The sequence below is a fragment of the Salvelinus alpinus genome, chromosome 12 (assembly GCF_045679555.1).
Source record: "Salvelinus alpinus chromosome 12, SLU_Salpinus.1, whole genome shotgun sequence".
Classification (NCBI taxonomy): Eukaryota; Metazoa; Chordata; class Actinopteri; order Salmoniformes; family Salmonidae; genus Salvelinus; species Salvelinus alpinus.
The window spans coordinates 5,630,128-5,701,637 of NC_092097.1; the positions used below are offsets into that span (position 1 = coordinate 5,630,128).

Below are 71,510 nucleotides of genomic sequence, written 5' to 3' on the forward strand. Positions count from 1 at the left end.
CTTGAATGTGTGTCCAAACTTTTGACTGGTACTGTATGTGAAAGTTGTGTGAATGTGATATGACATATTATCCAAATTTAAGTCAGCTTGATAAGTTGATTGATTGAAATGTGGATATGAAGTATTACGCATAATAGGTTACTAGAGATAAAGTAACATGACGTTGAGTATAATCGGTTACTAGAGATCTGATGAAGTAACAATATAAAAAAGTATAATAATATACAACGTGCACACCCACACTTAGATGTACGTAAGTGGTGTAAAAAAGAATTCTGAGAAATGTTCAGAGTGGTCCCTTTATGAATCATTTGATAAAGACAAGGTTAAAGCATTGTACGGGACTTGACTTACCCCTAACCAATAAAACTATAAATGCTTATGAGATTTCATCCACCCTGTTAATACATTTTGAAATAAACCACATACCCTGTTAAAAAGCCGCAATGATTTTCTGTGTTCACCTACTCAACTGTTTAACTTCCTAGGTAGACTAATTATAGACAGAGCACCATGCCATCTACAGGGGACTGATAGACAGTGCCAGCCCAGTTAATACATATTGATCCCTCCAAAGCATTACATATGAATAATAGACATTTAATAAGTGTGAAGTAACAAAATGAATGGTAATTGCCTTTCAGATAGCACTCTAATAATGCAATTGTAACCGGTGCTGTACTGCACCGCTGTAACTCTGCGTTGTGTGTGGTTGATTGAGACTATAGACGTGGACTTTGGAGATCAGATAGTTTTAATCAAGCAGAATTCTCTCTCTGCATCCTGCATCTGCATTCAAAAGAAAATAAAACATTTGTAGAGCACATATGTTCTGCGAATCGTTGCCTCTTTCTCTCATAGTGCATCTAAATGATTTTTGAATACAAAAATTAGTACAGCCTCTCCTTATTATACATAACATATTTTACATAGATAAAACCACATACCTGCATCCAAAAGAAAATAAAACATTTGTAGAGCACATATGTCCTGCGAATCGTCGCCTCTTTCTACAACAGATGCACAATACAAGGGACTGGAATCATTTGAGGAGCTAGCCATCGTTCACACATACACATGCTAATACCTTAGCTAGCTATTAACCACATGCTGAATTCAGAATGTTGATATCATCCTAAAAAGTACAATTACAAGTGCATCTTAACAATACCATCCACTTATGAGTAACCTCTAAATATACAACATTATTCATGAACAAAACACTGTGTGTATGACTTTGTGCTTAAAAGAATCAAGCTTTTCTGAAGAGGACAGAAAAAGCGGGCCTACCTCTCATAGTGCATCACAATGATTTGAGCACGAGCACGCAGGGGAAAACGTAAGTACACACTCCCCTACTCCCAGGATGCAGGCATGCATAATAACAAATCAACATGCCATATTAATATATGAACCTGGTGAAATTCACACAGTACTTTAACAACTGTTACCCAATGTCTTAGTAATTTGAAGAATTAAATGTTTCAATACTAGGTCACATGATTAACAGAGAGATTGAGCATCGGGACTGATATTAAAGGAGGCTTGACGGGTAAGGCCTGGCCGTTTTGTACGTTTTTTACCACACACATGCCAGCACCCACACACAACCCACCTGTTAATGAATATTTGTTAGTGGTTAATACTCTGTTTTATTTATTGTGTGGCATCTTTTCATTTTTGTTTTAGTGGGTTTTTCACAGTTTAGAAAGGATGCAACTTAAAGGGTACACAAATGAAATTCTCTGAAGTTTGTCAGAGTTTGGTTGCACATATATACATTCTCGTGATAAGAAATGTACTGAAAAACCTAATGTAAACCTGATACACGAAATGTTTGAAATATCTTTAAATAATGTCTGAGGTACAGGGAAAGAAACACTCACTTAAAACCTCTCTGGGATATGTGGGACGTTAGCGTCCCGCATGGCCAACATTCAGTGAAAAAACAGAGCGCCAAATTCAAATAAATTACTATAAAATTAACTTTCATGAAATCACACATGCAATACACCAAATTAAAGCTACACTTGTTGTGAATCCAGCCAACATGTCAGATTTAAAAAAGGCTTTACGACGAAAGCACATCAAACGATTATGTTAGGTCAGTACATAGCCACAGAAAAACACAGCCATTTTTCCAGCCAAAGAGAGGAGTCACAAAAAGCATAAATAGAGATAAAATTAATCCCTAACCTTTGATGATCTTCATCAGATGACACTCATAGGACTTCATGTTACACAATATATGTATGTTTTGTTCGATAAAGTTCATATTTATATCCAAAAATCTCAGTTTACATTGGCGCTTTACGTTCAGTAATGTTTTGCTTCCAAAACATCCGGGGATTTTGCAGAGAGCCACATCAATTTACAGAAATACTCATTATAAATGTTGATGAAAATACATGTGTTATGCATGGAACTTTAGATAAACTTCTCCTTAATTCAACCGCTGTGTCAGATTTCAAAAAAGCTTTACCGAAAAAGCACACCACGCAATAATCTGAGTACAGCGCTCAGAGCCTAAACAAGCCAAAGAGATATCCGCCATGTTGTGGAGTCAACAAAGTTAGAAATAGCATTATAAATATTCCCTTACCTTTGATGATCTTCAACAGAATGCACTCCCAGGAATCCCAGTTCCACAATAAATGTTAGATTTGTTCGATAAAGTCCATAATTTGTGTCCAAATAACTCCTTTTGTTCGCGCGTTTAGTACACAATCCAAACTGACGACGCGCTGGCAGGTCCAGGCAAAAGTTCAGACGAAAAGTCATATTACAGTCCCTAGAAACATGTCAAACTAAGTATAGAATCAATCTTTAGGATGTTTTTATCATAAATCTTCAATAATGTTCCAACCGGAGAATTCCTTTGTCTTCAGAAATGCTATGGAACGCAAGCTACCTCATGTGAATGCGCGTGGCCAGCTCGTGGCACTCTGCCAGACCTCTGACTCAATCCCCTCTCATTCCCCCCTCCTTTATAGTAGAAGCATCAAACAAGGTTCTAAATACTGTTGACATCTAGTGGAAGCCTTAGGAAGTGCAACATGACCCCATTTCCACTGTATCTTGGATAGGCGAAGAGTTGAAACACTACAAACCTCAGATTTCCCACTTTCTGGTTGGATTATTTCTCAGGTTTTTGTCTGCCATATGAGTTATGTTATACTCACATACAGCATTCAAACAGTTTTAGAAACTCCAGGATGTTTTCTATCCAAATCTACTAATTATATGCATATTCTAGCTTTTAGGACAGAGTAGCAGGCAGTTTACGCTGGGCACCTTTTTATCCAAGCTACTCAATACTGCCCCCCTGTCCCAAAGAAATTAATAGGGCTGACTGACCTCTGACTTTCTGGTGAGGCCTGATCACCCTCACTAGAAAGACTAGAGACATTGAGTGAGATTTAAATGAACTATGTACTGTGCTGCCCCTGAATGAGGGACACCTGTCTCTAGTCTATTTTACCATTACCTTATGGGATACAATTATTTCCTAATGGAGTTATCAAGTGTTGTAATTTTATTTGTAATTTTTATTTAACAGGCAGTGTTGTTGTTTTTTTGGCACGCACGAATTCGCACGAATTTGTGTATTGCTCTTGTTGTTTAATTACATTTTTCTTTGTTTTTGTCTTGCTTCAATAACAAATCTCACCAGATTAGGTCTGCTGGATGATCGGGATTTCCCCTTAAGGATTAGTCCTCTAACTCCCTGACCCTGTAACTCTGCAGCGAGATCGCCAAGTTGATAGGGGAGTAAAAGCCAATCATTTAAAAAAAATGTTTAAATTGTGTGTTGCTATTCTCTTTGACATTTGACAATCTTTATTAACAATATTGGTAGTAGTAATAATTTGTCATACAGGGAATAATTTGTCTGGATTTCCTGAATCAGAAATGCCCTAAACTAAACTGTTGTTCTGGTCTGTCCTTTCTCAAGGTTATGGTGAAGGTGACCACAGATGGTATCTAGATGCATGGAAGGGATCATTTGAACAAGAACAGTGTAAACCTCACCCCCTCTAACTGGCTGAAGAAAATGGCATTCACTATGGCCCTGTCCACTTCTACCGTGAGACCTGAGTCCGAGCCAGCAACCTGTACACAGCATTCAGTCGAAGCTATGAACTGCTTTTTCTCTCATGCCTTTTCTCACAGGATTGTGACATGAGTCCACGTGGAGTGAGCATGGAGAGATCCCGTCCAAACTTCTCTCATGCTGGTGATGTACTGGTAGGAAAATGGACAAGACATAATGGACTGTAAAGGACATTGGGGGCTCAGGTGAGGGCCATCCAATTTGAACATGTGCCATTGGGAGGACAAACTGAAACGTCAGAAGAATGAGTGCCAGGAGGGAGGGGGGTGCTCAACCGTGCCTTTAATTAATTTACGCTTATCCAAAATTATATATTTGGGGTATCAGGTTGATTTTGGAGGTGTGCACACTGGAACATTTATAGTACTTTAGACTAGAAATGCATTGCGATACCGATCTGTCATTACCTTGCCATTCGCAACAAAAGCTCCATCTGAAATGTCATTGCCAGAATCCATAAATTCAATTGTGTAATGAAGCATATGTGTAACTGTATGAAGCGAAGGTCTTAAGTTAAAACATTCTACTGCAATGGTATTACAAGTACAACCCAGAATGATTGTACAACCCAGAATGAAGGGTTTGAAAGTGTCTTTGATTTTATGTGTTGATTAAGTATAACCTTTATTATGATTTATTATAATGATGTATTTTGATTGTGACGGCCCCTCCCTGCTCTATCTACTGGGTTTTGCTGTGCTTACTTCCCGCAGGAGATTGGTGGGTGGAGTAGGAGAGGTGGGTGGAGCTGTGAGGGTCGTCAGTGGTGATGGGGCACACCTGTGAAAGCTCAGCTGTGGCATTCCCCATTCATCAAGAGATTCCTCTCTTCATGCATACCTTTGGTTGTTTCGTTGTGGCTTTGGCAGTTGAGACCTAAGTTACTGACCTTCATGCCTCATCTGATTATTGTTGTGAATGTTTACTTTATTTATGTAATAAATTAATTTGGTTATTCCTTTACTCAGTGTGTGGTTTCCCATTGGTACAATCTTGAGCCAGGTTTTTTAACATGATATAGGAGCTAAAATCTAAATGCTTGCATTAAAATGTAATGATTACTATCACACAAGTGATAAGAGGATGGAATATGATTGACATGTTTATCTTGTGAAAAGACAGCCTTGAAAATGTTCTTCTTGTTTTAGTGTCATAAATAATCCTTGGTTCCTGCCTGTGCTTGGTAAAGATAAGGTCCATCTGGCAGAATGCCCAGAATATATTCTGTAAGGGATCGGTGTCCCTTCCACGGGACGGTTGAGCTAACATACCATGCTATTGTTTGAGGAGAGTGCACAATTTTGAACATGAAAAGTTACTAATAAAAATGTTAGGCACATTTGGGCAGTCTTGACACAAAATTTTGAACAGAAATACAATGGTTCATTGGATCAGTCTAAAACTTTGCACATACACTGCTGCCATCTGTGGCCAAAATCTAAATTACACCTGGGCTGGAATAATACATTATGACCTTTCTCTTGCATTTCAAAGATGATAGTACAAAAAAATACAAAAGAACGGTTGTTTTTTTCTTTGTATTATCTTTTACCAGATCTATTGTTATATTCTACTACATTACTTTCACATTTAGATCAACTTCAAAGTGTTCCGTTTCAAATGGTGCCAAGAATATGCATATCCTTGCTTCAGGGCCTGAGCTACAGGCAGTTAGATTTAGGTATGTCATTTAAGGCAAAAATTTGAAAAAAGGGGCGAATCCTTACGATAGGAGATGGTGCCAGATACATGCCGGAACCAACCCTATGAACTATGCTTATGTGATGTGTCTGTAACCAGTATATAAGGATCTAACGGGACTGCCCCGAGTGGAGCTCCTGATCTACGTGTACATGGTGTATTGAGTTGGTTGGAACCTCTCCAGTGCTCTGATAATAAAGAATGATTCATTTAAGATTGACTTCGAGTGTCCCTATGTAGAATTTCCACAACAGCCTGGTTTCCCTTGGCATCCATGAATACACACTACCGCACCTCACCTGTCTCCAGTCTGCTCATTAGCACGTGGTAATAGAGCGGAATATGTAGACTGGTATCCATTTACTCCGTTCCGACCATTATGATGAGCCATCCTCCCCTCAGCAGCCTCCTCTGACACAGTGGTCTATTGACACCGTCCACACAACTGATGACACGGGACTTATAAAATGTCAGGAGGAGTTGGGATATGCAAAAAACACATTTCCATTTCACTCCTCACACAGAGTAGCCACTTCTACATGCAGTGAAACAGGACAAATATAAGCATCCCTATTTGACCTTTGAGATGAGTACAGTGTGTTGCTATGGAGACACCATAATATAAGTGCCTCTGAAGTCAGGGGGTCAGAGGAGGGGGCAGTTTATGAAAGTGCACTTTGTTTCCCTCTTTTTCTCTTCTCTCTCTCTGTGTCTCTCAATCCTATATTGTATCTGGACAGTGTGGCCATGGTAACTGAAATCAGAACTTTTAGAAACCTGAGGATAGTCGCTGTCCGATGAAATGTCCTCCTTCCTGTTCTAGGAATCAGAGGGGATAGTGTGGCCAGTGGCCAGGTAGTGTACCACTACAGAACTGTAGCCCAGCTGACATTTTGACAGGCATCACACCCAACTAGCACATAATGTTCAGAGAACCATATGTTTCCTAGAGCTTGGTGAGAGCGTGGTTGTCCTATAATCATTTTGCAAACATTCTGGGAATGGTGCAGGATACCCAGTCAGCACATAACGTTCTGGGAACCATATGTTTCTTAGGTGGGAATTTCAGTACTTCAGCATAACGTTTCCTACAGGTTTCCTCGTGGTTCTTTTGAAAGTTATGTTCTCAAATTGTTCAGAGAACGTTAAGAAACAATGTTCTTCTGCGGGAATTTCAGGACTTCAGCAAACTTTACAATATTATCATGATGAATATCGTCATCATGAATATCATGATACATACAGTTGAAGTCGGAAGTTTACATACACCTTAGCCAAATACATTTAAACTCAGTTTTTCACAATTCCTGACATTTAATCCTAGTAAAAATTCCCTCTCTTAGGTCAGTTAGGATCACCACTTTATTTTAAGAATGTGAAATGTCAGAATAATGGTAGAGAGAATCATATATTTCAGCTTTTATTACTTTCATCACATTCCCAGTGGGTCAGAAGTTAACATACACTCAATTAGTATTTGGTAGCATTGCCGTGAAATTATTTAACTTGAGTCAAACGTTTCGGGTAGCCTTCCACAAGCTTCCCACAATAAGTTGGGTGAATTTTGGCGCATTCCTCCTGACAGAGCTGGTGTAACTGAGTCAGGTTTGTAGGCCTCCTTGCTCGCACACGCTTTTTCAGATCTGCCCACAAATTTTCTATAGGATTGAGGTCAGGGCTTTGTGATGTCCACTCCAATACCTTGACTTTGATGTCCTTAAGCCATTTTTTCCACAACTTTGGAAGTGTGCTTGGGGTCACTGTCCATTTGGAAGACCCATTTGCGACAAGCTTTAACTTCCTGACTGATGTCTTGAGATGTTGCTTCAATATATCCACATAATTGTCCTCCCTCATGATGCCATCTATTTTGTGAAGTGCACCAGTCCCTCCTGCAGCAAAGCACCCCCACAACATGATGCTGCCACCCCCGTGCTTCACAGTTGGGATGGTGTTCTTCGGCTTGCAAACGTCCCCCTTTTTTCTCCAAACATAATGATGGTCATTATGGCCAAATGGTTCAAATGTTGACCAGAGGACATTTCTCCAAAAAGTACGATCTTTGTCCCCATGTGCAGTTGCTAACCGCAGTCCAAGTTTTTAATGGCGATTTTGGAACAGTGGCTTCTTCCTTGCTGAGCGGCCATTCAGGTTATGTCAATATAGGACTTGTTTTACTGTGGATATAGATACTTTTGTACCTGTTTCCTCCAGCATCTTCACAAGGTCCTTTGCTGTTGTTCTGGGATTGAGGCGTTTGGAAATTGAGGCGTTTGGAAATTGCTCCCAAGGATGAACCAGACTTGTGGAGGTCTACATTTTATTCTGAGGTCTTGGCTGATTTCTTTTGATTTTCCCATGATGTCAAGCAAAGTTTGAAGGTAGGCCTTGGAATACATCCACAGGTATACCTCCAATTGACTCAAATGATGTCAATTAGCCTGTCAGAAGCTTCTAAAGCCATGACATCATTTTCTGGAATTTTCCAAGCTGTTTAAAGGCACAGTCAACTTAGTGTATGTAAACTTCTGTCCCACTGGAATTGTGATAGAGTGAATTATAAGTTAAATAATCTGTCTGTAAACAATTGTCGGAAAAATGACTTGTGTTATGCACAAAGTAGATGTCCTAACCGGGAAAAAAACGAGTTAATGACTCCAACCTAAGTGTATGTAAATTTCCAACTTCAAATGTATGTTGATGTTGGGGATGGTGCTGGAGATGATAAACAGCTTTGTACAAGTAATACAAACATAGCTAGCTCCATCCTGGTGGCGCAATGGACAAATTCCATGGATAGAGAACAGAAGATCCTGTATTCTAAATCTCATTTATGCCATGTGTCAGGGTTTACCAAAATTGGACCCAGAAGCAGACCAGGACAAGGTGAGTATGAAGATGGTGAGTATTTATTAATAAATGAGAACGTGGAGGTAGATAGTTCCAGGTGGCGGAGCGGGCAGCGGAGGTGTGTTGATGGGAGTGGATAGGCAGATCCAAGGGATAAACAAAAACTGGCGACGAGCAGACAGGGATGGGATATGGGTTCCGGGTGAATGGCTGTAGACAGAACAAACGGAGGTAAGTTAAAGGCAAGCAAGACGTACAAAAAACAACAAAACAAAACAAAACAAACTCTATCAACTGGAGGCTGGTTCGTGGGCACAACATACTGTTCATGGCTAACGAGCCGGCAGGGAATGGATGTCAGGTCCGGGCTTAAGAAGAGGAGAGATGATGATCAGGACCAGGTGTGCAGATAGCTGATGGGATACAGGTGCGGGTAATCAGAACTCCCAACTGGCTACATTGCCCGGCAACCAGACAGGGTGCGTTCCAGGACGCCGGAAAAAACACTCCAGGACAGAACACAGGCAAAAAAACAGACTCAGGAAACGGGATTCGTGACACCATGCCACAATAAAAAATAAATATTTGCATGGTTAATGTCGATGCAAATTTGTTTCCATGTGTCCTATCTGTGCTTGGAGTTCACAACTGTTAAACTAAGCTAACAGCGTACTTGACAGTCTTATAGAAACATGGTTTCAGAAAGTTATTTAAATTACCTTCAAATAACCTAACATTTTCATTCTCAGAATGCTAATAAAACGTTGCAGGAAATCTTTCAAGGAACTGTCGTAAAAGGAACCTCCCTGCAACCTAAAAATGTACTTTCCCAGAACAGGCGAAATGTTCACTTCTGTTCTCAGAAAAAAACAAAAAAACATTCTGTTTTACCGGTCAGGAAACTTATGGCTTTGTTCCCAGATCTAATGGGAAACCAAAAACAGTCATTCCCACAACATCAAAGGAACCAAATGTGATAGATTGGACCAAAGCACCCCCACAACTCTACTAGACTCATTTCACCCTGGACATCAACCTCCGCCATGATCTCTCGCTAGTTCAGCTTCGTAGGCGAAGAGTGAACTGGACGCTCCATTTTAAGGATCTCAGGCAGACCTGGGCCAACTCCTGTCTCCAAGCCAAGACGGAGGAGTCTACAATAAATCAATTAGAAAACACAAAAGGAGGGAGAGCCACAGCAAACCATAGAAATTCATGCAAATTAGAATAAGGTAGACATAATAAAAGATCACTGCAAACTCAAAATAAGTAATAAATACACACAAAAAGGGGGCTCGTTTCCAATTGGGGGAAAAACAAGGGAGGGTAGCACGTGACACATACACACACCCTGCTTTTGCCTGTAGCGAAGTTCTCTGAGGAGAGGGGAACACACTATCACCTTTCACCTTCACTGTAAGGGAGACACTTGGGACACGACCCGGCTTGCACACTATGGATCGCGTCAACCCACACAGCCAGCGAGTTTGTATTGTATTGATCCATGATGGGAACAGGACACGGGAGAGAAACATGGGGACCCACAGAGCACAGACACAAAACAAAACCACAGGAAGGATGTTACTTCTGCATAGAAACTTTACAAATGCACCAAGTTTAACGCTTTCACTTTAAAAATGGAGAGAGACAAATGTCACGTAAGTCACGTGTGTGTGGTATTTGTATACAATTTCAACTGTGACACCATCACCATTACCATTTCAGATCATAGGCAATCTAAGGAAGGATGAAAAGAAGGAAGACAATACAGAGGGCGGAATGGATTGAGCGAAGGAGGGACTAAAAGACAGAAGATTGAGATGTTAAATACATTTGTAGAAGATACAAATAGTCCAGGTGGTCACTCTCCACCTCTTTCAGATTTGTGACAACCCAATCTCCATCTTGGATCAAAATTAGGGGCGTGCAAACGTGATAAATAACAGCAATTAATTAATCCAATAACGCCACTGTCCTTTTCCCCTCCTCTCGCTCACTGACACTCATACATCCAAGCAAACAACACAATAACAAACAGGCCTGGAGACTGAGACGACGTATTCAGTTCCACCTCTCTAAAGAATCTCTTTTCCTCCTCACTAATAGCAGACAATGAATGACAGAACACAAATAATCAAAGGCGAGTCCCTAGAAAGGGCAGGGAGAAATAATAAAGGAGAATATGGCTGTCTTTGTGATGTACTAGGTCAGTCTCCGTTTTGTGTCTGTCACATAACCATCTCAGACCCAGGGGCATTTTCATGAGGCACCAAACGGGAGAAAACAGACTGAAACAGGGAGGACCTACCTGCACTTGTGTAATAGGAAACAAAAATGTTTGTTTATCGTTGCAAAACGTTTTGCTACTGTGTGCCCTGATGAACAGGACAGGTAGATAGATACGGTGTAAGGTAGGTAGATATGGTGTAAGGTGGACAAAAGCACTAACAATAGGGGGGAGCAGGTGTGGTTACAATATAAAAGGCGGTGGAGGTTTTTCAGGTGTTATGTCTGGGGTGTGAGAGGAGTGTGCATGAACCTGTCTGCAGTGCTCGGCTTACTCTCGTAAAAGGTGAGTAGGCTTGAAGACAATATAACTTCTGTTGTTTGGTCTTGGGTGAAATATTACAGAATTGTAGAATACATGATAGAAATAATATTGAATGCACTACAGATAGATCCCAATTAGTGTATTTTCTAGATGCACAGAGTCTGAGCATGCATAGAATGTTCTATTATCAAAATGTGATAATAGTGGACAAGATTATACTTTTTTATGGATATGGTCGTATGGTTTTATGGATATGAGAATTGCAGGTACCACTTTACAATAACTCCATGTAATAAAGCATTTATAACGTAAATACTTTATTGATCATTACTCCATTCATAATATATGTTTAATATACGTCCTTATGAACAATTGACTAATCATTAAGTCTTGTTGCATGGCCTCGTCTAAAGTGTGGGATATTTATGCTTCAGAAATGTTTTGAGTGACCAGTGTAATTTCTCACTAAAAGATGGACATGCCTTTGGTAGACATTCCAGCAGTAGCTGATGCTCCTTAAGGTCTCAGAACAGTCATGATAATGTTGTGAACCTCGAAGGCAAACTAATCATAAAAAAGGAAGATGTAGCCTACACAAAACTGCTGGTAGAAATGTTCCATGTATAACATCTAGATGCTTCCAGTGCTTCAGTCTTTTAACCACAGACTATTTTCACACGTGGCTTTGTCAGTTACTGGACCTTTAAAAATGTGTAAACTCTTTAAACATACCTGGTAAGCAGTATATGGACTGCTCTTAATGTCTTGTGGACAGATTCTGTGCATAAACAGAATATTCTCCTCTTATTCTTCTTTGCTTTTGTTTTTTAAATGCAGGTTGGCAACCAAAATTTGCATTACTGCCACCAACTGGACGGGAGTGTAAATCTATTACACTTTGTGATACAAAAAATAAAAATAAATAAATGGAAAAACAATTACCCTGCCAACTAACCTTTCACGTATTAAATAAACTAAATAAAACCCACCACCCCATTCCACTACTTTGACCCTTTCTGATCCTACACCAGGCCAACAGCCTGGGAGGACGGGATACTACAATTCAACACTCCATGTAACTCCTCCGCAGTAAAATCTCGTAATCCCAAGTACTTCTCACAGCTGCCGCCACCACCACACCTATTTCCTGTGATTTACGTTCCATTTCTGCAGTACAGTTGATAACCATGGCAACGAACACTAAAAAGCCAACCTTACTGAAGCATATTTCATTAAACACGCTCGCCACCGGGCCTGCATCGCACCAAATGGCAGGCGTCACTGACACCGGCAATCTTCAACTTCAGTTGATCAACCTCCACCCACAACCCAGTAATCAACTCCTTCCAATAGCGCCCTTTTGCTAAAAGCAAAGCAAGTAACAGGTATTTTCACAATTTACGTGGCGCAGAGCACCTGCTTCCTCTGAGTGGAAGAAACAAAAACGTATCACTTCGGGTTACCTTCACCGATTCAAAAGTACCCAAGTCCTTTTTCACCCAACCTGAAACCACATATGGGTCAGCCAAAAGGCAGGGGTCCACTTAAAAAAATAAAAAATAACTCTTGCTGGACCAGATTCCTCACAACACCTCAAGTATTTCATCCTCATTCTCTTCTAATTCACCTCCAGAGCTACTGGAGTAAAGCTCATTCTGTTTGTACTTGATGTCAATCTTCCTCAACGCCCACCTCTCCCTCATTACTGCTAGCTTCATCGGAAAACACGTAACCTACTTCCAGCCATCTCTTCATTAACCCCAAACCTGGGTTTTCATCACTGATTAATTGGATATATTAATTGGCGAGGGAGGTGCTTAAACTTTGACTGCTTTGCATGTGTGGTGAAATTAGCGAAAGTGGGAGGCGGCTTTGATAGTTTTCTTTTGCGAGGGTGGAGACGCCAACTCCCAACCAGTGTTGGGAAGTAGTGAACTACATGTTGTTCAACTAGCAATTCAACTTTATTTTGCAGAAGCTTGGTGGTAGTTGAACTTAATTCAAATCTTGGTAGAGTTTTCAGTAGTTAATAGCTTTTTTTTGCCATGTAGCAGGGTAGCTAACTACTGGAACTACACACTAAGAACAGGGTGAAATAGGCAAGAATTTCCTATCTTTTTCAGCATCAGACCTGCCTAATCCTCACTGGAACATCGTTTTTGTGTTTAATAGACACATTCTCTTTACATCTGACTCCAGAGTGATCTGTTAATGCAATATGCAGTCTGACATTTCTGATTAAGATATGATAACTTTTTCACAGGAGGTTGGTGGCACCTTAATTGGGGAGGACTGGCTCGTGGTAATGGCTCGAGCGGAATAGGTGGAATGGTATCAAATACATCAAACACATGGTTTACATGTGTTTTGATGCCATTCTGTTCGCTCAGTTCCAGTCATTATTACGAGCCGTCCTCCCTTCAGCAGCCTCCACTGAATTTTTCCCGAAGTAGCTAGGATGTAGTGTACTACTTTTTTTTTTTTTAAGTAGCTCTAAATATATTTTTCTTAAGGGTAGCTTTGGTGTATCTTAACTTCTTCTAGTGTGAAGTAATTGGTAGTTTGATAAACTATGATTTCACTTATGGACTCCGAACTTTACACACAATTTTAGTTCTGGGTTAACCAAGATTACACTGCTCTAAGGAGTGACTTGCTTATGTTAGCGTTTTGGGACTAAAAAAAACGCTATTTTACTCAGCAAAGAGGGTGTCTGAAGATACACATCACACTATTACAACAGTGTGACTATTTTCTTAAAACATCCTCTGTATTGTGTGCTTATTGTTTAACCACTGATATGTTCTAGGAGCATCAAGTACTGCTGGAATGTTTAGCAATGGAATGTCCATCTTTTTGTAAGAAATTACATTATAAAATTACTTTACTAATGATTCGTAAATGTTTCATAAGGACCTATATTAAACATCTTATGAATGAACTTGTGAATCATTATTAAATACTTTAAAAGCTGTTTATACTATAAATGTGTGAATAAGGTTACTAACATTTACAATTAAATGGTCCATAAATAAATAAACTACTTACTAATCAAATATAAATGCTTTATTACGTGGAGTTTTTATTAAGTGCTACCGAATTGCACAAATATGTTATGTCTACATTAGTGGTACATTTATAAATCTAAAGTCTTTAATGTGGCATGTTCCTGAATGTCTAATGGCAGTAAAAATATGGAGTAAAATATTTCCCAGTGTGCTTTTCTGTCTGCTTTAGAACCGACCAATCCAGTCCAAATAGACCAGACCAAGCCAGATCAGACCAGATAACCATGGCAGAATCATATCAAGTATCACTGATCCTACTGGTCATCCTCACAATCAGAGGTATAGAACCAATGTATGATACTGGGCATAGAAATGATTCGGCAGATGTCAATCTTACCTTTAAGTACCTCCTCTCTCTCCCCTCTCCTCACCCCCTACCCTCTCTTCCTCCCTCCCCCCACCTCTCCTTCCCGACCACCTACCCCTCCCTCACTACCTCTCTCCCCCCTCCCTCACCACCACTCTCTCTTGCCCCCTTTCCTTTGTCCCTCCTCCTCTCCTTTTAGGAGTACTGGGCCAGAGGATCATTGGGGGTCTGGAGGTAACACCCTACTCTATAACATACCAAGCCTCCATCCAGTACAACAAATACCACTACTGTGGAGGGACCCTCATAAACCCTCAGTGGGTGGTGTCTGCTGCCCACTGCTGGAGACCGTGAGTAATTCAACTTCTATTTCACCTTGTACAGTTTCTTTGATGGACAGTAGCTTCCCACAGCCACTGTGTCTGGAGCTCTATGAGTCTGGCTAATCTTGTCCACCAGCTGGCACTCTCTCCGAACCTATGCGGTAGCAATTGAGCCTGGGGACGGGGTTAGAGTCTTCTGCCAAGTGAGACTACCTCTTGTACTACACCCACTAGATTTGGGGTTATGATGGGACATAGTAGGGCATTTCTAATGTATATTCTTCAAGAATCAATAGATATACTATTTACTGAAATAACCATTGAACAGCGGACATCTTCCAGAGTGTGTTTTTAGAATTAAGTGGAATGATTCATGCTAGTTGCCAGATTGGAGTCCTAACTTCCGCTCCTCTCGATCCACAGGGCATACCTGATCAAAGTGGTACTCAGTGAGCACAGTCTATCCAGAGTGGAAGGCTTTGAGCAGGTGTTCAACGTCTCCAATGTGCTGGTCTACTACATGTATAACTACAGGACGTTCGACAACGACATCATGCTGCTCAAAGTAAGCCGATTACGATGGACAGTAGCTTTGGTTTCCCTGTACTCCCTCTCTGTATATTATCGATTGGTCTGATTAATTGATGGATAAATTAATGAACAAGTGAATCAATTCTCTCTCCCTCTCCATCCCTCCATCAGCTAGAGAGGCCCGTGAATCTCAACGCCAACATCCAGCCCGCCATCCTGCCCAGAGTGGACACGCCCCCGTTGCAACGGGGAATGACCTGTACGGTAAGCGGCTGGGGGGTCACCAATATCTTCAGCTACTACCTGTCCCCCGTGCTCCAAGCTGTGGATGTTGACGTTATCACCAACTGCCAGAACTACTACTACTTCAGCATCACAGACAACATGCTCTGTGCCGGCTCTCCCTTCGGAGGGAAGGACTCCTGTCAGGTGAGAGAGAAGAGATCTGTGGCTCTATTTCAGTGTCCATGATCCACACTACCATACTACTTGGAATTAAGTAATGTCGTCTCGGGCATACTGTGCATTCTAAGTAGAATGCTAGAATGGAGACAGGAATGTGGAGCCTGTGTCTGAATTTCAGACTGTGAGTTACTTTTTTGTCATGACGTATGCAGATCTGGGTTCAAATACTATAATACTAAGGTATTTCAATTATTAAATAGTTGAATATTGGAATGTATTTGAAAATACACAAATACACTCCCATGCAATTAACAGGTATTTGAAAATAGTATTAAAAAAAAACATTTTAAAAGTTTCCTTTTTAGATAAAACTATACTAAATATTTTCACGTGACCAAATCATTTATTAAAACACACTGTTTTGCAATGAAGGTCTACAGTAGCCTTAGCAGCACTCTGTAGGGTAGCACCATGGTGTAGCCGGAGGACAGCTGGCGTCTGTCCTCCTCTGGGTATACTCCTCTGGGTACATTGACTTTAATAGAAAAACAAGGAGGCTCATGGTTCTCACCCCATTCCATAGACTTACACAGTAATTATGACAACTTCCGGAGGACATCCTCCAACCTATCAGATCTCTTGAAGCATGAACTGACATGTTGTCCACACAATCAAAGGATCAGAGAATTAATGTAGTACTGAAAGCAAAAGTTACAGCTAGATAGCACTGCATAAAATGTGGTGAGTAAACGCAGTACCCTGTCTTTCAAAGATAATTCGTAAAAATCCAAATAACTTCACAGACCTTTGTTTCCCATGCTTGTCCAATGAACCATAAACAGTGAGCATGCACCTGTGGAACGGTCGTTAAGACACTAACAGCTTACAAACGGTAGGCAATTAAGGTCACAGTTATGAAAACTTATGACACTAAAAAGAGGCCTTTCTACTGACTCTGAAAATCACCAAAAGAAAGATGCCCAGTGTCCCTGCTCATCTGCGTGAACGTACCTTAGGCATGCTGCAAGGAGGCATGAGGACTGCAGATGTGGCCAGGGCAATAAATTGCAATGTCCATACTGTGAGACGCCTAAGACAGTGCTACAGGGAGACAGGACGGACAGCTGATCGTCCTCGCAGTGGCAGACCACGTGTAACACCACCTGCACAGTATTGGTACATCCGAACAGCACACCTGCGGGACAGGTACAGGATGGCAACAACAACTGCCCGAGTTACACCAGGAACGCACAATCCCTCCATCAGTGCTCAGACTGTCCGCAATAGGCTGGACTGAGGGCTTGTAGGCCTGTTGTAAGGCAGGTCCTCACCAGACATCACCGGCAACAACATCGCCTATGGGCACAAACCCCCCGTCGCTGGACCAGACAGGACTGGCAAAAAGTGCTCTTCACTGACGGGTCACGGTTTTGTCTCACCGGGGGTGATGGTCGGATTCGCGTTTATCATCGAAGGAATGAGCGTTATACCGATGCCTGTACTCTGGAGGGGGATCGATTTGGAGGTGGAGGGTCCGTCATGGTCTGGGGCGGTGTGTCACAGCATCATCGGACTGAGCTTGTCGTCATTGCAGGCAATCTCAACACTGTGCATTACAGGGAAGACATCCTCCTCCCTCATGTGGTACCCTTCCTGCAGGCTCATCCTGACATGACCCTCCAGCATGACAATGCCACCAGCCATACTGCTCATTCTGTGCGTGATTTCCTGCAAGACAGGAATGTCAGTGTTCTGCCATGGCCAGCGAAGAGCCCGGATCTCAATCCCATTGAGCACGTCTGGGACCTGTTGGTTCTGAGGGTGAGGGCTAGGGCCATTCCCCCCAGAAATGTCTGGGAACTCGCAGGTGCCTTGGTGGAAGTGGGGGGGTAATATCTCACAGAACTGGCAAATCTGGTGCAGTCCATGAGGAGGAGATGCACTGCAGTACTTAATGCAGCTGGTGGCCACACCAGATACTGACTGTTACTTTTGATTTTGACCCCCCCCCCTTTGTTCAGGGACACATTCCATTTCTGTTAGTCACATGTCTGTGGAACTTGTTCAGTTTCTGTCTCAGTTGTTGAATCTTAGGTTCATAAAAATATTTACACATGTTAAATTTGCTGAAAATAAACACAGTTGACAGTGAGAGGATGTTTCTTTTTTGCTGAGTTTAGTTGAATCAAATAGAAAGACAATAGTTGAACAGCTTTGAACAAGTTAATTTCTTCCAAAATTAAGAAGCAAGATAGAGAGAATGCTAGCGATATTTCGTAGTATATTTGTTTTCCACCTTCACTTAGCTAGCATCAATGCAGCTAGCTAGTTTAGCCTACTCAAAGAGAGCTTAAACAGAGAGGGATACTATGTTAACTAGCTGGCTATACAACACTGGAACTCTTCCAAGTCAGCTTTTGGTTTGATCAATTTCTTGATACTGGGATGCGCCAGAGTAACTGCTAAACTGCTTTCTGACTGTAGAGGGTTTACTAACGTGTTAGTTCTAGTAGCTATGTTGACTATGAGATGACTAATGGTTACACCCTTGACGAGCTAGACGCAGGTAAGAGTGTGCAAAGTTGTATTGAATGTGTCACTGTCTGTCACCTTGATTACTCAAAATCCTCTCGACCTGTGCACCCACGTAAACTTTCATTCATCGGCTAGGTTGTAGCAACCTCGTGATGGATAGAGGGAAAATACGAGTATCATGTAGTAGCCTGAACCTATCGATGTTACATTGAGCTGGGTGAATGGAATATGAATGATAGTCATCCAATATACTGTTATAGAAATAAGGCCATGCTCATGTTTCTCCCTCATATTAAACGGCACCGACCGCCACTATCCACTAACCCTAGCTCTACCCCTAACCTTAACCCTTGCCTGAACCTTAACCCTTATTCTAAAGCTAACCCTAACCTTAGCAAGCAGTTGCTTATCAACAGATAGAATGACCATCAACAAACTATCTGTAGAGCATCTACAGACGAAAATCCAGACTATCCAAATAAAGTGTGACCATAAATAATTATATAAAAACCACGCCGGTATTTGAACCCAGGTCTGAACATATGTTGTGATATGCGTATGCCCAGTATATCTGTATGGCAAGCAAATTTCTTGATGCGGATAATTAAAGCAAATCAATTCTATCAGGGTGACTCAGGCGGCCCTCTGATCTGTAACGGGCACTTTGAGGGCATCGTGTCCTGGGGCATCAGCTGTGCCAACCCCTACTTCCCTGGTGTTTACACCAAGGTCAGGAAGTACATCAGCTGGATCAAGTGGATCATTCAGAACGACAGCTAACGACGCCGGTCTTCTCCTTTGTAAGGAACACAATGGGATTCCATGTACAGAAACTGACAGTGTATCGATATGGGACATAGATACTGAACTTACCCACTGTAAACCATTACCACCAGTTTTTTTTTACTAAATAGAAAACAGGATAAAATACACTCAGGTCTATTTTCTCTGTTATGGCTACTGAATGCTGTACTGAATATGTCAATAGTGAGTGATATTGTCTTTCTGCTGCTAGAAAGCATCTGGGTAATAGTGTTATCAGCAGACAGACTGATCTACTGTATAGATGTGATAAACCTACAGCCCATGTAATCCTTTGTTGAATAAGAAAAAGCTACGTACACTTTACAGCCATTGAAAAACATCGGGAAGATACACAAGGATTGGTTTCTTTTGTCCGGTCACCAAACAGAAAGAGCGTTTAAGACACACTAAAGCTTCTGTGTCTGCACTGTTAGTTGACATATTTCCCTCTATATCATATTTCGATTCATATGTTATTTTGTATGTCTTAGCAAACACATACTTCTTATCCATTTCATCTGTTGATAAATAACATTTGTAAGGTTATTTTGTTTTTTCTCTGTGCTTTCCCATGTCCCTACTACGGGGCAGAAAAATAAAGATAATTATTTTTACCAAGCTGTCTCTTTACTAATCAGTAGCTACTCATCTACAAAAAATGAGTCACCAGCACACAAACCTCATTCTGTGAACTTTATACACTGCCACAAAGAAAACATTTACAGTAAGCTAAGGCAACAATATGCAACATCCTACTGGTTACGCAACAGAGTTCACTCAGCTCAGCATGCAGCTGACACACCCCCTTCCCGCTACACACACACCCTACCCACCCAGACCCATCAGAGAGGGGGAGGATATACAAGTACCAGGGATTGGCGATTGGCTATAAATAAAAAAAAAACGCTCCCTCGCTACCCTCTCCCGATTTATTACAGTACAAGACACGCTCATACCTCCACAGAAAGTCAGAGAAACTCAACAGGTACAGCCACAGATTCACACCACAGATTTACACCACAGACAGAGACTCAGAGCCAGCATGGGAGACCTGCAGATCGAGATGCTCCATGGTAAGGACCAGGGGTCGCAGCTCCTCCACCACCCAGACAGGGTAACGGTAGACGGGCTTATCCATCAGTCCCTGGAGGCCAGGGAGTTTTCCTACTGTCCCTACAGCAATTTCAGGGTCGGGGCTGCCCTCCTGGCCCACGACGACAGAGTGTTCACAGGTGAGCTATCATCCATCACTTCAATCTATTGATTGAGTTTATGTTTAGTTATGTTTATTTGACCAGGTAAGTTGACTGGGGTCATGTTGTCGTTTAGCTACAATATTGAACTGGGAAGACTTAGTGGAGAAGGATCCGACATTAGATGCATGTGTTACAGTAAAGTAAAAATGTACAGAATGTCTACATTTTAATCGATAACTTTAGAATAGATAGATAACCAGGAAATAGGCATAATCTGAAAAATACAATATTACCCTGTAACGTTTATACTGCAAAATTTGTGATAAAGATTGCTTCTAATCACGAGCAGGAATATGTAAGTGTGTAAAATCCAATGTTTCTCAATATTCCCGAAGCTGTTTCATGAGTCATGACTAACTACCAAAAGGAATAACCACATATGAAGCAAGCCTGTGATGTTCAGAATGATGTAACTGTCTGTGTTCTACAGTTCTGTAGATTATTCACACTTGTTCCCTCAGCATTGGAATTTACTCAGTCAGAAATTAAATCAGTTAGTCAGTTAGAATTTAGTCAGTAAGGAATTTAACTTAAGTGGGCAAGAAGCCTTTTTGTGCACAAGCATAACTAGGTTATTTAACAATACATGAACAGTCAGTAAATTCAAAGGATTTCAATAACTTTGTTGAGTACATTGTGTTCTCGACTGACTGGTTTTGCATAACCTGTTAATGATTAACTAGGGGTAAACTATCTAAACCAAGTAATCTCCTTGGCCTAAAGACACATTTTTTTGCAAGAGGATGCTTGGTGTTTTCAATCAACCAATCCATCAATTGATCAATCATATAAGATCTTTAGAACAGGGGAGAGGTCTTCAGCTCTGTCTGCTTTACCTTTGTTTTAAGCCCTTTGAAACCAAGTGAAAAGCGCTGTACATGACAGTAAATGTGATCTGTCATCTCTTCAGGTTGCAATGTGGAGAACGCGTGCAACAACCTGGGTGTGTGTGCAGAGAGGAACGCCATCGCTAAAGCAGTGTCAGAGGGATGCCGTAGCTTCAAGGCCATCGCTATCGCCAGGTAGTTCTACACCGAGTGTACAAATTATTATAGAACACCTACTCTTTCCCATGACATAGACTTACTAGAAAACGAAAGGAGACGGTATGTGTTTTTTTCATAAATAACAACTGGTCTCAAGCTTTTGCTCACCTGATAAAGAAGTTCTCATGGTAAACTGCAGACTCTTACCTACCAAGAGAGATCTCATCCATAATTACACGGCTTGTGGAGGAATGTTAGACAGCCAACACCACTCTGGCACTCAACGAACTGTATGGGGCAATAAACAAACAAGAAACCGCTCACCCCAGCGTTTCTGGTGGGTGGTGACTAACACGGAGAGACATAAAACCAATCCTACCTCACTTATCCCATGCCATTAGGGGAGTTAAAACTCTACACCACTTGTATTCTCCCACAGAAACGCATACAAGGCCCTCCCTTGTCCTACCTTTGTCAAATCTGACCATGACTCCATTCTCCTGCTTCCTCATTACAAGCAAAAGCTCAAACAGGAAGTAGCAGTGATAGACTCAATACGGAAGTGGTCAGACGACGCAGACGCGAGGCTACAAGACTGTTTGCTAGTACAGACTGGGATATGTTTTGGAATTCATTCGTTAACATTGAGCCATTTACCACAACAGTCACAGGCTTCACCAGTAAGTGCACAGACGATGTCCCCCCCCCCCCCACAGTGACTGTTAGAACGTATCCCAACCAAAAAGCATGGATTACAGGCAACATCCGCTCTGAGCTCAAGCCTAGAGCTACCACTTACAATGCTACGGGGACATGCTTTCATTCAGCCACAAGAGCATTAGTGAGGTCGGGCACTGATGTTGGGCAATTAGACCTGGCTCTCCGTTGGCGTTCCAATTCATCCCAAAGGCGTTCAATGGGGTTGAGGTCAGGGCTATGTGCAGGCCAGTCAAGTTCTTCTACAGCCAATCTCGACAATCCATTTCTGTAAGGACCTCGCTTTGCGCAGAGGGGCACTGTCATGCTGAAACAGAAAAGGGCCTTCCCTAAACTGTTGCCACAAAGTTGGAAGCCCAGAATCATCTAAAATGTCATTGTAGCGTTAATATTTCCCTTCACTGGAACTAAGGGGCCTAGCCCGAACCTTGAAAAACAGCCCCAGACTATTATTCCTCATTCACCAAACTTTACAGTTAGCGCTCTGCATTGGGGCAGGTAGCGTTCTCCTGGCATCCACCAAACCCAGATTTGTCCGTCAGACTGCCAGATGCTGAAACGTGACTCATCACTCCATATGAAGCGTTTCCACTGCTCCAGAGTCCAATGGTGGCGAGCTTTACACCACTCCAGCCGACGTTTGACATTGTGATCTTAGGCTTGTGTGCAGCTGCTCAGCCATGGCAACCTATTTCATGAAGCTCCCGACGAACAGTTATTGTGCTGACGTTGTTTCCAGAGGCAGTCTGGAACTCGGTAGTGAGTGTTGCATTTGAGAAGATTTTTACGCACCACGCGCTTCAGCACTTGGCGGTCCTGTTCTATGAGCTTGTGTGGCCTACCACTTCGCGGCTGTGCCGGTGTTGCTCCTAGACGTTTCCACTTCACAATAACAGCACTTACAGTTTAACGCGGGGGCTTCTACCAGGGCAGAAATTTGACAAATTGACTTGTTAAAAAAGTGGCATCCTATGATGGTGCCATGTTGAAAGTCTTCAGTAAAGTCTTCAGTAAGGCCATTCCAATGCCAATGTTTATCAATGGAGATTGCATGGCTGTGTGCTCGATTTTATACACCTGTCAGCAATGGGTGTGGCTGAAACAGACAAATCCACTAATTTGAAGGGGTGTCCACATACCTGTGTATATACAGTGCATTCGGAAAGTATATAGACCCCTAGACTTTTTCCAGATATTACGTTACAGCCTTTTCTAAAATGGATTTAAAAAATAATTCCTCATCAATCTACACACAATACCTCATAATAACAAAGCAAAAAACAGTAATAGAAACTAACTATTAACGTAACTATTCAGACCCTTTGCTATGAGACTCGAAATTGAGCTCAGGTGCATCCGGTTTCCATTGATTGTCCTTGAGATGTTTCTACAACTTGGAGTCCACTTAAATTCAATTGATTGGACATGATTTGGAAAGGTCTATATACGGTCCCACAGTTGACAGTACACGTCAGAGCAAAAACCAAGCAATGAGGTCGAAGCAATTGTCCGTAGAGCTCCGAGACAGGATTGTGTCAAGGCACAGATCTGGGTAAGGGTACCAAAACATTTCTGTAGCATTGAAGGTCCCCAAGAACACAGTGACATCCATCATTCTCAAAATGGAAGAAGTTTAGAACCACCGAGTCTCTCCCTTGAGCTGGCTGACCGACCAAAGTGAGCAATCGTGGGAGAAGGGCCTTGGTCAGGGAGGTGACCAAGAACCTGATGGTTTCTAACAGAGCTCCAGAGTTCTTTGAAATGGGAGAAACTTTCAGAAAGACAACCATCTCTGCAGCACTCACCAATCAGGCCTTTATGGTAGAGTGGCCAGACGGAAGCCACTCCTCAGTAAAAGGAACATGACAGCCCGCTTGGAGTTTGCCAAAAAGGCACCTAAAGGACTCTCAGAACATGAGAAACAATATTCTCTGGTCTGATGAAATCAAGATTGAACTCTTTAGCCTGAATGCCAAGCGTCACGTCTGGAGGAAACCTGGCACCATCACTACGGTGAAGCATGTTTTTCAGCAGCATCATGCTGTGGGGATGTTTTTCAGCAGCAGGGACTGGGAGACTATTCAGGATGGAGGGAAAAATGAATGGGAAAAAAGTACAGAGAGATCCTTGATGAAAACCTGCTCCAGAGCACTCAGGACCTCAGACTGGAGGCGAAGGTTCACCTTCCAACAGGACAACGACCCTAAGCACACAGCCAAGACAACACAGGAGTGGCTTCCGGACTCTGAATGTCCTTGAGTGGCCCAGCCAGAGCCCGGACTTGAACCCGATCAAACATCTCTGGAGACCCGAAAATAGCTGTGCAGCGACGCTCCCCATCCAACCTGACAGAGCTTGAGAGGATCTGCAGAGAATATGAGAAACTCCCCAAACACAGGTGTGCCAAGCTTGTAGCGTCATACCCAAGAAGACCAAAGGCTGTAATCGCTGCCAAAGGCGCTTCAACAAAGTACTGAGTGAAGGATCTGAATACTTATGTAAATGTGATATTTCCATTTAGTTAAAAATGTGCAACAATTTTTTTAAACGTTTTTTGCTTTGTCATTATGGGGTATTGTGTAGATTGATGAGGAAAAAAATGTGTTTAATCCATTTTAGAGTAAGGCTTTAACGTCACCAAATGTGGATAAATTCAAGGGGTCTACATACTTTTCGAATGCACTGTATCATGCATCTCCCTCGAGTACCTCTGCACATTGACCTGATACTGGTACTCCCTGTATGTAGCTCCATTCTTGAGTATTTTATTCCTTGTGCTAGTTATTATTTTTGATTTAAAAAAAAATGTAAAACTCTGCATCGTTGGTAAAGGTTCATAAGCCAGCATTTCACTGTAAAGTCAACGACTGTTGTATGCGGCGTATGTGATAAATACATTTAGATATGTGTACATTCCCTCATCTCAATAATTCAAGTCTAATGCTGACTCCTAGTGTCAATGAAGTGTTATAACATCTTGATAACTATCAATGTTCTTACACAAATGTGTTCGAGGCAGGTTGACGTTTATCGTCACGAGTCTCGCCCTGGAGGTAGAACTGAGCAGTTTCCGCTAGATGGGCCGGCTGCAAAGTAAAAATTGGCTATATTGTAAATCTTCATTTAAGAAAAAATAAATAATTGGTTTACATTTAGGGTTAAAAGTGTGGTTAAGGTTACAGTTAGGTTTAAAATGAGATTATATATGACTTTGTGGTTGTGCCAGCTAGTGACCACTCTGCAGAGCTGCCTCCTGTATGAGTTATCCAAATAAATGCCAACCTGCGTGTTGCATAGTGCGTCCTCAGCACCAGATACAGAACAGAGAAGATTCCAGTTTGTCCTCAGCGAAAAGGACAACAGTATTCTTCTCATTGACAGTGTTGTAAAATGTCTTTATATCAATTTTTTTGCAGTGACTTAAATGACCAGTTCATCTCACCATGCGGTGGCTGCAGACAGTTCATGAGAGAGGTAAAGCATCATTCAAGCCTTGCATCCTAGGAGGAAGAGAAATGGTCTGTCATTCATCTACACTGTAGGTGTAGTAGGTCTACTTCTTTTACAATGCCTACATTCTGATTACCAAAGTAGTTATAGAGCAGGAAACTTAATCTAAAGTTTTGCCGATGCTCCATATACAACAACGTGTTTTTCTCCAGTTTGGGGCCAGCTGGGACGTGTACCTGACCAAGCCAGACGGCTCATACAGAGAGATGAAAGTCAGCGAGCTGCTTCCTGTCTCCTTCGGTCCCGAAGACCTGTCCATGAAGAAAGTCGTCAAGATCCCCAACGAGTATTAACCCGTTATAACAACACCTGGATGGGGGGGGGGGGGGGTAGATAAATACACTTAAGTTGTAAATTATCGATATCTTTTACACAAATCTTTGATATAAGGTAGATTGGGGGTAACGGGATGTAGAATTCTAATCCAGAAAAATGACATTCTATGTAGCATGTGTGGACTGGATAGTAGTGCTATGTCAAAGATGGATATTTATGCATTTTCATTGTTGATGTATATCGAGATTTAAATATGTTACTGACAGTACATTGATCAGTTTGTATTCAATACGTGTATAATATTTTGCCACACTTAGCTGGTAACTTTATTCCACATCAATCTATTCCTGCGAGTGATAGATTTAGAAAATGTTTATTCATGTTAGGAAGCATATAGGCTACATCAAATAAATAACAGCACATCAAATAATTCTATATTCACATCATTTCATACCAATCGTTTAAAAATGGACAACAGTACTACCGATTCTCCCAAACAGTTCAACATCTCAAACGTACGTTTTTTTGTCAAATCTCTCATCAGCACCAATATTGGACATGAACACGAGAAACACATTAAAATGAAAAAGGCAGGCAAAGTGAAATATCTACGTAGTTTATATCTATAACTTTAGTGAAGCGGGAAATCATTCTGTCGCAAGAACGCAAGTAAAGGACATCTTACGCAAACCTGGTGCAAGTGTGACCGACTGGGTTTGAACCACGGACTATATACGGTTTCAACCACAGACTGTTTAGCTCGCTAAGCTAAAGCCTTAACCAAAGTCTTCAGGTCTCAGGCAAGGTCGCTCATCATCACACAAGCAATGGTTCACAAGCACATCATGAGGTACAGGAAGGAAAGAGTTGTGGAATAAAGTTGATGTCGCTTTGCAAATCTCGTGTGACAACACAGAATAGTCTTCTGACAGTGACATGCAATAAAACCCAGAGCGGTATATTTAAGGGCACGGACCCGAAACGAAAGTAAAAGAAAAGAAACGAGACAGAAGGATGATTCAACCTTTCCGCCTGATCTGCAAAGGGAAAGAAATATTTATAAAAAGAGTTGTACTGAGATCTCCAGCTTGGGGATCTGGCCCTGAGCAGCAGCACAGAACACCAAGGGCTCTATTCAACCAGCTGGGAACAGTTTAGCACCCCCAAGTCCTAACCACTAGGAAAGAATACGCACAACTGACCTTAGTCCAGTGTTACTGTGGTAAAGTTCAGTAAGCATGAAATAGGAGAAAATGTAGTGAAAAGGGAGGTAATACCTGAATTTGTGCTACAAAAACGAGTTTGTTTATCCGGTTTCAAACATGTATTCCTATGAACATGACACAAGTTTAAAACTGTACATTACATTTTTTTTGCTTCACATTATTTTGTTCAGTACATGGATCCTAACCTACGTACCCCCCCCCCCCCACCCCATAATTGAACCAGAGGCAGCTGGTGAGAGGAGCTATAGGAGGAAGGGCTCATTGTAATGGAATGGAATCAACGGAATGGTACCAAACACATGGAAACGTTTGACTCCATTCCATCGATTCCATCCCAACCATCACAATGAGCCTGTCCTCCTATAGCTCACCCCACCAGCCGCCTCTGAATTGCACATAATATACTCCCCCCTTTTCTTTAAATCCTAAGAGCCAGTGGTTATTGAATAGGGCCCTTGGTGTTTATTTACAACAAAATATCCAAACATACAGTAGTCAGTGCTTTACAGTGCAACACGTCAATTGTCTCAAGCCCTAATTCTGGGTTAACAGCTTCCTATGAAAGACAAATGGCAAGATCAGTGCATTTGAAGCTTCACCTACTACAGTCCCTAAAGCTAAAGTAAAAAATGATTGTTGTGATAGGGTAAATGGAGCTTCAGTTTCTTGCCTGCTCCCGGATCAGTTTGTGCCGTCTGGCCAACTCCTATGACCATTGTCACACCTGAAGTTGGCATTCGCAAGAAAGCACAAACAGATCTGGGACCAGGTTAGTATCCTTTATAGGGTTATATTAAATCTTCTGTATTATTCATTGGCTTTGCATAATGACTACTGGCTACGTTTAAGCTGCAGAAATGTCATTTACACTTCATAGGGGTCCGGTCAGGTCCAGTCCAGTGTGGTTCCTCAGTTCTGGGGAGCGGGGCTGGAGCTTGGGGAGGTGGTGTCCAGCCCAGGCCAGCCAGGGACACTGTGCCTGGGCAGAGTCCCCTCCATCAGCCTCTCCATCCACAGCCCCAGCCTGTCCAGCTTATGGTGCACCTCCAGACTGGTAGCCCTGGAGGACCGCCCACCACCCCTCCCTCCCCTACCCGACGAACCCCCCCCCTCCCTGGACCTTGAACGTGAGCTCGACTGGGATCGCGACCTTGACCGAGACTTTCTCCTGGAGCCTTCGTCAAACGATGAAGACGATGAGCTCGAGCTCTCTCCGCCAGTGTCCGTGTCCCCGGTGAAGACAGGTCTGAAGAGACAGAAGTACTTCTTGTGTCCATTGAGGGCCAGAACATGGCCTGTGAAGTCTCTGGGACGACCTGAGAAGGGAGAGGAGTATTCATCCCCCTCTCCTCCTCCCCCCTCCTCCTCCTCTCCGTGGGTCAGGGCCCGGGCTGCAGTAGGACAAGACTCCAGGAGAGATGGCATCCACTGGCTATGTTTGTCTGCATTCAGGAAGGAAAAGTGTAGGGTCTGGGTCCTGAGGGTGGGCATAGAGAGACAGACACAATCACAGACAGAGAGACAGAGTGGGTGTAGCACAAAAATACACTAATCACTAGCGCAAATGTGGCATAATACAATATAACACAGAATGCATTTAATTTCTGACACAATATAAAGTGTTGAGGTTATTTTCTAAAGCAGTACATTTTCTGTAACCTTTATTTATACATGTTTGTCTCACTCATTTATATATTACAAAAAATATATATTTTGCAAGAGAGGCTAAGCAGTGTATTGCATCTTACCCGGAGAAAGAGAAGACCTCTTTGGCGTACTTCCTGAGCAGAGCATTCTTGGAAGCGTCAGTGAGGACTAGGACCACGTTGATGTGACCAGGTCTCAGCTTGACCAAGTTACTGATGTAGGTGATGTTTGTCAGCTCCGTCACCTCCACAAAGTCCTTCTTAGGAGGACGACTGGTAGGGTGGAGAGAGAGAGGGGAAAAGAGTGTGAATACTCATGTTACTGAAGAGCAATATCCTTGCGCATGCATGCACGCACACACGCCTCCCCACATTCTCACACACTTATTTTATTGTTACCTGGAGGTATTGGCTCTACCAGGTGAGTCGTCAGTCTTTGGTGGGTTCTTTGGCTTTGGTTTTTGGGGAGGCTTCTCTTCACCCGAGTCACTAGTGATGAAGAAACGGTGAGAGAACAGCTGCATGTCTGTCTGCTATCAGAAGACATATGACTTATCATTCGACTACTGACACTGACTGAAAAGTCAATGTTTAAGGTTGAGTTAACTCTCCTAACATAAAAATATGCAGCATCATGGGCTTTCCAAGTATATTTCAGAAAGACAAATGTGATTCTACATGTTTCTATTGTAAATACCGTCTCAACAAATCCTGATAACAGAATATATGCCGGGCTTGTGGAGCCTTTTGTGGAAGCATACACCAGAGGGTATACTACAAAGAAGAATTAATGAGTTGGCTATTGATTTTCTGGTTCACAAAAAAAGCTAAACTTAGATATAATTACAGTCAAGTTTGGACACACCTACTCATTCGAGGGTTTTTATTTTTGCTATTTTCTACATTGTAGAATAATAATGAAGACATCAAAACTATGAAATAACACATACGGAATCATGTAGTAATCAAAAAGGTGTCAGATAAATCAAAACATATTTCATATGTGAGATTCTTCAAAGGAGCCACCTTTTGCCTTGAGGACAGCTTGGCACAGGCTTGGCATTCCCTCAACGAGCTTCATGAAGAATGCTTTTCCAACAGTCTTGAAGGAGTTCCCACATATCATGAGCACTTGTTTCCTTACCTCTGCGGTCTAACTCATCCCAAACCATCTCAATTGGGTTGAGGTCGGGTGATTGTGGAGGCTGGGTCATCTGATGCATCACTCTCCTTCCTGGACAAATAGCCCTTACACAACCTGGAGGTGTGTTTTGGGTCATTGTCCTGTTGAAAAACAAAATGATAGTCCCACTAAGCGCAAACAAGATAGGATGGCGCATCGCTTCAGAATGCTGTGTTAGCCATATTGGTTATGTGTGCCTTGAATTCAAAATAAATTCTAGACAGTGTCACCAGCAAAGCACCCACACCATCACACTTCCTCCTCCATGCTTCACGGTGGAAACCACACATGCGAGAAGCATCCATTCACCTGCGTCTCACAAAGACACGGCGGTTGGAACCAAAAATCTTAAATTTGGACTCATCAGACCAAATGACAGATTTCCACTGGTCTAATGTCCATTGCTTGTGTTTCTTGGCCCAAGCAAGTCTCTTCTTACTGGTGTCCATTAGTAGTGGTTTCTTTGCAGCAATTCGACCATGAAGGCCTGATTCACAGTCTCCTCTGAACAGTTGATGTTGAGATGTGTCTGTTACTTGAACTCTGTGAAGCATTTATTTGGGCTGCAATCTGATGTGCAGTTAACTCTAATGAACTTATCCTCTGCAGCAGAGGTAACTCTGGGTCTTCCTTTCCTGTGGCGGTCCTCATGAGAGCCAGTTTCATCATAGATAAAGCTTGATGGTTTTGCGACTGCACTTCAAGAAACGTTCAAAGTTCTTGAAATGTTCTGGATTGACTGACCTTCATGTCTTAAAGTAATGATGGACTGTTGTTTCTTTGATTATTTGACCTGTTCTTGCCATAATATGGACTTGGTCTTTTACCAAATAGGGCAATCTTCTGTATACCACCCAACCTTATCACAACACTGATTGGCTCAAACGCATTAAGGAAAGAAATTCCACAAATGAACTTTTAACAAGGCACACCTGTCAATTGAAATGCATTCCAGGTGACTACCTCATGGAGCTGGTTGAGAGAATGCCAAGAGTGTGCAAAGCTGTCCTCAAGGCAAAGGGTAGCTACTTTGAAGAATCTCAAATATAAAATATATTTTGATTTGTTTAACACTTTTTTGGGTTACTACATGATTCCATGTGTTATTTCATTGTTTTTATGTCCTCACTATTATTCTACAATGTAGAAAATAGTCAAAATAAAGAAAAACCCTGGAATAAGCAGGTGTGTCCAAACTTTTGACTGGTACTGTATATGTGTTTTTGGTTGAGTCAATTAGACCATGACTATATCAAGCTTATTTTTCATATATATACTTACATATTTAGGCAAGTTAGCAGGCCTACGGTACGTAAACTAACTTTGAGTCCCAGCCCCAGAGGCGGAGGCTCCCATGCTCACCTGAAGGCCTGGATGATGACAGTACCAAAGAGGATGAACAGAGCAGAAAAGATGAGAGACAGGATGGGCATCATCTCTCGCCTAGAAGATAAACATCAACACGTTTAGATGACATACTATAAATCTATGATACTTCCGTTGTCAATTTTTTTCTACCATAAAACACCAACAAAAGGTTTAATAAATGTGTTGCAGAATTATGTCAATTACCATCTAACCCAGGGGTAGATAAACTTTTTTTTGGCCCACAACACCAACCATGTGAAAAAAAACTATAATCAATAGCCAATGTTAACTTTTTTTATTTTGGGCTATGGCAGTCAACTGCACAACATTGTCAGTATTTCTGACCGTCTCCTCAACTCACTCACTCTCATACTTTTCATTTGCGGCTATGACTAGGGCTGTGGAGGTCATAAAAGTGTGTCAGCCAGTTACTGTCATGCAAAAGTCTGCCGGTCTCGCTGTAATTGGCCGTTAATTAACATAAAAAATGTTGAGCATATCGAGGCCTCCACGCATACAAGCTGCATTCAAGCCGCTGGGCTGATGTGCGCCTTTGGAACATCTACATTTAAAAAGCCTCATAAATCAATTTAATATACTGTACACCATCACAATAAATCCATTATTTATTTTTAGCCAGGTCTAAAGAAACAATATGATAAGAAAATGTATTTCAGAAGAACAGAATATGGAGTTGGCCTACTGTATATTATCTGGCTAAACTCCATGCCATAGGCTGTACGTTTGTTCATTTAGCTAACAAGATACCAGTGCACTTTGAAAGTACTCAGACCCCTTGACTTTTTCCACAGTTACCTAACAGCCTTATTTTAAAATGGATTACATGTATTTTTTCCCTCATCAATCTACACAATACCCCATAATGATGAAGCGAAAACAGGTTATATATTTTTTCAAACGTATAAAAATAAAACTATTTAAATCACTTATTTACATAATAATTCAGACCCTGTTATGAGACTCGAAATTGAGCTCTTGTGCATCCTGTTTCCATTGATCATCCTTGAGATGTTTCTACGACTTGATTGGAGTCCACCTGTGGTAAATTCAATTGATTGGACATGATTTGGAAAGGCACACACTTGTCTATACAAGGTCCCACAGTCGACAGTGCATGTCAGACCAATAACCAAGCCATGAGGTTGAAGAAATTGTCCGTAGAGCTCCGAGACAGGATTGTGTCGAAGCACAGATCTGGGGAAGGGTACCAAAACATTTCTGCAGCATTGCAGGTCCCCTAGAACAGTGGCCTCAATCATTTTTAAATGGAAGAAGTTTGGAACCACCAAGACTCTTAGTAAAACTGTCCGCATGGCCAAACTGAGCAATCGGGGGAGAAAGGCCTTGGTCAAGGAGGTGACCAAGAACCCCATGGTCAATCTGACAGAGCTATAGAGTTCCTATGTGGAGATGGGAGAAACTTCCACAAGGACAACCATCTCTGAAGCACTGCACCAAATCAGGCCTTTATGGTAGTGGCCAGGCGGAAGCCATTCCTCAGTAAAAGGCACATGACAGCCCGCTATCCCTACGGTGAAGCACGGTGGTGGCAGAATCATGCTGTCGGGATGTTTTTCAGCGGCAGGGACTGGGGAACTAGTCAGGATCGAGGGAAAGATGAACTGAGAAAAAGTACAGAAAGATCCTTGATGAAAACCTGCTCCAGAGCACTCAGGATCTCAGACTGGGGCGAAGGTTCACCTTCTAACAGGACAACGACCCTAAGCACACAGCCAAGACAACACAGTATTGGCTTCGGGACAAGTCTCTAAATGTCCTTGAATGGCCCAGCCAGAGCCCGGACTGGAACCCGATCAAACATCTCTGGTGAGACCTGAAACTAGCTGTGCGACACTCCCCATCCAACCTAACAGAGCTTGAGAGGATCTGCAGAGTAGAATGGGAGAAACTCCCCAAATACAGGTGTGCCAAGCTTATAGCGTCATACCCAAGAAGACTCGAGGCTGTAATCGCTGCCAAAGGTGCTTCAACAAAGTACTGAGTAAAGGGTCTGAATACTTATGTAAATGTGATATTTCAATTTATAAATTTGCAAAAATGACCCCAAAAATTATTTGCTTTGTCATTATGGGATATTGTGTGTAGATTGACGAGGGGGAAAAAACTATTTCATCAATTTTAGAAAAAGGCTGTAACGTAACAAAATGTGGGAAAACTGAAAAGTCAAGGGGTCTGAATACTTTTCAAATGCACTGCATGCTTATAAGTCCCATGCCATTATTTCATATGATTTTTTTATAAGAAGAATATAATTGAACTTAGTTGACTAAAATAGAAAGGATATTTCCCCCCATTCTGGAGCAAGACCGCATATGAAGTGACTATGTTGAGTGTAAAAGTGAACATTTGGTCCTGTAAGCTAGATTTAGAGTTTTTTGGCAACTTAGTTGTGAACAATGTTCCCTCTAAGCTGCGCACTTGCGTGGACACGCAGGAGCCCCGAGACTGCAGCGCAGCTTCCAGGGACTACAGAGCAGAGTGCAGAAGAAATATAGCCCATGGAGAGAAGCACGAGATTGAACTCAACTTTCTAGAGTTTTCCCTGTCAGTTAATATAAATGTTATCGATTGAACGCATTATTATCCAGTTTCAATGCAACATACCAAAACAAAACGAACTACGCAAGATATTTTGTTGTTGGCAGAACGCATCGGAGTAGGATTCTATTGCACACGACTCAGGCCGTACTCTACACAGACCAGTGTGGCATAACAAAAAAGAATTCATAACCAATCTATTTGCCTATATGCAAATAAGCAATAGGCATATATGGTGTCATTTACTTTGAACTGGACTGTGTTCACAGCTGTGGTCATGAATAGATGCACTTGTTTTTAGATCAAAGCAAGAGCTAAATGTAGCCATGTGTGCACATTTTGTTCATATCCTTTGCCAGCTAAGAGTTATTAGCCCAGTTATAGATAATTTGTAGTCAGCAATAGGGGAGTGATTGCTTCCTACAAGAGCACAAAAGGTGTAGATTTCTAGACATCTTTGAAAAGCGAGTCAGGTAAAGAGATTTTTTTGTCTTAAAGGGGCAATGTTGTATTTTGAGACAGGCTTGAATAAGCTAAGTAGCCAATAGGCAGAGGGTAGCATAATTTGTCTGATTCTCTGTAATAATGGTATTGGAATAATTATGCATTTTATTTTGTAAAGTCGTTTCTTGCGTCAAACAACATGTTCAGTCACCTTGTCTGAAGGACAAGTAGATAAATAGGTAAATGTCAAGTCCTGCTTGTTGTTTTCAAAAGTCTCATGGAATATAGGCCTACATTGAGCACCACACATTGGCTGCTGCTGTATGCTGAATGATAGTACAGCCAAGTTAAAATGTTATGGGATGCATTTTCTACATTGTTTTTGATGGTAGGCCACTCTGGTAGGCCTAGATTATGATCAAAAAGCCACAGTAGCCTTCTTGGCCACTGTTAAAACTAACTTAAAGTGGGTACAGCCTCAGTGTTGACAGCAAATGCATGCTGGAATTTTCACAACGTTCCAGTTTGCACTCAGCATTGGTTGTTTGAGGGAACATTGGTTTGCGAATGATACAAACCTTAGAATGCCTTAGACATCAAAACACATATGGGCTGTGTGGTAGCAAAATTACAATATTATGTTATGATACCGTTTTAATTCATGGTTGTTTTCATGCAATGGAGTAGCTTTCATAGAACTCTCTCTCTTCGTTCTGATTGAACTGAGAGGAGACTTTGAAGCTTGGATTGGCAAATGATTAAGTGATGGCTTGGTGATAAACTTTACAGCCACATCCCATTCTGTGATTAGTGGTGCATGTGAGACATATGTCTCTGATTGGACTAAGCTCGCGTTCATAGATAAGATGTGGTGTGTGTGACCCGAGATAGCCTGAAGGAATAGAACAAACATTTCAGTGTTGGCTGTCATCGTTGGCTCTCATCCTTGCTCATGGGAAACTTAGAGTAGTAAAATAACCCCCCCCCCCAGAATGGTTTATGGTGCCCAATCTGCATGGGGGTAGGGTGCAGCCGTGATTAAAGCATTTTGAGGTCCGCTGTGTAAAAAGACCCTGTATACTATATGTATGATTTTAAGCACTCGGCAACACACACTTCGGAGTGTGCGGTCGCCGGTTTCATTATTGCAATAATTTATATTAAATCAAGATGATTGTTTGAAGAAATGACAAAGTCTCGCTCACGTGATTCGAATATTCCACCACAGCTGCATGATGCGACTATACGCTATTGATGATTTGAGAAAGTCGGGGGGGAGCTCGGTTGCTCGCCTCAGGCTGCACGGCAGTTCTCTCATCAAGTGATGATATTTTCACCCATCAGACTATTCTCAATTGAATTTCGTCTTTACTAGTATGTCAAACTAGTCTAGATTTATAAATGGCCCGTTATCAAATTGGTAGGAACAAAATACATGTCATCTGTATGCACTCAAATAGCGAACGAAGGCCGCGGGCTTTTCTGACTGTCCGTTTTCCAATGATGCTCGATGGGCTACTTGGGTTTTATAGCTGAGCTGTGGATAATATAAGCAGCTGAGAAATAAATAGACCATTTATTTCACTCCATGCGTCAACCGCTTTGAGGAGCACGCGCTCGCTGTACGACAGGTGATATTACCGCCCAAACGCCATATGCCACGGGCTCTCCAACCTTGTTCCTGCCGCTACCCAGTGCTTAATTTGGGAAACCAAGTAAAAAATCTGTTCGGGAACATCGATAGTAACATGTTTTGCACAACAAAGCACATTTCACTAAACTGTTGACAGACCCTCTGCGCCGTTTGAGAAAGGAATAAAAGAGAGGAGTTGGAAACGCATGGCGGTGAGATATTCTGTAGCTAAAACGTAATGTCAGCCTATTGATTATGAAAATATTACAAAAATTCTGATTACTAGGCTATTCAAAATCATACACAAATTCACTACAATTGTAAGCTAACTGTAAGCCGCCCTGCATAATCAATAAACCAACAGCATCGACTAGGGCTACACGTTCTAATATGCAGTAGGTTACAGTTGAAGTCGGAAGTTTACATACACTTAGGTTGGATTCAATGTTTTTCAACTACTTCAAATGTCTTGTTAACAAACTCTAGTTTTGGCATGTCGGTTAGAACATCTACTTTGTGCATGACACAAGTCATATTTTCCAACAATTGTTTACAGACAGATTATATCAGTTAATTACAATTCCAGTGGGTCAGAAGTTTACATACACTAAGTTGACTGTGCCTTAAAACAGCTTGGAAAATTCCAGAAAATTATGTCTTGGCTTTAGAAGCTTCTGATAGGCTAATTGACATCATTTCAGTCAATTGGAGGTGTACCTGTGGATGTATTTCAAGGCCTACCTTCAAACTCAGTGCCTCTTTGCTTGACATCATGGGAAAATCTAAAGAAATCAGCCAAGACCTCAGAAAAAAATTGTAGACCTCGACAAGTCTGGTTCATACTTGGGAGCAATTTCCAAACGCCTGAAGGTACCACGTTCATCTGTACAAAAAATAGTACGCAAGTATAAAAGGAAAAAGGGGAAGCTTGCAAGCCGAAGAACACCATCCCAACCGTGAAGCACGGGGGGGGGCAGCATCATGCTGTGGGGGTGCTTTGCTGCAGGAGGGACTGGTGCACTTCACAAAATAGATGGCATCATGAGAAGGAAAATGATGTGGATATATTGAAGCAACATCTCAAGACATCAGCCAGGAAGTTAAAGCTTGGTTGCAAATGGGTCTTCCAAATGGACAATGACCCGAACCATACATCCAAAGTTGTGGCAAAATGGCTTAAGGACAACAATGTCAAGGTATTGGAGGGGCCATCACAAAGCCCTGACCTCAATCCTATAGAAAAATGTTGGGCAGAACTGAAATGACGTGTGCGAGCAAGGAGGCCTACAAATCTGACTAAGTTACAACAGCTCTGTTAGGAGGAATGGGCCAAAATTCACCCAACTTATTGTGGGAAGCTACACGAAACGTTTGACCCAAGTTAAACAATTTAAAGGCAATGCTACCAAATACTAATTGAGTGTATGTAAACTTCTGATCCACTGGGAATGTGATGAAAGAAATAAAAGCTGAAATAAATAATTCTCTCTACTATTATTTTGCTAGTGAGGTAGGTTTCATCATATTTTCGAGCACGATTTCTGCTTTTGTGCTGGTGAGTTGCCTCGGCTTAAATTAATGTAGTAGCCACCGAACTGAGGATAGTGGTATAAGAAAACAGTCAATTTTGCAGCAGCGTAGCACGCCTAGCCATTCACTGTGGGGATGATTCATGTGCCGCCTTTTCCCATGATCTAAGGGTGCTCTCTCAGTGGTTGAATTATGTCTTTTAGATTTGAATAAAAAAAATTGGGGGGGGGGGATTTCTAAGGTTAACCACATTACAATGACTTTGAGATACAAAGACAATATTAAATATATATATATATTTTAAAATTTCATCAGGCTTTTGGACATTTTCCCGTGAACCCATTTTCATATCAAGCAACGCCGTATGGGGTCACATCCCCTCGTTTTTGGAACCGCTGACCTAACCCAATTGAAAACGGATCAAATACAGAATTATCTTACCAGTTGGAGAAGAGAAGGTCATCATAGATTTGAAGGAAATAATCGTAAGCTGCATTGATCCACTGAATCAGAAACATCTAGAGTTGGGGAAGAAGAGAGAAATTGCTGTTTAGATCAGGTAGAGTGCCGTCGTAGTTCATGTCATGTCTCACATGTCTCACATGGGTCAGTTCGTTGTTTAGTTCAGGCAGTGTAGCATCATACAGGTAACTGCCAAAATAATGGAAACACTTGAGTAAAAAGGTACACAGTATATTGAAAGCAGGTGCTTTCACACGTGTGGTTCCTGAGTTAAATAAGCAATTATATCCCATCATGCTTAGGGTCATGTATACAAATTCTGGGCAAACCATTATTTTGGCTACCATGGCTATGCCCCCATAGGATGACAATGCGCCCATCCACGGGGCACAAGGTCACTGAATGGTTTGATGAGCATGAAACGATGTAAACCATGTGCCATGGCCGTCTCAGTCACCAGATCTCAATCCAATTGAACACTTATGGGAGATTCTGGAGGGACGCCCGAGACAGCGTTTTCTACCTCGATCAACAAAAACACCAAATTATCTAACTTCTCGTGGAAGAATGGGTATCGCATCCCTCCAATAAAGTTCCAGACACTTGTAGCGTCTATGCCAAGGTGCATTGAAGCTGTTCTGGCTCGTAGTGGCCCAACGCCCTATTAAGACACTATGTTGGTGTTTCCTTTATTTTGGCAGTTACCTGTAGCTCAGGTAGGCAGGTGTGTGTGTGTGTACCAGGTGTGTGAGTGAGTGTGAGACTTACGGGGGCCAATTCATTGTTTAGTTCAGGTAGCGTGGCGTCATAGCTCAGGTAGGAGGGGTCTCTCTGCAGGAGCTCCAGCTGCTCGTGGAGGCGGGTCTTATCATCGTCACTGCCGTTCCATCCACCAATCACAGACCGGTACACAGCCTTACCTCCCGGGCTCCGCCTCTCCAGTATCACCACCTGTCATGGTGCAATCAAACACGAGCGCATAATGTGTGCGTACTGTACGATACGATATACCTTATTGCCCATTTGTGTGGGTGTGTATTGTAAGCAAAGCATGTGTTTATTACCTGTGCGAACAGTGGGGCCTGGTTGTGGAGCAAGGCCTGACACAGTGGTTGTTGCTGTCTCTGGTAGACATATGTGAAGCGCAGGACGTCTTTAGTGTTGGACGAGGCGAAGGTCAGGAAGGCCTGGTTACCAGGGACAAACCCTGGCTCCTCACCAGTGATCAGCAGCACACAGTACCTGAGTGAGTGAGAGAGAAAAGAAGGAAGAAGATTCACTTTATTTTCCTTAAGGATCAGAAACGGGTCTTTCTGCTTTGTTCCAATAACCACACAAGCATAACACTTATAACTCAGAATGCATGCCAATACAATACTTCATTCTTAGGATTATCCCGACGCAGATATACAGTATATCCGAGAGTCTTTATTGCAGTCACACTGCAAAGATAAGATCTCACAACACGTATAGAAGTGTTGAACATCTCAGGAACCACAAAAAAAGTTACATAGAAATCATCTGATATGTGCAGAGGCGAGCTCTGTCCACATTAGCATACCACTTAGAATTAAGAAACATGAGTTCATTCTAAGTCAGGCCTGGGCAAAGGATGGCCCTTGGGCCATATGCGGCCCGCGACCTGATTCAATGCAGCCCGTGGAATCCTGCTCAGATCAAAGAATTTGCGATAGTAAAGTTTTGAAAAAAGTATTTGTCATTCAAATTAAAAGCCCAATGAATACTCACCTTTGTGTAATGATTTAACTCCCATGGCTTGTGGGACATTTATTTTGAAGGCACGTATAAATAACAACTGCACAAGGACCGTCAGTGACTGACAGGCTGACACACACGTCACAGTTACAAATAGTAGCTAGCTAGAAATTGCGCAAAAATGAACTTTTTCAAAGAAAAGGAAAGTAGACAATGAATGTAGGGTGTTCCAGCAAGAGTGGACATTGACATATTTCTTCATTGAGGTATCAGGGAAAGCTGTGTGCTTAGTGTGCAAAGAGAGCATCACTGTCTTGAAAGACTACAACTTGTCCTGACACTTCTAGATGAAGCATGCAGAGAAATATAGGAATGGGTCTTCTGAGCAGAGGGCAAGTGCATCGAAAGAGTTGCTTTCTCATTTGCAAAAGCAGCAAGGACTTTTTACAAAACTGCATTCAGCAAACAGAATTGCGAGAGCTAGCTATGTACTGTCCCACAAAATTGCTAAATATTGCAAGCCATTCTGAGGGTGGATTCATTAAAGAATGTTTAATTTAGATTTTTTTTGCCCCGACAAGAAAGAGCTGTTTGAAAATGTTTCCCTGTCAAGGCGAACAGCGAACAGCGTGTTGAGGACGTCACAGAGAATATGGAACAACAGTTCCAAAAGCTCATCAATAAGCTAAAGGACCCTGGGATGAAACACCTCCCTCTGCAACTGGATCCTGGATTTCCTGACAGGCCGCCCCCAGGTGGTAAGGGTAGGTAAGAACACATCCGCCCCGCTGATCCTCAACACAGGTGCCCCTCAGGGGTGCGTGCTCAGTCTCCTCCTGTACTCCCTGTTCACTCATGACTGCAAGGCTAGGCATGAATCCAACACCATCATTAAGTTGGCCGATGTCAACAGCGGTAGGCCTGATCACAGACAATGACGAGACAGCCTATAATGAGGAGGTCAGAGACCTGGCCGTGTGGTGCCAAGACAACAACAACCTCTCCCTCAACGTGATCAAGACAAAGGAGATGATTGTGGACTACAGGGAAAATACTGAGCACACCCCAATTCTCATCAACGGGCTGTAGTGGAGCAGGTTGAGCGCTTCAAGTTCCTTGGCGTCCACATCACCAACAAACCAAGCACACCAAGACAGTCGTGAAGAGGGCACGACAAAACCTATTCCCCCCCAGGAGACTGAAAAGATTGGCATGGGTCCTCAGATCCTCAAAAGGTTCTACAACTGCACCATCGAAAACGTCCTGACTTGGTTGCATCACTGCCTGGTATGGCAACTGCTCGGCCTCCGACCGCAAAGCACTACAGAGGGTAGTGCGTACGGCAACGTACATTACTGGGGCAAAGCTTCCTGCCATCCAAGACCTCTATACCAGGCGGTGTCAGAGGAAGGATCTAAAAATTGTCAAAGACTCCAGCCACCCTAGTCATAGACTGTTCTCTCTGCTACCGCACAGCAAGCGGTACCGGAGCGCCTAGTTTAGGTCCAAGAGGCTTCTAAACAGCTTCTACCCCCAAGCCATAAGACTCCTGAGCATCTAATCAAATAGCTACCCAGACTATTTGCATTTCCCCCCCCTCTTACACAACTGCTACTCTGTTATCTATGCATAGTCACTTTAATAACTCTACCTACATGTACCTCAATTACCTCGACTAACCGGTGCCCCCGCACATTGACTCTGTACCGGTACCCCCCTGTATATAGTCTCACTGTTGTTATTTTACTGCTGCTCTTTAATTATTTGTTACCTTCATTTCTTATTTGTACTGCATTGTTGGTTAGGGGCTCATAAGTAAGCATTTCACTGCAAGGTCTACACCTGTTGTATTCGGCACAAGTGACTAATAAAACTTGATTTGAACAGTTGAAAGACAAGGTAAAGGATTTGACCTATTTCTCCTTGGCCCTGGACGAGAGCAGTGAGGCACGTGACATGGCACAGTTGTTGATATTCTTACGAGGCATAACCACAGACTTTGAAATTACAGAGGAGCTTGCTTCAGTGCAGTCAATGAAGAGCACAACCACAGGGAACAATTGATTGCAGGTGGTTAATACGTGTGTGGCAAAGCTGGGACTGAGTTGTGAAAAGTTACCCAGTGTGACCACTGATGGGTGAGAAAACTCAACAGGAAAAAAACGTTGGCCTTTTGAAAAGGATACAAGATCAAGTACCAGAGCTGAACTCAGATCAGAAAAGTATTTCCTGCATTGCATTATTCATCAGGAGGTGCTCTGTAAATGCGTTCTGAAAATGAGCCATGTGGATACAGTCACTAAAGTGGTCAACTTCATAAGAGCAAAATCTTTAAACCACAGGCAGTTTGTCACACTGTTGGAAGAGTCGGGTCATGCAGATCTCCCCTACCACACAAACGTGAGATGACTGAGTTTGGGGAAGGTGCTTAATAAGGGTGTGGGACCTGAAGTCGGAGATTGCTGAGTTTTTGCAAATGAAAGGAAAATATGTGGATTCCCCTCAACTGCAAGATAAAGAATGGTTGGCTGATTTTGCCTTCACCGTGGACATCATGGCCCTCATGAATGAACTGAATTCCAAACCACAACAGAAGAGCCTTTTTCCACATCAGATATACAGCCTTGTCAAAGCCTTCAGGGGAAAATTTATCCTCCTGACCCGCCAAGTAGAAGCCAACAATCTCACCCACCTTCTGACACTACTAGTCTGTTCCCTATCAAAATGACCAGCGGGAGAAGTATACATCGCTGCTTGGTGCTTTGAAAGGTCAGTTTTCCTGTTGTATTGAGGATTTCAAGTAATGGAAAATGACATGCTGTTGGTTTCCCCTCCTTTCACCTTCAACGTGGATAACGCTCCCACTGACCTGGAACTTGAGCTTATCGATCTTCAGTCTGATGCAGTGATTGGAGAACTACTCAAAACAATGTCACTGACGAGGTTCTATGGATCTCTCGATGAACAAAACTTTCCAAAGATTAGGAGTCATGCTCAGAACATGTTTGTACTGTTTGGGTCAACCTATGTATTGTGAACAGACATCTTCAGTGATGAAATATAACAAGTAGAGGCACAGATCCTCTCTTACTGACTCTCACCAATCCTGCGCATAGCGACGAAACTATACCTGACTTTACTGCTCTAGTCAATGCCCATCAGACTTTCCCCTCCGTGTAGTTCATTGCATGATTAATAATGAAAATACCTACAGAAAGGAAAATATGGACGTGGTTTATTTCTGTGCATGTTAAAGTTAAATAAGTGGCATATCTGGACGTGATTTACAGAAGAGATATCTGTCAACAAAGTCATACACATGATGTATAATCCTGTTATATGATCCTGGCCCGCGATGGCAAGAATATATTCTAATGTGGCCCTCCACAGAAAATATTTGCCCAGGCATGTTCTAAGTGGTACCAGTGTGGATATTAAAGCCTAGTGCAGTCAAAAATCGGATTTTCTTTCTTAAGTTTATTAGGTACACTCATACACTACTGGGTAGGACCTTTCTTTTCCTCCAGAACAGCCTGAATTATCCGGGGCGTGGATTCTACATGGTGTGGCGTTCAAACGTTGCTCAATTGTTAATCAAGGGACCGAACGTGTGTGTCACGGAAACATTCCCCACAACATTACACCATTGACACCAGGCTGGATGGGGCCATGGCCTCATGCTGCTTACACCAAATCCTGACTCTGCCATCAGCATTACGCAACAGGAACCAGGATTTGTCGAACCAGGCAATGTTTTTCCACTCCTCAATTGACCAGTGTTGGTGATTGCATGCCCACTGGAGACACTTCTTGTTTTTAGCTGATAGGAGTGGTACCCAGTGTGGTCGTCTGCTGCAATAGATGCCGTTCTGCACGTCACTGTTTTACTACGCAGTTATTTTCCTGTTAGCTTGCACAATTCTTGCCATTCTCCTTTGACCTCTCATCAACAAGCTGTTTTCACCCACAGGACTGCGTGTTTATTTTTTTGTTGTTGCATCATTCTTGGTAAACCCTGGACACTGTCGTGCGTGAAAAGCCCAGGAGGCCGGCCGTTACCGAGATACTACATCCGGCGCGCCTGGCCCCGACAATCATACATTCTCAATGTCTCTTAGGGCACTCCTTTTGCCCATTCTAACATTCAATCGAACAGTAACTGAATGCCTCGATGCCAGTCTGCCTGCTTTATATAGCAAGCCACGGCCACGTGACTCACTGTTTCTAGGAGGGAACCATTTGTGAACAGGGTGATGTACCAAATAAACTGTATATTTGTTATGAATTTTATGTATAATGACTAAATGATGTATACATTTAAAAGTAATGATATGACCGTAACTAACTAATTCTACCCTGTCTGATGAAGAATGTTTATACATAGGCAAAGAGGAAGTGTTAACAGACAACTTGTGACCACAGTGAAACTAACAACAGGAAAGATGTGTCGTCCCCACCCGGGGAGGGGAGAAATCGTTGGGCTTGCAGTAGATTGTGTAACATGTTGCAGCATAAGATAAGCAATATATGTGTTGGAATAAACTTGTAAAACAGCATTGTCAGAGAGGAGGGACATTTAAGACGAAATGTGAGGTATATATACCTATGTGCATGGTATGATTGGCAGAGCTCTCGGGAATAAACATTCTGACTATTGTGACTGGCCTCTGTTTCATTTCAACCAGAACCTTACAAACTCTTGGCTACAGACAGAGTGTTTAATTGAAGTTCAGTTTATGAACCTTGGGAAAATAATTCCCTTAACAATATTGTATTGTATATTTCCACAGTGAGGTTGGAATAATACTGTGAAATTTAATAAAATGATAATACCCTTTCAGTGTGAGAGCTGTTTGAAAAGACATCCTGAAATTTCACTCTGTTTTGAAGGGATGGCGTTTTGGGCCATAAGTTAATTAACAGCCCAATAAGAAAGAGAGTTCCAAACCTCTCCGCGAATAACAGCTAGTTTTCAGTTTCCCCGTCCCCACTCAGACTACTCCCAGATAGTCCTATCAAAATTCTTGGTTGAGAAATTGCACTTTGCTAAGAAGCTTTTTTTGTTTATTTTTGACTATTTTAATAGAAATCAAAGTAAGGTACTAAATTGTTATCCAGAAATTATTTTTGATGTGGCGATAGAAACGGCAGCATTGGACCTTTAAGATCAGTGGCCAGATTTAGTTGGTTCTTACTTCCTGCGTCGGTGGAACTGCTTGATGGGGCAGAGCTCATCGAACAGATGCTGGTTGACCAACCGAGGGACACACAGGTACTTGTTGTTGGACACAAACTCCTCCATGATCTGTCTCTTCATCCCTTTAGCCTGAAGGGGTGGGTAGAGAGAGAGAGTAATGATCAGGTTATTCAACTGGCAGTCTTGTGGTTCTGACCCCTTCATCTCTGACACCAAAAACAGAATAAGTCCTCTAGATCCAGCGCATGCAACCATCTTAATACTGGTCCATGAGTTTACCTGTATAATATCAGCAGGTTGCTCAGTGTTCTCCTTGAACAGCAGCATTGTGGGAGCATAGCTGTTGATGTTGAACTGACGCAGTAGCCTGGACGTCTCCGTCAGTCCCTGGTCCACGTAACCAAACCGCACATAGTCCTTAAAGGCAAACGCTGTGAGCTGGAGAGAGGGAGAGAGAAGGGTAAGCTGTTGGACTGATGACTGGATAGATAACCATTTCCCACAGACACACTCGGTGTTTGTTACCTTGTAGAGCAGGGGCACTGCAGGCACTTGGTCAAACAGCAACACGCTAGGATTGTTCTCAACGTGCCAGCTGCCCAGGAAGGACACATAGTTCTTATCTGTTACCTGACAAAGAAAAATAAAACAAGATCAATGGAACAACTGATTCAGTTCAGGAAAGATTAAAATGCTTTATATATTCATACAGTGCCTTCGGAAAGTATATTGACCCCTTGACTCTTTCCACATTTTGTTACGTTGCAGCCTTGTTATAAAATGTATTAAATAAATAAAAATTCTCAATCTACAGACAATACCCCATAACGACAAAGTGAGAAACTAAAAAAACGTATTTACATAAGTATTCAGACCCTTTGCTATGAGACTAGAAATTGAGCCCAGGTGCATCCTGTTTCCATTCTTGAGATGTTTCTAAAACTTGATTGAAGTCTACCTGTGGTAAAGTCAATTGTAGGTTCATGCTCTACAACATTCGCAGAGTACGACCCTGCCTCACGCAGGAAGCGGCGCAGGTCCTAATCCAGGCACTTGTCATCTCCCGTCTGGATTACTGCAACTCGCTGTTGGCTGGGCTCCCTGCCTGTGCCATTAAACCCCTACAACTCATCCAGAACGCCGCAGCCCGTCTGGTGTTCAACTTTCCCAAGTTCTCTCACGTCACCCCGCTCCTCCGCTCTCTCCACTGGCTTCCAGTTGAAGCTCGCATCCGCTACAAGACCATGGTGCTTGCCTACGGAGCTGTGAGGGGAACGGCACCTCCGTACCTTCAGGCTCTGATCAGGCCCTACACCCAAACAAGGGCACTGCGTTCATCCACCTCTGGCCTGCTCGCCTCCCTACCTCTGAGGAAGTACAGTTCCCGCTCAGCCCAGTCAAAACTGTTCGCTGCTCTGGCACCCCAATGGTGGAACAAACTCCCTCACGACGCCAGGTCAGCGGAGTCAATCACCACCTTCCGGAGACACCTGAAACCCCACCTCTTTAAGGAATACCTAGGATAGGATAAAGTAATCCTTCTAACCCCCCCCCCCCCTTAAAAGAGTTAGATGCACTATTGTAAAGTGGTTGTTCCACTGGATATCATAAGGTGAATGCACCAATTTGTAAGTCGCTCTGGATAAGAGCGTCTGCTAAATGACTTAAATGTAAATGTAAATTGACTGGACATGATTTGCAAAAGGCACACACCTGTCTATATAAGGTCCCACAGTTGGCAGTCCATGTCTGAGCAAAAACTAAGCCATGAGGTCGAAGGAATTGTCCGTAGAGCTTCGAGACAGGACTATGTCGAGGCACAGATCTGGGGAAGGGTACCAAAACATTTCTGCAGCATTGACGGTCCCCAGGAACACATTGGCCTCCATCATTCTTAAAAATGGAAGAAGTTTGGCACCACCAAGACTCTTTCTAGAGCTGCCAAACTGAGCAATCAGAGGAGAAGGGCCTTGGTCAGGGAGGTGACTGACAGAGCTCCAAGGTTCCTCTGTGGAGATGTGAGAACCTTCAAGAAGGACAACCATCTCTGCAGCACTCCACCAATCAGGCCTTTATGGTAGAATGGCCAGACAGAAGCCACTCCTCAGTAAAAGGCACATGACAGCCCACTTGGAGTTTGCTAAAAGGCACCTAAAGACTCGCAGACCATCAGAAACAAGATGCCAAGCGTCACGTCTGGAGGCAACCTGGCACCATCCCTATGGTGAAGCACAGTGGTGTAAGCATCATACTGTGGGGATGTTTTTCCAGAGTCAGGGACTGTGAGACTAGTCAGGCTCGAGGGAAAGAACAGAGCAAAGTACAAACATCCTTGATGAAAACCTGTTCCAGAACGCTCAGAACCTCAGACTGGACCAAATGTTCACCTTCCAACAGGACAACGACCCTAAGCACACAGCCAGGACAACGCAGGAGTGGCTTCGGGACAAGTCTCTGAATGTCCTTGAGTGTCCCAGCCAGAGCACGGACTTGAACCCGATCGAACATGTCTGGAGAGACCTGAAAATAGCTGTGCAGCAACGCTCCCCATACAACCTGACAGACCTTGAGAGTATCTGCAGAGAAAATTGGGAGAAACTCCCCAAATACAGGTGTGCCAAGCCTGTAGCGTTATACCCAAGAAGCCTTGAGGCTGTAATCGCTGCCAAAGGTGCTTCAACAAAGTACTGAGTAAAGGGTCTGAATACTTATGTAAATGTCATATTTCAGTTTGAAATGTTTAATACATTTACAAAAATGTCTAAAAACCTGTTTTAACTTTGTCAATCTACACACAATACACGATAATGACAAAGGGAAAAAAACGATTTAATCCATTTTAGAATAAGGCTGTAACGTAAAAAATTGTGGAAAAAGTCAAAGGGTCTGAATACTTTGATAATGCACTGTATTTTATGACATGCAGTGCAAAAAAAGGAAACCTACAATACGCATTACAGATACTGCGTAATTGCAGCAATTATACACAATATATGAGTAAAGTATTCACATATCCCTTTGCATCACTTTGGAATGAAAAGCACTGTAGCTTATTAAAGAGCAACTGCGCCCCTTTTCAACCTCATATTCATTATCTCCAGCACCAATCCAGTGTCTACATATGTCAAGATGGCACATATACACTACCGTTCAAAAGTTTGGGTGTCACTTAGAAATGTCCTTGTTTTTTAAATAAATAAATAAATAAAAAAGTCCATTAAAATAACATCAAATTGATCAGAAATACAGTGTAGACATTGTTAATGTTGTAAATGACTATTGTAGCTGGAACCGGCTGATATATGGAATTTCTACATAGGCATACAGAGGTCCATTATCAGCAACCATCACTTCTGTGTTCCAATGGCACATTGTGTTAGCCAATCCAAGTTTATTATAAAAGGCTAATTGACCATTAGAAAACCGTCAGCTATGTTAGCACAGCTGAAAACTGCAGTGCTGATTAAAGAAGAAATAACACTGGCCTTCCTTAGACTAGTTGAGTATCTGGAGCATCAGCATTTGTGGGTTCGATTACAGGCTCAAAAATGGCCAGAAACAAAGCACTTTTCTGAAACTTGTCAGTCTATTCTTGTTCTGAGAAATGAAGGCTATTCCATGCGAGAAATTGCCAAAAAACTGAAGATCTCGTACAACGCTGTGTACTACTCCCTTCACAGAACAGCGCAAACTGGCTCTAACCAGAATAGAAAGAGGAGTGGGAGGGCCCCGGTGCACAACTGAGCAAGAGGACAAGTACATTAGAGAAGTCCTCAATGTACTTGTGAGGACACCTCACAAGTCCTCAACTGGCAGCTTCATTAAAGAGTACCCGCAAAACACCAGTCTCAACGTCAACAGTGAAGAGGCGACTCCGGGATGCTGGCTTTCTAGGTACACTTACTCCATTCCATTTTTCTTTATAAATCAGCCGTTTCCAGCTACAATAGTCATTTACAGCATTAACAATGTCTACACTGTATTTCTGATCAATTTTATGCCATTTTAAATTGACTTTTTTTTGTTGCTTTTCTTTCAAAAACAACATTTCTAAGTGACCGCAAACTTTTGAACGGTAGTGTATGTGCTTTGTAGAAAAAAACAATGTTAAAAAGTTACTCGATCACATCAAAAGTTACATTTAAATAATTATTTTCAAACACTATGAGATTCACAGTGACGTGGGGAGCAAGGAAATTACCATCCCTCTTACTAGAAAAACTCATTGCAGGTTCTGAAAATATTCCTTACTTTTAACCTTACCCTGTGATGTCACAGAGAAGCATTTTTTAGGACCTTCTCTTTTAACACAGATCATAGAAACATATACGTAGACATTGGTTTGGTGCTGAAGATAATGAGTGAGGTTGAAAAGTGGCGGAGTTGCCCTACAAGCTATTATTTTGGACCTGTGTTTGCCTCGGAGGCAGCAGGTCCACTACAAACTGTCTGAGGTGTTCCTGACTATTTATTATAATGGTGCGGATTAACTGAACAGGACAGGTGGCAATAAAACATCGAAAGCCATTCATTTTCAATGGAGGGAAGTGAAATGGGCAGGAGACTGTTGGGAGATCCGAACATGGGTGAGAGAGTGTGAATAGGGCGGGACCAAAGTTGGGGAAAGCTGAATTCTCAGCGATATCGCATCAAGATTGACCAATCAAAGCCTACTATAGCTTCCAGTCTCTACTAGATTGGCTGTTGATACCTAGCACGCTCGCTAGCACCCATTATTATTACTATAAATCATACTGGATACGTTGCAATATTGTTAACAGCAGGCCTACCTTTTCCACCAGCCTCTGAGGCAGCAAGTCTTCTACAAACTGTCGCAGGTGTTCTCTGACCACGGAGTAGTGGAACACGGTCACTCTACCATTGACCACACCCAGGATGGATGGCGTGCGATGGACACCCAGCTGGTTGGCTAGGCGACGCTCGTAACCAATGTCAACAATACCGATACCCACACCTGAGTGATGGAGACCATTCGTTAGGTTGTTACATACCAGTGGACAGTAGAGGGAAGCAAAGAGACAGCTGTATTAAACGGATTACAATGTACTGTATGTTTTGATTCATTTGAGTCACCACTGACTAATAGGTTTGAGCCCATTTCCCCTGTTGTTCTCTTGTCAACGGTTAGTTTCTCCACCTATGTCACAAACCACACATCAGTGAATGAATTTAACAATCTTCAAATCAGGATTCGACCCCAAACGGATTCTTAGTGAAAGACGTGTACTGCATCCCAAATGGCACCCTTTTCCTACAGAGTCCACTACTTATGACCATAGCCCTATTGCCCCTGGTCAGAAGTAGTGCAGTATATAGGGAATAAGGTGCCAGTTGGGACACAGCCATGGACTTCCTGGAAGTCAGCCGACTTCGTACCCAGTGGCTCTAGCTCCTGTACCGCCTCCCTCCAGACGGGCTCGATGTGAACGCAGGCGAAGAACCACTCGGAGGTGATCTTGATCAGGTAGGGCCGCTTGAAGCTGTCGGGCAGCACCTTGCTGTTGAACCCTGCGTGGTCGAGCAGGTACTTGCTGTCTGAGAAGTCCCGGCCTGACCTGGGGGAAGAGAAGATTTAGCCACTCTTGGGAGGACAATGGCAGTTGATTAAAGATGCTTCTTTACTACTAAACCCAATGCGTTTTTAGCATGTAGCCTTCGTCAGGGTTACCCCAGACAGAAAAATAAAGAAGGCTTTGATACTGTATCTTTCAAAATGGCCTCAGGGAACAATCAATTCAGGGACCCGTCAAAGTGGGAATATATGTACGTTTTGATCACTCCGCAGATGCTCTTACCCGGAGCGACAGTGCAATTAAGGTATGTAAAATCAACACATATCACAGTCATTGCAAGGGACACGAGACAACATGCTATGATTGGCAAATGAGTTGCGTGGTAGCTTTTCCTTTGCACTGACCTAGGGAAATTGAAGAATGACTCGTCGAAATGGAAGCTGCTGTGGAAGTGTCGGTTGAAGCCCTGCTGGTGCTGACCCTGCTTGTTCTCCTCCATCTGACCGTAGCGGTCATAGTTAGCACGCCGCTCCACATTCCCCAGGATCTGAGGGAGGGGATCCAATCAAACTTTACTATGAACTCCTCTCCTGCTCCTGACTGTAGTTTAAATACAATTCAGATCCTTGGGAGACCCACAGGGTCAGGATGTGCAGGCTTTTGTACAAGCCCAGCATTTACACAACACTTCAGCAGCAGAATCGTCAAGCTCTTGATTAGTTGAGCCAGGTGTTAGATTTGCGCTGTGTCAAAATCTGTAGTGCACACACCCAGTGCATGCGACGTAGCCATGTTAGTTGAATAAACATGAATCTAAACATTTAAGATTTTTGCCTGCATGTGTGTCTGGTAAGTGAAACTAGGTTTACCTCATAAGATTTAGTGATCTTGATGAACATATCTTCAGCCCCAGGATCATTGTTCTTGTCTGGGTGCCTTGAACACAGAGCACAGAGACACTTATTAGCAGAGTTGTTGAACAGCGATTGAAGTCAATAAGTCATTGTTTTAGTCAAAGTATGATATTTTTAGGCTTGCAAATCCATGTGAATCCGGTGACTTTTCCTATGATATGACATACATATTATTTTCAGCCAATTTTGTTTAAAGGCTGGGTTTTATTTTAAATGTACCACCCACAAGCATGGAATTGTTTACTAATCAAAAACAGCTGCAAGGTTATTCCTCTTGGCGAATGAGATGAGCCAAACAGCCTTGCACCAAATTGGATAATTTGTAAATTCATTATTTTTTTTAGAAAGTCTGTATAAAAATTTTAAAAAATACATTTATACATACATACATACATACCATACATACAACCAGTCAAAAGTGTGGACACATCTACTCATTCAAGTGTTTATTTTACTATTTTCGACATTGTATAATAATAGTGAAGACATCAAAACTATGAAATAACACATATGGAATCATGTAGTAAGCAAAAAAGTGTTAAACGAATAAAATATTTTATATTTGAGATTCTTCACAGTAAAACACCCATTGCCTTGACAGCTTTTCACACTCTTGGCATTCTCTCAACCAGCTTCATGAGGTAGTCATCTGGAATGAATTTTAATTAACAGGTGTGCCTTGTTAAATTCATTTGTGGAATTTCTTTCCTTCCTAATGTGTTTGAGCCAATCAGTTGTGTTGTGACAAGGTAAGGGTAGTATACAGAAGATAGCCCTATTTGGTAAAATATCAAGTCCATACAACGGCAAGAACAGCTCAAATAAGACAAGAGAAATGACAGTCCATTACCTTAAGACATGAAGATCAGTCAACCAGGAACACTTTAAGAACATTGAAAGTTTTTTAAAGTGCATTCGCAAAAACCATCAAGCACAACGATGAAACTGGCTCTCATGAGGACTGCCAAAGGAAAGAAAGGAGTTACCTCTGCTGCAGAGGATAAGTTCAGAATAGTTACCAGCCTCAGAAATTACAGCCCAAATAAATGCTTCAGAGTTCAAGTAACAGACACATCTCAACAACTGTTCAGACACATCTCAACAACTGTTCAGAGGAGACTGCGTGAATCAGGCCTTCATGGTCAAATTGCTGCAAAGAAACCACTACTAAAGGACACCAATAAGAGGAGACTTGCTTGGGCTAAGAAACAAGAGCAATCGACATTAGACCAGTGGAAATCTCTCCTTTGGTCTGATGTGTTCAAATGTGAGATTTTTGGTTCCAAATGCCATGTCTTTGTGAGATGCAGATTAGCTGAACGGATGATTGCCGCAGGTGTAGTTCCCACCGTGAAGCATGGAGGAGGATTTTCCCACCGTGAAGCATGGTGATTTTCTAGTGACACTGTCAGTGATTTATTTAGAATTCAAGGCACATTTAACCTCTCTTGGGCACGTGAGATGGTAGCGTCCCACCTCTTCAACAGCCAGTGAAACTGCTGGGCGCCAAATTCAAATACAGAAATACTCATTATAAAAATTCAGAAAACAAAACATATTTTACATAGGTTTAAAGATTAACTTCTTGTGAATCCAACCACGGTGTCAAATTTAAAAAATGCTTTACAGCGAAAGCATACCGTACGATTATTTGAGAACATAGCCCACTAGACAAATCATTACAAACAGTAGCCAGCCAAGTAGAACAGTTACAAAAGTCAGAAATAGAGATAAAATTAATCCCTTACCTTTGATGATCTTCATATGGTTGCACTCAGCAGATATTCATTTACTCAATAAATGTTCCTTTTGTTCGATAAAGTCTCTTTATATCCAAAAAACTCAGTTTTGTTTGCGCATTTTCTTCAGTAATCCACAGGCTCAAACGCAGTCAAAACAGGAAGACAAAAAAATCCAAATTGTATCCGTAAAGTTCATAGAAACATGTCAAATGATGTTTATATTCAAACCTCAGGTTGTTTTTAGCCTAAATAAATCGGTAATATTTCAACCGGACAATAACGTCGTCAATTTAAAAAGGTAAACAAGAAAGGCACTCTCGGTCTCGCGCATGAAAAAGCTCTGTGACACTTTAGGGTCCACTCATTCCGACTGCTCTTACTTCAGCATTTTCAGAATACAAGCCTGAAACAATTTCTAAAGACTGTTGACATCTAGTGGAAGGCATAGAAACTGCAATTTGAGTCCTAAGTCAATGGATACTGTAATGGCATTGAATAGAAAACTACAAAACCAACAAAAAAAACTACTTCCTGAATGGATTTTTCTCAGGTTTTCACATGCCAAATCAGTTCTGTTATACTCACAGACACTATTTTAACAGTTTTGGAAACTTTAGAGTGTTTTCTATCCAAATCTACCAGTTATATGCATATCATATCTTCTGGGCCCGAGAAGCAGGCAGTTTAATTTGGGCATGCATTTCATCCAAAATTCCGAATGCTGCCCCCTACCCTAGTGAAGTTAACCAGCATGGCTACCACAGCATTCTGCAGCGATACGCCATCCCATCTGGTTTGCGCTTAGTGGGATATAATTTGTTTTTTTTTCAAGAACACAACTCCAGGCTGTGTAAGGGATATTTGACCAAGAAGGAGAGTGACGGAGTGCTGCATCAGATGACCCGACCACCACAATCACCCGACCTCAACCCAATTGAGATGGTTTGGGATGAGTTAGACTGCAGAGGTTAGGAAAAGAAGCCAACAAGTGCTCAGCATATGTGTGAACTCCTTCAAGACTGTTGGAAAAGCATTCCAGGTGAAGCTGGTTGAGAGAATGCCAACAGTGTGCAAAGCTGTCATCAAGGAAAAGGGTGGCTACTTTGAAGAACGTAAAATCTAAAATATATTTTGATTAGTTTAACAGTTTTTTGGTTACTACATGATTCCATATGTGTTATTTCATAGTTTTGATGTCTTCACTATTATTATACAATGTCGGAAATAGTCAAAATAAAGAAACACTCTTGAATGAGTAGGTGTGTCCAAACTTTCACTGGTACTGTATATACAGTGCATTCGGAAAGTATTCAGACCCTTTCCCCACGTTGTTACATTACAGCCTTATTCTGAAATGTATTCGATTTAAAAAAAATCTCAATCTACACACAATTCCCCATAATGAAAATGCAAAAAAAAAGTTTACAATTTGGCAAATGCATTAAAAATAAACAACATAAATACCTTATGTCCTTGCTGTGTCTGAATCCTGGCTTAGAAAGGCCACCAAAAAATCTGAGATTTCCATACCCAACTACAACATTTTCCGTCAAGATAGAACTGCCAAAGGGGGAGTTGCAATCTACTCCAGAGATAGCCTGCAAAGTTCTGTCATACTTTCCAGGTCTATGCCCAAACAGTTCGAGCTTCTAATTTAAAAAATGAATCTCTCCAGAAATAAGTCTCTCACTGTCGCCTGTTATAGACCCCCCTCAGCTCCCAGATGTGCCCTGGACACCATATGTGAATTGATTGCCCCCCATCTATCTTCAGAGTTCGTACTGTTAGGTGACCTAAACTGGGATATGCTTAACACCCCGGCAGTCTTACAATCTAAACTAGATGCCCTCAATCTCACACAAATGATCAAGGAACCCACCAGGTACAACCCTAAATCAGTAAACATGGGCACCCTCATAAATATTATCCTGACCAACTTGTCCTCCAAATACACTTCTGCTGTTTTCAATCAGGGTCTCAGCGATTACTGCCTCATTGCATGCATCCGCTATGGGTCCGTGGTCAAACAACCAGCCCCCATCACTGCCAAACCCTCCCTAAAACACTTCTGCGAGCAGGCCTTTCTAATCGACCTGGCCCGGGTATCCTGGAAGGATATTGACCTCATCCCGTCAGTAGAGGATGCCTGGTCGTTCTTTAAATGTAATTCCCTCACCATCTTAAATAAGCATGCCCCGTTCAAAAAATATAGAACTAAGAACAGATATAGCCCTTGGTTCACTTCAGACCTGACTGCCCTCGACCAGCACAAAAACATCCTGTGACGGACTGCACTAGAATCAATACGATATGCACCTTTTCAGGGAAGTCAGGAACCAATACACGCAGTCAGTCAGGAAAGCAAAGGCTAGCTTTTTCAAACAGAAATTTGCATCCTGTAGCTCTAACTCCAAAACGTTTTGGGACTCTAAAGTCCATGGAGAATAAGAGCACCTCCTCCCTGCTGCCCACTGCACTGAGGCTAGGTAACACTGTCACCACCGATAAATCCACGATAATTTCAATAAGCATTTCTCTACGGCTTTCTCTACGGCAATAAGCATTTCTCTGCTTTCCTTCTGGCTACCCCAACCCCGGCCAACAGCTCCGCACCCCCTGCAGCTACTTGCCCAAGCCACCCCAGCTTCTCCTTCACCCAAATCCAAATAGCAGATGTTCTGAAAGATCTGCAAAACCTGGACCCGTACAAATCAGCTGGGCTAGACAATCTGGACCCTCTCTTTCTAAAATTATCCGCCGCCATTGTTGCAACCCCTATAACCAGTGTGTTCAACCTCTCATATCGTCCGAGATCCCTACATTTTTTACATTTACATTTTAGTCATTTAGCAGACGCTCTTATCCAGAGCGACTTACAGTAGAGTGCATACATTTTATTACATTTTTTACATACTGAGACAAGTATATCCCTACCGGCCAAACCCTCCCTACCGGCCAAACCCTCCCTAACCCGGAAGACGCTATGCCAATTGTGCGTCGCCCCACGGATCTCCCGGTTGCGGCCGGCTGCGACAGAGCCTGGGCGCGAACCCAGCCCAGCCTGGGCGCGAACCCAGAGAATCTGGTGGCGCAGCTAGCACTGCGATGCAGTGCCCTAGACCACTGCGCCACCCGGGAGATAAAGATCCCTAAAGATCGGAAAGCTGCCGCGGTCATCCCCCTCTTCAAAGGGGGTGACAATCTAGACCCAAACTGTTATAGAACTATATCCATCCTGCCCTGCCTTTCTTAAGTCTTCGAAAGCCAAGATAATCAACAGATCACTGACCATTTCAAATCCCACCGTACCTTCTCCGCTGTGCAATCCGGTTTTCGAGCTGGTCACGGGTGCACCTCAGCCACGCTCAAGGTACTAAACGATATCACAACCGGTATCGATAAAATACAGTACTGCGCAGCCGTCTTCATCGACCTGGCCAAGGCTTTCGACTCTGTCAATCACCGTATTCTTATCGGCAGACTCAACAGCCTCGGTTTCTCAAATGACTGCCTCGCCTGGTTCACCAACTACTTCTCAGACAGAGTTCAGTGTGTCAAATCGGAGGGCCTGTTGTCCGGACCTCTGGCAGTCTATGGGGGTACCACGGGGTTCAATTCTAGGGCCGACTCTTTTCACTGTATATATCAACGATATCGCTCTTGCGATTCCCTGATCCACCTCTACGCAGATGACACCATTCTGTATACATCTGGCCCTTCTTTCGACACTGTGTTAACTAACCTCCAAACGAGCTTCAATGCCATACAACACTCCTTCCGTGGCCTCCAACTGCTCTTAAACGCTAGTAAAACCAAATGCATGCTTTTCAACCGTTCGCTGCCCGCACCCGCCCACCCGACTAGCATCACTACTCTGGACGGTTCTGACTTTGAATATGTGGACAACTACAAATACCTAGGTGTCTGGTTAGACTGTAAACTCGGCTTCCAGACTCATATTAAACATCTCCAATTCAAAATTAAATTTAGAATCGACTTCCTATTTCGCAAAAAAAGCCTCCTGCACTCACGCCGCCAAACATAACGTCGTAAAACTGACTATCATACCGATCCTCGGCGATGTCATTTACAAAATAGCTTCCAATACTCTACTCAGCAAACTGGGTGCAGTCTATCATAGTGCCATTTGTTTTGTCACCAAAGCCCCTTATACCACTCACCACTGTGACCTGTATGCTCTAGTCGGCTGGCCCTCGCTACATATTCGTCGCCAGACCCACTGGCTCCAGGTCATCTATAAGTCTATGCTAGGTAAAGCTCCACCTTATCTCAGCTCACTGGTCACGATAACAACACCCACCCGTAGCACGCTCTCCAGCAGGTATATCTCACTGGTCACCCCCAAAGCCAACACCTCTTTGGCCGCCTTTCCTTCCAGTTCTCTGTTGCCAATGACTGGAACGAATTGCAAAAATCGCTGAAGCTGGAGACTTATATTTCCCTCACTAACTTTAAACATCAGCTATCTGAGCAGCTAACCGATCGCTGCAGCTGTACATAGCCCATCTGTAAATAGCCCACCCAATCTACCTACCTCATCCCCATATAGTTTTTATTTACTTTTCTGCTCTTTTGCACACCAGTATTTCTACTTGCACATCACCATCTGCCACTTGTATTAATTTACTAAATTGTAATTACTTCGCTACTATGGCCTATTTATTGCCTAACCTCCTCACGCCATTTGCACACTTTTTTTCCCTATTGTGTTATTGACTGCACGCTTGTTTATTCCATGTGTAACTCTGTGTTGTTTGTGTCGCAATGCTTTGCTTTATCTTGGCCAGGTCGCAGTTGTAAATGAGAACTTGTTCTCAACTAGCCCAAATAAAAGGTGAGCTTTTTTATTTTATTTTATTTATTATTATTTTATTTTTTTACATAAGCATTCAGACCCTTTGCTATGAAACTCGAAATTGAGATCAGGTGCATCCGGTTTCCATTGATGCTCCTTAACATGTTCCTACAACTTGATTGGAGTCCACCTGTGCTAAATTCAATTGATTGGACATGATTTAGAAAGGCACATACCTGTCTATATGAGGTCCCACAGTTGACAGTGCATGTCAGACCAAAAACCAACCCAAGAGGTTGCAGGAATTGTCAGTAGAGCCCCCAGACAGGATTGTGTCGAGGAACAGATCTGTAGAAGGGTACCAAAAAATGTCTGCAGCATTGGAGGTCCCCAAGAACACAGTGGCCTACATCATTCTTAAATGGAATAAGTTTGTAACCACCAAGACTCTTCCTAGAGCTGGCTGCCTGGTCAAACTGAGCAATCGGAAGAGAAGGGAGGTGACCAAGAACCCGATCGTCACTCTGACAGAGCTCCAGCGTTCCTCTGTGGAAATGGAAGAAACTTCCAGAAGGACAACCATCTCTTCAGCACGCCACCAATCAGGCCTTTATGGTAGAGTGGCCAGATGGTAGCCACTCCTCAGTAAAAGGCACATGACAGCCCGCTTGGAGTTTCCAAAAGACACCTAAAGGACTCCTAGACCATGAGAAACAAGATTCCCTGGTCTGATGAAATCAAGATTGAACTCTCTGCCTGAATGCCAAGTGTCATGTCTGGGGGAAACCAGGCACCGCTCATCAATATGCCAATACCATCCCTAAGGTGAAGTATGGTGGTAGTAGGATCATGCTGTGGGCATGTTTTTCAGCGGCAGGGCCTGGGAGACTGGTCAGGATTGAGGGCAAGATGAACGGAAGAGACATCCTTGATGAAGACCTGCTCCAGAGCGCTCATTACCTCAGAATGGGGTGAAGGTTGACCTTCCAACAGGACAATGACCCTAAGCACACAGCCAAGACAATGCAGGAGTGGCTTCGGGACAAGTCTCCAACAGTCCTTGAGTGGCCCAGCCAGAGCCCAGACTTGAACCAGATCGAACATCTCTGGAGAGACGCGAAAATAACTGTGCAGCGACGCTCCCCATCCAACCTGACAGAGCTTGAGAGGATCTGCAGAGAAGAATGGAAGAAACTCCCCAAATACAGGTTTGCCAAACTTGTAGCGTCATACCCAAGAAGACTGAACCCAAGAAGGCTGTAATCGCTGCCAAAGGTGAATCAACAAAAGTACTGATTAAAGGGTCTGAATACTTATGTAAATGTGATATTTCAAGAGAAAGTAAGACAGGGCTCTACAGTGCTACCATTTTAGTCGCATATGCACCAAAATATTTTGCTGTGTGACCTGGAATTTTAATTTAGGAACAACAGTGCGCCTAGAAAAATTAAGGATTCCAGCTTTATTAACTTCAATATTTTTCATTGTGTGCATACATTTTTCCAACTTAGATGCACACACGCTGCTTGTAAAAAATGTCAGTGTAGAATTGTTGTGCATCTCCCGGCCGAAAGTACTTAGTGGTCCCTATAACACTCTGTGCCGACAGAAAGCAAGCTAATGGCCCCTACTATGCAGACCGACAATTGGTCTGGTAAGTTCTCCCTACCCTATTGACAGACATTACTAGAGACAAACACACATCCATCCTTAAGAGGCACCACACTCACACGTTACCCAAACCTATTCATAGTATGATAGACAAAAAGTAGCAGGGTGTTTCCAACTCACCATTCTCTGACCAGCCTCTTGTACACCTTCTTGACCTCTGCTTGACTGGCACTCTTGGTGAGCCCCAGGACTCTGTAGGGGTCAAACTCCTGGGCTGTGTTCACCGTCTCCCCCAGCAGCAGAAGGAGAACGGCCAGCCAGACCATAGAGGCCTGGAGTGGCCTACACAATCCCCCCATCTCCTCTCCTCCCTGTCCCAACGTCTCTAAATCTGCAACCTGAGTCAGGAGGAAGAAATGAAAGTAAAAAGATACATTCATATCATATGACTCACTGGCAGTTCATCACTTTCATTTCAATACAGCGGTGCAGTTCTGCGGTGTTGTTAAATGGTTTCAATTGTGTCTTTGAGACACTTCACCTGCATCAACTCGGTCAATGAGTTTCTCTAATGAGTCACGGAGTGGCAATGAACAACAATCAAAACGTTTCGCTAAGGCTGGCATAAATGACCCCACCTAGCCAGCAGCTAATACCAATCTATCTAGCCAAAGTTAGCTAGGTATAACTATTGACATGATCAACATTAGCTACACAGCTAGCTAAAATAGCTAGCTGAATTTGGTCGATGTTTTGTTAGATAACGTTAGATTGTTGACAGCTGGCCAAACAAAATACGAGTGTAGCTTTTATAACTAGTTAGTTATACACATTACTCTGCTAGCTAACTAAATAAGGCAGAGTGAAAGATAATGAATGTGGTGAGCTAGCTAGCGGCTGGCTATTCCAGCTCTTTGCCCAGCTAGCAGCAAATATTTTATCTGTATTAGCAGTTTTTGCCTTTACTCTGGCTAGCTAACGTTAGAAGGCCAAGTCATGTCTACAGTACCTATGCATCTAGACAGCGATGCAACATGAAAATATATTGCTAACTCGCTACAAAATATGTTGTAAAAATACTAAACCTGGATCAGTCACAAAATCAACTTGTCATCATGTCGACCGATATAATTTGATTTTGGCTACCAGTTAACGTTAAAGATGCTGCTTCTTCAAATTTGCATACAGCGCCACCTACTGTACTGGAGTGTGAGTTCTTCTTCTTCTTCTTCTTTGGGGTTAACGACGGGTGGCATCCAATATGTTGCATTACAGGTGCCGAAAATCTCCCACCCGCCAGAATTCTCCCCCCTTCTAATTTCCTTAATTTTGTGGCTAGAGTCAAATATTTATGTGGCACACATCAGAGTCAAATACTTTCTATAGAACAAACTTCACGTCAGGATAGGCAACCGAAATTAATAATTAATGTATGTGTGTTATATTAAATATAGAGGTACGGGCGACATTGGCAGCCGCCTAGGGCGGCATCTTGCCGGGGAGAGCACGGGGCGGGGGCGGCCGCTGAAGGGTCATTAAAATGTACTGCGACTGGATAATCCCTGTCGTTTCTCATGATTTGAATATTTATGTTCACTGATTCTCTGTTTGAGAGAACGAGAGGTTTTACCTACATAGCACAGCCCACATGGACATTTAATAATGTAAATAACATGGGTGGTGGAACACGTAATAATGTCATTTATTTGGAACCGTTTTCCTGTATGTGGCTGGCAGAAATATTTACACTTCATATTGTTACATTGTGCGCATCCTCTGCATGTATAGCTACCATTTAGAAGAGGACGTAAAAGAGCCTGGCTGATTTTCTTTTGTGGCTGGCAGTTGGCATGAACCAATTTACCTCGTAAATTGCGACCTCTCCTATACACAATAAGTGGTGTATTTTTTAATTCAGCCGGCAAAACTGGGTCCGATGGTAAAATATGCCAGTGTTTCTTGACCGCATCCCCCACTTTTCGGGAGTTCAAAGTACATGTGGTTGTGAACATTACGGACTGTTCTTTAACTTTAGCGGGTCTTTTTTTGTAGCAGTTCATCTCGTTTGTCCCCCAATGCCAAATGATGAGCTTCATCCAGACATTGTGGCGAATAGCCTTACGCCCTTTTCCAAATGGTAGCTATAGATGCCGAGGATGCGCAGAGTGCAACGATATGATGAAGTGTGAATATTTCTGCCACCCACACACAGGAAAACGGTTCCAAATAAATGACATTATTACGTGTTCCACCACCCATGTTATCTACATGATTAAATGTAAATTTAAGTAAAAGAGAATGTTTTGGGATTTTCACCCTCCAGACATTATTTCTTAAAGGTCTTAATGATGAAATGCCTATGTATGTTATGTTGTGAATTTGAACATGAATTATGCTCCTATTTAAGATTACTCTGATGTTTTTCGTATGATGTACCCAATGATTAATGAAAACTTGCTCGGTAGGTCTATGTCCTCATTGTGGTTTTACAGACCTGTTTAATACGTCTTATTTACACACTTTATTCGAATATTTATGAAATGCATATTGTTATATTTGGTAGCACTTATTTGTTTTTCCTTTGCCTCCCACCCCTTTCGATGCGTGGAACGGATGTGGGTGGGGCTAGGTCTACATAAGGGTGCAATTATTATTATTTTTTTTAATCAAAAGCTCTGACGAAGGCCATGAGGCCGATACATAAGCGTATTAATGATCAGTGATACTATCAAGAGCAGTGTGCGGTTTCCTTTTTCCTTCATCTTGTTCAGCTGTTACCATACACCTGCAAAAAGATTGCTCAGATGTGCGAGTGCCTTTTGAATTTTTTATTACTGACACAAAAAAGCAATGTTTTGTAAATAGGTGCTATCTGCTTTAGTTTTCGATATTATCAATCTCTTTCAGGGAGTAGATGGTTTTTACATATTGTGTATATTTATTTATTCTGAACACATTTCCGTTTGTTAGCAATGTCAATTATATATATTTAAAAAAATCGAAATACTAACTTTTATATTCGCTAGCTGGACAGGCAAAACGCCACCGAGTACTAAACTGCAAACTCATGTACTATCCATGGTACTCTGCTGATCACATCTGCCAATCACGTTATCTGTATCTGATGTAGTAGACAGCTGGTGACATCTTGATCTCCTTCAGAGAAACTGCTATCAGGTAACATATTTTTATTCAGAGTTGCCAACTCTCATTGGCTGTGAGACACAAGCATTTGACCATCTTGTCACGCTCTCATGGCACACCTCTTATATCTCACGCATTGAAAAGTACTGCTTTTATTTTTCTAATTAGTCCATTGTATAGGCAGCACGTTCATTTTTCAACTGTCCCCTAAATTGTTTTGAAATCGGAGCGTCTGTGCCTGCAATTTAACATCACGAGTTGAACCTCTATCGTTGTTCTGTCTTGCAGTGTTGCCAACTCCTCAGTAAGGAAAGTAGCTATTGGCTGTCTTAAAAGTCGCTAAATGACGCCATCGTCTAATTTGCATAATTGGCAATGTGCATTTAATTGTGATGGACACTGTAGGAGAGAGGAATAACGTTGTGGGAGAAACAAAAAGTGAGTAAAAAACACCCTAAATGTGTTTAGAACTACAAATGAACTTTCTTCTGTCGATTCTTGTTTTTTTTATGTCACAATTCCAACCCTCCTCCTTTATCATCTCCCGGGTGGCGCAGTGGTCTAGGGCACTGCATCGCAGTGCTAGCTGCGCCACCAGAGTCTCTGGGTTCGCGCCCAGGCTCTGTCGCAACCGGGAGATCCGTGGGGCGACGCACAATTGGCATAGCGTCGTCCGGGTTAGGGAGGGTTTGGCCGGTAGGGAGGGTTTGGCCGGTAGGGATATCCTTGTCTCAGTATGTAAAAATGTAATAAAATGTATGCACTCTACTGTAAGTCGCTCTGGATAAGAGCGTCTGCTAAATGACTAAAATGTAAAAAAAAAAAAATTATCCGGGCTAGGACTGGCAAAGTGACCCTCTGGCGGAGTTTCTTAGTATTTTGTTTTTATGTTTCTTAATTTGTTTTGTTTTTTAACCTTATGGTCCATTTAGGAGCCTACAACAAGTCACAGTAAAACATGAACATTTTTAACAATAACATTTTTTGTATACAATCTACATTCATCTAAATGGACCAAAAAGAGACAATAGAAAAAAAACTGTCAATGGCAATGTGAGAAAATTATGGTAACTAGTCTGGCCCTAATTCAGGTCAATTGTTCTTTTTCCCAGACCCCCCTCCACACACACACACAGGCTGTGCTGGCTCACAGAAAGAGTGTGTCATCGTCATTTTGGTCAAGGCTCTCTATGGCAGGTTCAGCAACTGAGGGAGCTGACTTAAATGAGTAAGCAGCTGATGTGCCAAAAAGCTGCAAAACATTATCAGGCAGCTGGTGCTCATAGCAAGCCTCACCAGACAGCTTCAGTACATATCGAATGTACAGGATGGAGTTAAGGGTCTGCAAGGACATACGATTTCTAAGTTGGCTTTTTACCACACTCATCTGGCTGAATACTCTCTCGACTTCAGCATTCGAGTGTGGCAAGGACAACACAGACACAGCAGCCATGGCAAGTTCTTGAAACGGGTTGATATCAGCTGCATCCCTGAACTTCCAAATCTCACTCCAGAAGCCCAGTGTGTTTTTGTCTCATTCCATTTACTAAGATGGATGGCACGCCATTGCTGGACAATCGTGTCTATCTTTGCAGGGGAGTAGCCAAGGAGCTTGGCTATTTTTTTATATTTCTCCAGAGCTCTTATTGTGCTTCAGAATTTCCTCCACATTGAAATCGGACATGTACTGCAATGCTTCGATGTTGTCCGGCAGTCTCACCCTCAACTCATTAGTGAGGGAGAAGGTTGAAGGTTACACACCGCTTTCGGACATTGTTTTCATCCTCAGGCGCAAGGTGGAGCTCAGCTGCCTTTGACTCAAAAAGGTAACCAAGTTACGGTTTGGGACTGATGTATCCATCTATTGGCCCTTTGAGTACATCAACATTTGCCAGTGGATTCAGTACAGACTTGATCGGGCTAACCAAGCTGTCAAGTAGCTTAAGAGGATCTACTTGCTCTACCCTCAAAAGCCTTGATGGCCAACTGTACCTCACCCAGCACTGACTTCAAAAAGTCAGATACAATATGTTTTGAGGATCACTGTACATGGAGTATAACACCTCAGCCATGTAGCAGTGTTCACTGGACATGGTGACTGCGTAATGCAGCCTAAGCTCCTCCCACTGGTCCAAAATGCGTGAAACCGCGGGTTCAATGGAGAGCCAACATGTGGCACACACCTTGGTTATCTGTAAAGGTTTCTCCCCACAGTTGATGGTCTCATATATGGCATTGTAGGCCTCCCTGCGCTTTGGAGACACTGAACACCAGTGTCTCAAGTCTCTCGCACCTAGTACTCCACACTACGGGGGATGGTGTCATTGGAAGCATGACTTACAGCAAGCTGCAGAGAGTGGCACACACAGTGAATAAGAACCAGATATTTGAGGCCATACTCCTCCTCCAGCACTTTATGGACCCCATTGTTAATCCCCGTCATAACAGAGGCATTGTCATTCCCTATCCCCAGGAGTTTCTCTTTTTAAGACAACACTTCAAGGAAAGCCACAACAGCACGGGTTATTTGGCATCTCCTCCCTCCAACTCAGCAAGTGCCAGAAATGTTGATACAGTTGTCTGCTTGGTGTCACTAAAGTACCTTATCACAACCCCCAGGTACTTAGAAACACTTACATCTGTGGACTCATCAAGGAGGAGGCTGAAACGCTGGTCACTCACATCTGCGACCAACTTTTTCAGAAAGTATGGTGCTAGAACACCATTAATCATTTCTGTGCATTTTGCAGTGGGTAGCAGCAGTGGAGTCTGAGAAAGCAGCTCTACATGCTTCTCCAATGTGATCACATGCCAGCATGGACCAGTGTTCAGCGATAGCTAATGCCATGGTGGCCTCAGGCTTTTTTGCAGAGTCAATTTTTTTAACCATAAATGGCAGCTTGTTTTGGGTGGAACTGTTATAAGGCTTTGCCTTTTGAGTATGTTTTTGAGTTGTCATGTGTTTTTTTACATCACTAAGTTTGTTCGTAGAAATCAGCCTTACAACACAGGCAGTATGCCCGTGTATCATCTCCAATAAACGGCTTCAACCAGCCTTTGAATTCAGGGTTTGATTCCCACTCCTTTCTGTATTTTTGAGTGTACAGTTTAGACTGAGACATGATGAGCTAGCCAGCTAGATGTTTAGCTTATGTCACAGAGAGGCACACACACAGTGGACAAGGTGAGTGACTGAGGCTGTGTGTCAAATGCAGTGATTTATTTTAGACGAAGAATATTTTACATTTACATCCCGCCCTGAATGTAAGCCAGGGCGGGATCAGCCAGCTGCGGCTTCCCGCAGCCGCGATTCATTTGCAGTCTGGACGCGGAGGGGTGAACACCTGCTCTGACTGGGCTGCCTGTGAGTGCTTTGGGACGGGGTGGGGCCCACGGCAGCAACCGCTGCTCGTTGAGAAGAGTAAGAACGATACATTCTTTCACGTCAGAGTCTCCAAAAGTCTCCAATAACACCAGAAAAAATTGCTAGATTTGTCGCTAGTCGATTTTGTTGAAAATGTGTCGCTAGACGGGTCTGAATACTCGCTAAGTTGGGAACACTGCTTGCCACAGCACTGACAATTGTGGCACATTGAAGCATATGATTGGTCTAGTTATGTACGGGATCAAGGGGATTGGATGTATGTTTTAAAGATACGCCCCTCAAGATTAGAGTGGATCTGATTGGAGAGAGAGAGAGAGAAAGTTCTCTGAGTTTGTAAAACTGTAAAAAGAGCAGCACGGTAGGGCTGTTTAATGTACAATGCTGTCAACAAAATTAGGTTGATGTTACTCCCGTCCCTATTGCAGAATGCAGCCTTTTGACAGCATGTACTAAAGTAAATTTAAGCCACATTTGCATTAGTCCCCTCGTTTGTTGATTGGCGTTTAGGCTGACAACAAAAAGGCAGCAGACAGACCTACAGTATGTTTTAGCAGGGAAGTTTGGTAGTATGACCTGATTTGTAACTATGAAAATAATTTTGTCAGATTGTGAACACAGAAGTGTACATTTGATTCTAGAGGAGGACAATAAATAGAAACATAATTTGGTTCGGGTGTTGGGTTAGATTAATGGCATCTTGTCTTCAGGAGAGTTTATAATCTATTTACTTTATTTAGTCTGATCAGTGGAACAATTATCATTAACAATGGGCTAACATATAGGGTAAGTACTCTGCTTGTCAACAAGAACACCACTGTTATTCCCGGTTATTTTATTATTCAAATTCTTCCCAATTTTGCCATTGTAATCACATATTTGGTATGGCGACAGTTTTGAATAAGTCATACAATAAGCATTGGAAATATAATTAGACTTTTTAGGGGGACTCACAACTCATAAACACATCATATTTCGTCTATATAGAGTAAGATGACGACAAGGATCTTCAACTAGTAGGCATAAACTACCTGAATACTGATATTAATTCATTGGGTGATTTTGAAAAAATGTATTGTTATAAGAACATTTTCAAAACACCCAGCACTTAAAAAACATAGATCAGTCGTGGCCAACCCTCCTGGAGAGCAAGCAGGATTTTCTTCCATTTTTAAAGGGATAGTTAACCCAAATTACAAAATGTTAAAGTGTCCTTACATTGAAATGGACAAGGAGACTGCCATCTATGATTTGGTTACCCTCTGCTATATCAATCATTAATATTAAAACTTCCTGTGTAGTGGTAACACTTCCCAACACGTCACATAGAACTTTCCACCTGAGAAGAGATCAATCCCTGCTTCCAACCATCCCACTGTTTCTAGAATCTGCCTGTCTCCCTATCTCATTTAATTACTGCCTTAATAAAGTGTCAAACCACCCAATTCAATTGATTTAAGATTTTAGGACACTTTAAAATTCCCCCCCCCCCCCCCCAAATCTCAAAGTAACAAAGTCATTGAATTTTGCGTGTTCATTTAATGTTCTAAGCATCCTGAATACATCTGACCTGTGGATAAAAAATAAAAATAAATTATCACCCTGGTCATAGGCTTAAGTCATGTCAAAATACGTAGAATTGCAAGAAATTAGCTTTAAAAAAGTAAAATATTCCTGGGGGAGGACCCCCAGTCCAGAGCAGATAGCTTAATCACTAGCTAGCATGTCATTCCGGGACAAGGAGCATTTTAGCTATCAGTTTATTCCAAGTAATTATTTAATACTATAAAATCTATAGGACAAGCATTGTAAATCTAATACAGCCATCAAGGCAAGACCCACAAATGTAATTCATACTGACAAATAAGAAATGGCACATTATCCCTGTCAATATTTGGAGTAGGATGATTGCAGAGCACCCTGCCTCAGACTGTTAGGATGTTCATTTTCTAGCTCAAACTCCTTTATTTTATTAATTATTGTCTCTCACTTTTGTCTCACATGATCTATTCAGCTCTTCTGTGTCCTGATCCCAGGATATAGAAAGATGCAAGATGGCGGCGACAGAGGATCGCCTCGCTTCTAGTCCTTTTAAAATAATATATATTTTAAATGTATTATTTCTTACATTGTTAGCCCAGAAAATCTTGTGTTATTACATACAGCTGAGAAGAACTATTGGATATCAGTGACGTCAACTTACCAGCACTACGACCAGACAAACTAAACACCTTCTTTGCCTGCTTTGAGGATAACACAGTGCCACCGACGTGGCCCGCTAGCAAGGACTGTGGGCTCTCCTTCTCCGTGGCCGACGTGAGTAAGACATTTAAACGTGTTAACCCTCGCAAGGCTGCTGGCCCAGACGGCATCCCTAGCCGTGTCCTCAGAGCATGTGCAGACCAGCTGGGTGGTGTGTTTACGGACATATTCAATCTCTCAATCCCAGTCTGCTGCCCCACATGCTTCAAGATGGCGACCATTGTTCCTGTACCCAAGAAGGCAAAGGTAACTTAACTGAATGACCATCGCCACGTAGCACTCACTTCTGTCATCATGAAATGCTTTGAGAGACTAGTCAAGGATCATATCACCACCTTTCCTGTCAGCCTAGACCCACTGCAACTTGCATACCGCCCCAAAAGGTCCACAGACGATGCAATCGCCATCACACTGCACACTGCCCAATCCCATCTGGTCAAGAGGAATACCTATGTAAGAATGCTGTTCATTGACTACAGCTCAGCATTCAACACCATAGTACCCTCCAAGCTCATCATTAAGTTTGAGGCCCTGGGTCTCAACCCCGCCCTGTGCAATTGGGTCCTGGACTTCCTGACGGGCCACCCCCAGATGGTGAAGGTAGGAAACAACAACTCGACTCGCTGATCCTCAACACTGGGGCCCCACAAGGGTGCTTGCTCGCTTGTCATCTAAAACCCTCACATACCTTTACAGATGCACAATTGAGAGCATCCTTTCAGGCTGTATCACCGCCTGGTATGGCAACGGCACCGCCCACAACTGCAGGGCTCTCCAGAGGGTGGTGCGGTCTGCACAACGCATCACCGGGGGCAAACTGCCTGTCCTCCAGGACACCTACATCACCCAATGTCACAGGAAGGCCAAAAAGATCAAGGACAACAACCACCCGAGCCACTGCCTGTTCACCCCGCTATCATCCAGAAGGCGAGGTCAGTACAGGTGCATCAAAGCTGGGACCAAGAGACTCAAAAACAGCTTCTATCTCAAGGCCATCAGACTGTTAAACAGCCATCATTAACACAGAGTTTGCTGCCTACATACAGACTTGAAATCATTGGCCACTCTAACAAATGGATCACTAGTCACTTTATTAATGGCACTTTTTAATGATGTTTACATATCTTGCATTACTCATCTCATATGTATACTGTATTTTATACCATCTATTGCATCTTACCTATTCCGCTCGGTCATTGCTCATCCATATATTTATAAGTAACTTCCGGCGCCGAAAAGAGATGGCCGCCTCGCTTCGCGTTCCTTGGAAAATATGCAGTATTTTGTTCTTTTATGTGTTATTTCTTACATCGGTACCCCAGGTAATCTTAGGTTTCATTACATACAGTCGGGAGGAACTACTGAATATACGATTAACGTCAACTCATCATCGTTCCTACCAGGAATATGACTTTCCCGAAACGGATCCAGTGTTTTGCCTTCCACCCAATACAATGGATCTGATCCCAGCCGGCGACCCTGTGCGACGCCGAAAAAGGGGCAAACGAGGCGGTCTCGTGGTCAGGCTTCGGAGACGGGCACATCGCGCTCCACTCCCTAGCATACTACTCGCCAATGTCCAGTCTCTTGACAATAAGGTTGATGAAATCCGAGCACGGGTAGCATTCCAGAGAGACATCAGGGATTGCAACGTGCTCTGCTTCACGGAAACATGGCTAACTCAAGGGACGCTAACGGAGTCGGTGCAGCCAGCTGGTTTCTTCATGCATCGCGCCGACAGAAACAAACATCTTTCCGGTAAGAAGAGGGGCAGGGGGGTATGCCTTATGATTAACGAGAAGTGGTGTGATCATCATAACAACACACAGGAACTCAAGTCATTCTGTTCACCTGATCTAGAACTCCTCACAATCAAATGTCGACCGCATTATCTACCAAGGGAATTCTCTTCAATCATAATCACAGCCGTATATATTCCCCCCCAAGCAGACACATCGATGGCCCTGAACGAACTTTATCTGACTCTTTGTAAACTGGAAACCACACACCCGAGGCTGCATTCATCGTAGCTGGGGATTTTAACAAGGCTAATCTAAAAACAAAACTCCCTAAATTCTATCAGCATATCGATTGTGCTACCAGGGCTGGAAAAACCCTAGATCATTGTTATACTAATTTCCGCGACGCATATAAGGCCCTCCCCCGCCCCCCTTTCGGAAAAGCTGACCACGACTCCATTTTGTTGATTCCAGCCTACAAACAGAAACTCAAACAACAAGCTCCCGCGCTCAGGTCTGTTCAACGCTGGTCCGACCAATCTGAATCCACGCTTCAAGACTGCTTCGATCACGCGGATTGGAATATGTTCCGCATCGCGTCCAACAACAATATTGACGAATATGCTGATTCGGTGAGCGAGTTCATTAGGAAGTGCATTGACGATGTCGTACCCACAGCAACGATTAAAACATTCCCAAACCAGAAACCGTGGATTGACGGCAGCATTCGCGTGAAACTGAAAGCGCGAACCACTGCTTTTAACCAGGGCAAGGTGACCGGAAGCATGACCGAATACAAACAGTGTAGCTATTCTCTCCGCAAGGCAATCAAACAGGCTAAGTCCCAGTACAGAGACAAAATCGAGTCGCAATTCAACAGCTCAGACACAAGAGGTATGTGGCAGGGTCTACAGTCAATCACGGATTACAAAAAGAAAACCAGCCCCGTCGCGGACCAGGATGTCTTGCTCCCAGACAGGCTAAACAACTTTTTTGCCCGCTTTGAGGACAATACAGTGCCACTGACACGGCCCCCTACCAAAACCTGCGGGCTCTCCTTCACTGCAGCCGAGGTGAGTAAAACATTTAAACGTGTTAACCCTCGCAAGGCTGCAGGCCCAGACGGCATTCCCAGCCGCGTCCTCAGAGCATGCGCAGACCAGCTGGCTGGTGTGTTTACGGACATATTCAATCAATCCTTATCCCAGTCTGCTGTTCCCACATGCTTCAAGAGGGCCACCATTGTTCCTGTTCCCAAGAAAGCTAAGGTAACTGAGCTAAACGACTACCGCCCCGTAGCACTCACTTCCGTCATCATGAAGTGCTTTGAGAGACTAGTCAAGGACCATATCACCTCCACCCTACCGGACACCCTAGACCCACTCCAATTTGCTTACCGACCCAATAGGTCCACAGACGACGCAATGGCAACCACACTGCACACTGC

At 42.7% G+C, this 71,510-nt stretch overlaps 3 protein-coding genes and 1 long non-coding RNA gene across 4 annotated transcripts; 2 read left to right on the plus strand and 2 right to left on the minus strand.

Annotated features, from left to right (window-relative positions):
• Nucleotides 1–8,706: 8,706 nt before the first annotated feature.
• LOC139536518 (uncharacterized) lies at nt 8,707–21,936 on the minus strand. The gene is made up of 3 exons (XR_011667319.1): nt 21,600–21,936; nt 8,989–9,171; nt 8,707–8,875 (listed from the first exon to the last, which is right to left on the minus strand). It is a non-coding gene; the product is annotated as an uncharacterized lncRNA (long non-coding RNA).
• On the plus strand, nt 14,256–19,679 carry LOC139536517 (trypsin-like). Its single transcript, XM_071337078.1, has 5 exons — nt 14,256–14,563; nt 14,791–14,941; nt 15,338–15,479; nt 15,617–15,874; nt 19,013–19,679. The coding sequence occupies exons 1-5, from the start codon at nt 14,509–14,511 to the stop codon at nt 19,163–19,165; spliced, it is 759 nt and encodes a 252-aa protein (XP_071193179.1). The 5' UTR covers nt 14,256–14,508; the 3' UTR covers nt 19,166–19,679.
• On the plus strand, nt 20,030–26,364 carry LOC139536516 (cytidine deaminase-like). The gene is made up of 4 exons (XM_071337077.1): nt 20,030–20,421; nt 21,356–21,467; nt 25,565–25,622; nt 25,811–26,364. The coding sequence occupies exons 1-4, from the start codon at nt 20,232–20,234 to the stop codon at nt 25,949–25,951; spliced, it is 501 nt and encodes a 166-aa protein (XP_071193178.1). The 5' UTR covers nt 20,030–20,231; the 3' UTR covers nt 25,952–26,364.
• On the minus strand, nt 26,292–60,725 carry LOC139536515 (dnaJ homolog subfamily C member 16-like). The gene is made up of 16 exons (XM_071337076.1): nt 60,622–60,725; nt 59,717–59,934; nt 51,323–51,389; nt 50,858–51,000; nt 50,317–50,495; nt 49,710–49,894; nt 45,445–45,549; nt 45,199–45,357; nt 44,918–45,048; nt 39,071–39,248; nt 38,775–38,957; nt 37,986–38,062; nt 31,352–31,432; nt 29,206–29,295; nt 28,909–29,079; nt 26,292–28,637 (listed from the first exon to the last, which is right to left on the minus strand). The coding sequence occupies exons 2-16, from the start codon at nt 59,893–59,895 to the stop codon at nt 28,070–28,072; spliced, it is 2,496 nt and encodes an 831-aa protein (XP_071193177.1). The 5' UTR covers nt 59,896–59,934; nt 60,622–60,725; the 3' UTR covers nt 26,292–28,069.
• Nucleotides 60,726–71,510: the final 10,785 nt, after the last annotated feature.

Excerpts from the sequence above, each read along its gene's own strand:
- LOC139536517 (XM_071337078.1), top strand. The coding sequence starts at position 14,509 with ATGGCAGAATCATATCAAGTATCACTGATCCTACTGGTCATCCTCACA. Across the intron at positions 14,564-14,790 it reads GGTCATCCTCACAATCAGAG|GAGTACTGGGCCAGAGGATC; the intron begins GTATAGAACCAA and ends CTCTCCTTTTAG. Across the intron at positions 14,942-15,337 it reads GCTGCCCACTGCTGGAGACC|GGCATACCTGATCAAAGTGG; the intron begins GTGAGTAATTCA and ends CTCGATCCACAG.
- LOC139536516 (XM_071337077.1), top strand. The coding sequence starts at position 20,232 with ATGGGAGACCTGCAGATCGAGATGCTCCATGGTAAGGACCAGGGGTCG. Across the intron at positions 20,422-21,355 it reads CGACGACAGAGTGTTCACAG|GTTGCAATGTGGAGAACGCG; the intron begins GTGAGCTATCAT and ends TCATCTCTTCAG. Across the intron at positions 25,623-25,810 it reads GCAGACAGTTCATGAGAGAG|TTTGGGGCCAGCTGGGACGT; the intron begins GTAAAGCATCAT and ends GTTTTTCTCCAG.
- LOC139536515 (XM_071337076.1), bottom strand. The coding sequence starts at position 59,895 with ATGGGGGGATTGTGTAGGCCACTCCAGGCCTCTATGGTCTGGCTGGCC. Across the intron at positions 49,895-50,316 it reads ACAGGAGCTAGAGCCACTGG|GTGTGGGTATCGGTATTGTT; the intron begins GTACGAAGTCGG and ends TCCATCACTCAG. Across the intron at positions 45,550-49,709 it reads CTCAGAGGCTGGTGGAAAAG|GTAACAGATAAGAACTATGT; the intron begins GTAGGCCTGCTG and ends TTTCTTTGTCAG.